The following is a 72,089-nucleotide window of genomic DNA, read 5'->3' as shown; positions in this document are numbered from 1 at the left end:
GATAGAAGTAGACACATGGAATTATCGTTTTTAACGCCACATTTACGCAACATTCCCACGTATGAATGTTACATACAAATTCACTTTTACGTCCAAAATAATGTCTATTATGCAACTATGTAGTTTTTATAGAAAGATCATGCATGCAATATAGGTAGAATGTCTTTTTATGACCTTATGTGTAATTAAGCATATGTGTATGTTGTGTGTAACTACTACCATGTGTGCATGGCATGCACACATGAGTTATATGAGTGGGTATAGGCTCGTTGAGAAGTTGTGGTTTTACTTAGCTTGGACTTGAGGTAAGGAAGTTAGATAGAATTTATGATTGTTATATCATGAATGGTAAGAATGTTGTGTGAATGAAATGTTATGAATGTCTTAATGTGATGATATGTTGGCTTGTATGAATATTGTATGATATGAATCGATGTTAGCGTGATGAACGCGACACATCAAAATGGGTTGCTAAGGATAAAGAAGACGTAACCCGAGTTACTAAGGATATGAAGATGTAACTCCATGGGCAGACGCGCCGAGGTTATTCAAGGACCAGAGACTCTGGTTTACCTCAAAGGGTGGCATGGACAAGTTAGCGGGCCATGTTCACAAGGAATTGTTTATGAATGTGTTATGATGTCTGGTGATGTTTATGATTATGTTATGATGTTTGTTTATGATTTTGTTATGATGTTATGATGTTTATGATTTTGTTATGATGTTTATGATATGACGGTGGCAATATGTTTATGTTTATGATATTAATGCCAATTTTATGATGATGCTATGATGTATAAGATGAATGATAGTGTTTGTAAATTGTTGTATCTTACTTGCTTGTTGTTTGTACTTCCTTATTGGGCTTTTAGCTCACCCCCCTTACTTTCCCTTCCAGGTAGCAAATAGGTTTTCTCTGTGGCACGCGTGGTGATGTGGGGAGTTCTGTCGTCTTGGTGTGTATGGTGTGGGGGCATCCTATGGACGAAAACGATCAATTAAAAACGCCATTTTTGTTTAATAATGTTATGTTTTTATGAGACTTTTTTTAAACTTATCAGTGGGACTTGAATTATTGGTTTTTTTTAGAACATCGCATAAAAATTGATATTTTCTTTTAAAACTATTGGGCCCAACTTGCATGTTTTTAAGCAAGACCCCACTGAAACCTTTATAATAAGTGGCTTTCTTTTATAGACCAATGAAAATGTAAATGTTTTATTAAGTACTAGTTAAGGGCGTTTTACAACAGCCTCCTTCACTGCTTCACAAGCTACTATATACTCGACTTCCATGGTGGAGTCTACAATTCTGGTTTGTTTAATACTTCGCCAGACTACTGCTCCTCCTCCAAGAGTAAACACTGATCCATAAGTCGATTTCCGACTATCTTTGTCTGATTGAAAATCAGAATCAGTGTAACCAGTGGGGTTTAGGTCTCCACCTGAATATACAAACATATAATCTGTAGTATTGCTAAGATACTTGAGAATATTCTTCACTGCGATCCAATGACTCAATCCAGGATTGGATTGATAACGACTGACTATCCCTACTACATAACAAATGTCAGGTCTTGTACACAACATGGCATACATTAGACTGCCTACCACTGAGGCATATGGATATTGTCTCTTATATTCCTCTTCCTGAGGTGTTTTAGGACACTGCTCCTTGGAAAGGAATACTCCAGAACCGGTTGGCTTATCACCCTTTTTGGAGTTTTGCATATTAAAGCATTCTAGCACCTTATCAATATAAGTTGCTTGAGATAGTGTCAAAGTTTTGTTCTGTCTATCTCTAAGAATTTTAATGCCCAGAACATACTTGGCTTCTCCAAAATCTTTGATTTGGAATTGTTCAGCTAACTAGTTGTTTACCTTTGATAATGATGTTACGTCATTTACAATCAGTAATATATCATCAACATAAAGAACGAGGAATACTACTACACCATCTTTGATTTGTTTATAGACACAAGGTTCGTCAACGTTTTATTCAAAACCAAACGTTTTAATTGTGTCATCAAATATAATATTCCATGATCTAGAAGCTTGTTTGAGTCCATAGAAGGACCTAAGAAGCTTGCAAACTTTTTGCTCTTAACCTTTTAATTCAAACACTTCTAGTTGAGACATGTAAATGGTTTCGTCAAGGTAGCCATTCAGAAAAGCTGTTTTTACATCCATTTGCCAAATCTCATAATTCATGCACGCAGGAATGGACAAGAGTATACGAATGGATTTTAGCATGGCTACAGGATAAAATGTTTCTTCATAATCAACCCCTTCTTTCTATGTGTAACCTTTGGCTTCAAGCCTTGCTTTGAAAGTCTCTACTTTCCCATCCACTCCTCTTTTCTTCTTGAATATCCACTTGCAACCAATGAGTTTGATATTCTTAGGTGAATCTTCAATAACCAAGACAGAATTAGAATATATTGATTCCATTTCTTGGTTCATGGCTTCTTGCCATTTGTCCTTGTTATAATCATTCATTGTGTCTTGAAATGTCAATGGATCGTCTTTGTTTATGTCAGACACAAGCATATTAACTTCGTGTTCATAGCGTGTGGGTTGCTTACTAACCCTCCCACTACGACGAGGCTCTCTACTATTATGACTAGAACTAGCAGTTTCCTCTTGCCGTTTTTCATTGGTTGTTGATGGTGACTTTGCAACTTCATTCGAGACCATCTCCTCCAGTACAACCTTACTGCGAGGTTTGTGGTTATTGACATAGTCATGTTCAAGAAAAGTTTCATTTTTCGATACAAATGTTTTATTTTCTTTTGGACTATAGAAAATTCCACCTCTAGTCTCTTTGGAATAGCCCACAAACATGCACATTTCAGAGCGTGATTCCAACTTCCTGGTCTTTCCTTTAAGCACGTGCGCAGGACACCTCCAAATTTGAAAATGGTGTAAACTAGGTTTACAACCATTCCATAATTCCATGGATGTCTTCTGGATAGACTTAGATGGAACGACATTCAATATGTATAGAGCACATTGAATCGCATAGCCCTAGAATGATAGTGGTAATGATGAGAAACTCATCATTGATCTAACCATATCTAATAACGACTGGTTCCATCTTTTTGAAACACCATTTTACTGTGGCATTCCAGGTGCTGTGAGTTGGGATTGAATACCATGCTCACACAAATGGTCCTCGAATTCAAAATCCAAGTACTCTCCTCCTCGATCAGATTGAAGAACTTTTAGTGATTTACCTAATTGCTTTTCATCCTCTTATTGAAATTCTTTGAACTTTCCAAAAGTTTCAGATTTTCTTTGCATTAAGTATAGGTAACCATATCTTAAATAATTGTCAATGAAAGTGACGAAGTATTCATAACCTCCTCTTGCTTGTACATTAAGAGGACCGCAAACATCAATATGTACCAGTTGAAGTGGCTCTGTAGCTCTTGAACCTTTAGCAAAGAAAAGCCTCTTGGTCATCTTGCCTTCTAAACAAGATTCACAAACAGGAAGAGATCCAATAGATAGTTCTCTTAAAGGACCATCCTTTATAAGCCTATTAATTTTGTCTAGACCAATATGGCCCAATCTCAAGTGCCACAGATATGTTTCACTATCGGAATCAGTCTTTTGTCGTTTAATACATCTAGGATTAGCTATTTTAAATAATTCAGAATTATAAGAAGATTTCTCTTTAGCTTGCAGTTTATAAAGCTCATCAATAGATTTTGCAGAACATATATTAAAACCATATATTGAAATAATAATTGAATTATTATTAAAAGAAATTTTAAAACCTTGTTCATGCAACATAGAAACATAAATTAAGTTTCTAGAAAATCCAGGAATATAATAAACGTTCTCTAAAATAAGAAATTTATTCTTCTTAAATTTCAGACGGGCTGTTCTAACTACTGCTGCAGAGACAATCTGACCACTGCCTACCATCATAGTCACCTCTCCATCAGCAAGCTTCCTTGTCGAACTGAGAATCTATAAAGAAAAACAAACATGGTTAGTGGCTTCTAAATCTACTATCCACGATGAGGAATTGTCTTCCACTAAACATGCTTCTAACACAAGTAAATCAAATTTACCTTTCCTTTTCTCTTTTAGGTCACTGAGATACTTTGGACAGTTTCTCTTCCAGTGACCATCTACTCCATAGTGAAAACAAGTCCCTTTAGGCGTCTTCTTTTTGGAGCTTTTGGTGTTCTTGTTCTCTTTTGCCTTTGAATGACTTTTTAGGCTTCTTTGAATTCTTGTCTTTTTCTTTCTCCTTGTCCTTTCCATTTCCATTTTTCCTCTTTTTGGTTTTAGCCTTTGAAGACAATGGGTTAGAATCGACAACATTTGCTTCTCCTTCTTTCTCAAAACCTTTGTTAAGAGATTCATAAGTTTGCAATTCATTCAACACCTGTGTCATATTATATGATAATTTGTTCTTGACATAGTTGGCTATGAAACCTTTAAAAGATAGAGAAAGCAATTCAAGTATAATGCTTACTTGAGTCCTTTCATCAATGATTGCCCCATGGATAATGGCATCGTGCATTATATTGATCATTTCTAATACATGTTCTCTGATAGAAACTCATTTCTTCATTTTCTTAGTCATGTAGGATCTGGTGGCCTCATGCTTGCACTGATCTGACTGCTGCCCAAACATATCTTGAAGGGTATCCCAGATCTCATAAGCATTTTCAGTGTTCTCAAACTTCTTTCTGAACACATCACTCATACTCGCAAGCACATAACACTTTGCTTTGTTGTTTGATAAGATCCAATTATCAGACTTTTCCCTTGCAGTTTTGGTAGCATAAGCGGGAGGGACTTCAGAAAATTCCTCAATCAAGACAAATTTGTGGTTCTCACATATTAATACAATGTTCAAGTTTGATTTCCATTTCATGTAGTTTTCACCAGTCAACTTTTCATTTGCAAGTAAAAAAGATATAAGATTTGAGCTAGACATTATTGCTAAAAATAAATAAATAAATAAACAAAAATGAATTTATGCATATAATAAATATCAGTAATTTTCATAATAGTAAATGTGATGCATGAATCCAACAATTAATGTGATGCATGAATCCAACAATCCAACAATTAATTAATTTGAGCATTAATGGACCAGCCTTAGGGTAGGTCAGACTAATTCCAAATTAATTTTGAGACAAGTTCTTAAATTTATAAGTGAAAACTCAAATCATTATTTCTATTTTGACTTATAAACAACTGCTTATTTGGTCAAGAATACACTAGTCTGCTCGAAAGCCTAATGTACCTTGTGAGTGTAACCCATTATTTTAGATCAATGACTTAACTTAAGAGTGTGCCTTAGGGGCAGTCAAATTTGAAATACATCATTAAATCTTATTCTTGAAAAAGAAGTTTGCCTTGGGAATAACATAGTCAGAAGCCTTCCTTAGGGGGACACACACAATGGTGTCGCGAAGCCCTCTCCATGCTACCTCGGTGCCAACTAATAATGGAGACCATGAGACTTATTGTCATAACTCCTATAACACCCTGGATAACCAAGATCGTTACATTGTGTATTTATAATAGTGCAAGACTTGCTAACTAAGTCATTTAAATAAAAATGTGAACCTAAAGTCATAAACAGGTTAGGTTTAAGAGATTTTGGTCATAAACAAATAATTTTCATTAAAATAAATGTTTAGTACATGGGATCCCAATACAGGGTTTAGAGGACAAATTTACAAAATTTCCAAAAGTTATAAATAATCAAGGCCATTCTAATGGAAAAATACACATTTTAGGTTTCCGTCCCTACATAATCCCTCGACCGTGGTGGTCGAGTAGCTGACAATGTACACCTCGCCCCCAGAGCTCTCCAACCCATGGTTGAACCATCTTACCCTTGCCTTTACCTGCACCTCGTAGCACCTGTGAGCCGAGGCCCAGCAAGACAACTATAATATCATAGCATAATCATATAATTCACAAGCCATTAATCAATTATCCAACAGGTCATAGCATTCACTTAATCAGTGATAACAATCGATAAATCAACAATCTAACATCCAGGTATTCAACATATGATATTCATCAAATTAACAACAGTAGACATATCATACAATAACTAGGGGCGATGCCCTTAAGCCCCACCCTCTGTTTAACCCATTGTCTTCGACTCACTTAGGCCGAGCCCAGTGTTCAACCCACTGACTCTGGCTCGCTTAGGCCAAGCTATGTGATTATTTAATTAACCTCAGCTACTAGTGGCCGAGCCGCATCTTGTACGCCAATATTAATTCTGGCACTCTTAGGCCGTTTATTTCATGCTTTCATGGCATAATACAATCATACAACATTGCATACAAGTATATGGAACTCTTAGTCCCAACATAGCCACACAACCGGGTGTAGTTTTCTTACCTTTGATTCCAAGCGGAGAAGGTGAACTAGTTCCAAGCACGGTCGTTAGCCTCGAGCCTTGGCGATAAACCTATTCACAAGGGCCATTGATATCCATCAACTTCCAGCCAGAAATAAAATACCTAGGGAATAGAAATTAACCTCCAGGACCTTAATTTCTACTAAACAGGGTAGTAGAAATTGTCCTGATCACCTAGGTTTGAACTCTCGAGTCCTAACAATACTTGAAATACTTCCAAGACTAAACTTCCTAGGTGGGTCGCAACTTGGCTCAACAAATCGCGACTTGCCCCAAGTCAGAGAGCAAGCTCCCATGCCAAAGGGGAGGCGGGTCGTGACTTAGCCAGGCAAGTTGCGGCGCGCCCTAAGTCAGAGAGCACCCTAGAACAGAAGGGCCACACGCGCCACGACGCCCCTTGTCTAGGTCGCGACGCGTCGCCTTCGACCCAGAAAATTCTAGGTTTTTCCTCCTCCTTCTTCCTAGCCAAGAACACCCACTTAAGCCCAGAATTTTCCCTATCTTTTCCCCCAAAATTAACACTAAACCAATCATAATTACAAGACTTCATTACACATTTATTATTATATTTTAATATAATGTTTGATTGATTAAATAAGTGTTACAAAAAGTGATTATTTAATCTAGTGGGGGAATGTTATATTATTTCATATAATATAATGTTAGATTAAATAATGTGACAAAATGTGATTTGTCACACAAATGTGATTTTTCACACCTTGTAACATATTATTGAGAGTCACAAAAATTAGACACGTGTGTGTGCCCAAATGTGACATATTTTGGAGTTACAAAATCAGTTACAATTGTAACTCCCAAATATTACCTAATAATGTGTATATTATATGTTACACATTTGAGATTGGATTTCACAAAGCCATGATGAAATATGGCTGTTGGAGACATGTTTTTAACTCCCAATAGGTGTTTACAAAATCATGTGGGAAAGGATTTGGGACGTTTTGGAAAAATGACTTTTTTGTGCTGAAAATGGCTTGTGGCCGCGGCCACTAACTTTCAGTGGCCGCAGCCTGGGGGACAGAAGCCAGTGGCCGCGGCCACTGAAAAGTCCTGGGCGCGGCCAGTGAGGCTGACAGCCATATGATTTTTCAGTTTTTTCAAAATTGAACAGTTCTAACATCCCAAATAACTCCCAAATATCCTTTTTAATTCCATAAACATCTAATTAAACATTGGTAACAACCATGGGGGTTGGTGGAATTTTAAATTCAAAGGGGTATCTCAAACTCTATAAATAGGAGCCTAATGCTCACTTGTAAGACACACCATTTTCCATTCACAAAGCACTTGGCTGGAAAATACACCATAGAGGCTTGATAATTCCAGAGAGCTATTTCCTAGAGAGATCCCTTAGTGCTTAGAGAATAGGGAGAAATAAGCTTTTGGACAACGGTTTTGAACCTTGTTCAAGTTGGTGATCCCCACTACTCTACACTTTGGTTGAGTGAGAGTTTGTGTTTTCCATTGATTTTTTCATTTTTTTTGTTCTTCTTGTATTATTAGTGTATTGAGTTTGTAATCCTCTTCTCTTATTCCTATTTGCATAATTATTGGTATATTTTGTTTTAGGGTTTTAGTTCTTATAATTCTCTTCCTTCTCTTATTTCTGTTTACTTATATTTTGAGTAATTGAGCTGTAATATTTATTTAATCAATTACCTTGTCTATTGTATTCTTTGCATAAAGTTGTATTTTGGTTTTTCCACTTTTCCATTGAGCAATAACATATATTCTCTAACAATCAAAAGCTTATCTTCTTTTTTCAATGGAAGGAGAAACTATGGAGATCATACGAGGATCCAACTTTGAAAAGATGGTAAGATAATGTAATGTTCTTCTTTGGTTTTCTTAGAAGATCTAATGGTTTTCATATAGTGATAGAAATGAGAAGAAGAAAAGTTTATAAATGTGGTTCATTGTTTTCTAATCTCCTTTGTTTTTCAAATATAGTGGTTAGATTAGAAGATAATTTAATATCTTGAGTTTTTGTTATATGTGATTAATATGTAAATAATCTAGTAGATTATTGGGTAAAATACTAGCATGTTATAGAATTGTCTTATTATGTGATAATGATAAGTTATTAGAATGAAAATTTTATGAGTTCTATATGACATGCATAAATATATTGATTTTGTGAATCAATAGAAATATGAAATCATATGTGTATGATATTTGTAATTTATGTTTACATATTAATAAAGAGCCATGTTAGTATGATATAAGTCATATATGTTGACAATTATGTGAAATATGTGAAATTATATTGAAATATAATCATGAAAACATTTGTGAGATGTTAATAGGTTTTATCCTATATTATTGTTAGTATGTGATTTGTGAATAAAAGAATTATTTGAGAATTTAAAATTTTCTCATTTAAAAGATGAGCATCTCATTTTATGAGATAAGAAAAGATGAACTTAGGGGGGTTACATCTTTTAATGGTTGTGTCTTGCCATTGCAAGAAAAATGGATCAAAGTGGATTAAAAAATTGTGGGATGACATGTTGACTCAATAGACTTATAGTCTAGAGTTTGGTCAAATGAAATATATTTGAGAATTGTTTATTGACAATAATTCTTAAATATTCAATGAGGAGACATTTCAAAATTGGAGAAGCAATTTTGAATCTTTACACCAATGGTGAATAAAAGAGAACTTTATTCATTTTGGTTAAAGATGGTGATATGTTTAAATTAATCTCAAAGAGGAGATAATTTTAAACAAAAACATAAGAAATCAAAGTGTTTAAATAAATCAATGAGGGTTTATTTTCTTTGATTTAAAGTGTTTAAAAAATTGACATTTTCTTTTTGATTTTGATGAGAAAATCAATGGATGTCGAATTGATGTTTTCAAAAGAATCTCAAAGAGACTCTTAAGAAATACACAAAAGTTGTTTAAGTAATTTTGAGATTATTTAGACAACTAAAAATGAAAATTTGTGATTATTTGTTAGAGAAATTCTCACATTACATTTGTGTTCACATTTTATTTTGTGAAATATATAAAAGAAAGCAACCAAGTGAAAGTTACTTTCAAATAAGTGTTTCTTGTTTTAGCAAGTAAATAAATCAAGATTAACATTGAGGTTTTATCTTGAGAGTTTATCATGTGGCATAGAGGACTCATGATGAACTTTGAGAATCATAGGTCTAGATTTATATTGGAGGATAAATGACTTAATAGAAATGAAGAGATTTATATTTTAAAGTGATATTTTATTATCACTATGTGAGAAATGTGGGGGTGATGCTCCAAAGTTAATCAATTTATTTTGTTGTTAATCAATTTATTAATTTGGTCATCCTATCAAATAGATGATTTGGAATTCCACATTCTAAATCACATTGGCTATATGTGTATAAATCAGACAAATCTATCTAAAGTCATTGTTTGTAATATTTTGATTTAAGAAGGAATCAATTTAAAACATAAAGGAGAATTTTAGAAACAAAGAGGTTTCTAGAATTAATATTCAAGGAAAATGTTTATCTTGGATATTAAACTATAAAATAGTGGGGGTGTTGACTATGGTCAAAATCACTATTTTAAAGAGGTAACTATTTTAATCAAAATATGGCTAGCAACAAAGTTTGAATAAAATAAAGAGAGTGTTTAAAGTATGTATACATGAGATAAGAAATGATTCAAATGGAATCATTTCTACATCTCAAGGGGTGGGACTTAGACTCCCTAAAGAGATTCACGGTTGATGGTAACCTATCTTAATACTAGTCACAAAACTAGTATTAGGTTCAATAGGTAATAACAAGTCAATCAAGTGAATAGTAGTAGTACTCAAATTTTGTCCCATATGAGATATGAGTACCAGTGTGTTACCAAAATGAGGGTTAAAACCGAAAGGTTTTTTTAATAGAACTCAGTCTTGAAAAGACAAGTATTTTAGGGTAACAAAATACTGTAAGAGTTCTACCTATATAGACCTAGGGATGGTGCCGCCCCTCATGAGAATTGGGAGTCATTCTCAAGAAAAGTCTATGAATGGAATGTGCACATGGCCATTAACAGTGAAAAATCGAGACATTGAGGTCTCAAGTGAACACAGTAAAGGTATGTGTGTTATCACCGGTTTGTTATCAAGGGATAGTGGTTCAATGATTCGACAACCAAAATTTCAACAAACTTTGCGATAATTACACTAAGGTAAAATTCAAGTCAAAAGACATTTTACTTTATGCACCAATGCAAAGGTTTCTACAGAGAGTGATTATTTAATTAAGTAGGGGAATATTATATTTTAATATAATGTTTGATTGATTAAATAAGTGTTACAAAAAGTGATTATTTACCTTAGTGTTTGATTAAATAGACATTTTACTGCTGCAGCTGTTGCTCCTACTGCTGCTAGTGCTACTACTGCTACTGCTGCTCCTGCTACTGCTACTTCTACTGCTGCTGCTGCTGCTACTACTGCTACTACCACCACTACTGCTGCTGCTCCTACTGCTTCTACTGCTGCTGCTACTGCTCTTGCTGCTGCTGCTGCTACTACTACTGCTACTGCTACTACTGCTACTACTACTACTGCTGCTGCTGATGCTGATGCTACTACTGCTGCTACTACTGCTGCTGCTACTGCTGCTGCTACTACTACTGCTACTACTGCTACTACTACTGCTACTACTGCTGCTGCTGCTGATGCTGATGCTACTACTGCTGCTGCTACTGCTGCTACCGCTACTACTAGTGCTTCTGCTGCTGCTGCTACTGCTACTGGTACTACTGCTACTGCTACTACTGCTGTTGTTGCTGCTACTGCTGCTGTTGCTCATGTTCCTGCTCCTGCTACTGCTACTACTACTGCTACAGCTACTGCTATTGCTAGCCACAATGTATTTCACATCTCGATGCTAAGATATTCTACTACTACTACTACTACTACTACTACTACTACTACTGCTACTGCTATTGCTACTGCTATTGCTATTGCTCCTGCTCCTGCTACTACTCCTGCTCTTGCTACTGCTGCTGCTGCTAGTGCTATTGCTAGTGCTACTACTGTTGCTTCTGCTGCTGCTGCTGCTCCTGCTACTGCTACTTTCTTTTCTTTTTAAAAATTGTAAGCTTTGCTAATAAAATTACCTAGAGCTTTAGGAACAGAAATAGTAAACTCATGGAATAATAACATGGCACACACTAGAAATACGGCCATGGATAGTTTAAGTATAAGAGGAAATTTTATCCTAAGACATTTAGTAGATAAATGTACTTTTATCCAAATACAAAAATAATTAAAAGGAGACAATTTTAGTTTTTGTAGTAATATATTTACTCCACAACAATATGGAATAAAAGATAGAGAGTATAAACCAAGACATCATAAAAAAATATAAAGGGAATAAAAAGTACTACCAATTAAGACGAAGTAACGCTAAAAGACCTTTCCTTCAAAAATGTAGACATGTAAGAAGATATAATGATAAAAGAGATTATCGAAATAAAATAACATGTTTTTCTTGTGGAGAGAGAGGACATATCTCTACTAGTTGCAGAAAGAAAAATAATAATTTTAGTAGAGAAGTAATGTTATTAGAACAATTTAATTGGATTTCCTTAATGTTGAAGATGATATGTTTGATACAGAAAGTATTTATAGTATAGAAGAAATAGACCTAGACCAAATTATAGAAGAACAAAATAATAGTTCAGATGAAGAAGAATACCTTGTTAATATAAATATAGAATATGAGATATTAAATGAATTTATGGATATTGGAGAATGTATACATAATTGGGAAATAAATAAAGGAAGCTTAGGAAGAGCATGTAGTAATTGTAAATTCTACCCCAGCTATAGTAAAAGAGCAAAATGTAGTAACTGTTTTGAAGAAATGTGCATTAAATGTATTAATAAATTATATCAAACTAATATAGGAGAAGTCAGTCAAGTAAATAAAATTAATAGAAATTTAATAATAGAAGAAAGAATTAGAACACTTGAAAATAGAGTAGCACTATTAGAAGAAGCAATAATAAATTATCAACATATTAATAATACCATAAATAATCAAGAAGAGCAAACTGAACTGATAGATGCTATACCTTTAGTTTGTAATTCTAGTAATCTATACAATCTAAAAATAAAAGGATTATTCATCCATAAAGATATAAAAATAGAAATAATCTATTTTATTGACACAGGATATAATTCTGTAGTAATAGATAGTACACTAATACCTAGAAAATATTGGAAAACATCTAGTACACCAAGAATAGCCCAACAAATGGATACAAATACTTTTGAATATAAATATTACCTTGCCACTTGTAAATTTCGATTCTTTACAAATTGTAATGATTATAGCAACGAATATCAATCAGGCCAAGTATGACTCAGAGACTTAAAAATGAATAATATAGATATTATTATAGGATTAGATTTTCTATTAAAACAAAACGGAGGCATTAACATTACTAAAGACTATGTTAATATTTATCAAATGGCTAGTATTATACCCATTCAATCAGAGTTGTTGCGGAAGCGTGGTGGCTATCCTAGTAATTTAGAAAACACCCAATGTAACTGTAAAATATTAGGATAATGTAAAAATTTAATAGAAGAAAATACAGAAGAAAATGAATTAGTAGATATAATAAAAGAAATAAAACTAGATAGAGAAATAATAACAGGAAAAGAATTATACGACTTAATATTTAGTAACGATATAGAACATTTAATGTATAAACTACAAAAACAAAGAAATATCGGAGATAGTATGAAAAATATAAAACAAAATGATAATCCAATATGTAAATTATTAATAAAAAATCCAGATTATAAAATAACTGGTCAAGCACTAAAATTTAATCCTATAGACATAGAAGATTTTAAAGATCATATTGACGAATTATTAAAAAATAAATTTATTAGACATAGTGACTCACCACATAGGAGTCCTGCTTTTCTAGTAAGAAACCATAGCGAAATAGTTAGGGGGAAAAATAGAATGGTAATAAATTATAAAAGATTAAATGATAATACTGAAGATGACTCTTATAATATTCCTGATAAAGATGTTTTAATAAATAAAATACAAGGTTGTAGAGTTTTTAGTAAATTTGACTTAAAATCAGGTTTCTACCAAATAATGATGACAGAAGCTAGTATTCCCTGGACATCATTTGTCTGCCCACAAAGACTATTTGAATGGTTAGTAATGCCAATGGGACTTAAAAATGCCCCAGTAATATTTAAGAGAAGAATGGATAAAATATTTTTTGAATTAAGTTATTGTTTATTATATATTGACGATATTCTAGTATTTAGCAAAGATTATAAGGAACGTGAGTACCATTTAAAACAAGTTTTTAAAATTTTTGAACAGTATGGTTTAATTATTAGCAAAAAGAAAATGGAATTAGGAAAAGAATATATAAAATTTCTAGGATCCGAAATAGGAAAAGGGAAAATAAATTACAAGATCATATTAGTAAAAAGATACTATACTTCACTGAAAAGTTTGAAGATTTAAAAAGTATTCAGCAATTTCTTGGATTTCTAAATTATGTCCATCCATATATTAAGAATTTATCAAAATTACTTGGGCCATTATATAATAAAACCAAATTAATGGTCAAAGATACTTTAACATTGAAGATATTAAACTAGTAAAGAAAATCAAAGAAATAGTAAAAACCTTAGAAAAATTATCCCTTCCTTTAATAATTGACTATTTAATAATGAAAATAGATGGATGTGATAAGGGATGGGGAGAAGTATTAAAGAAAAATCCTAGTAAATATTCTAATAAAGATACTGAAGAAATATCAAGATATGCTTCAGGACAGTATAAAGAAAAAAGTATTACTAGTATTGATGCCGAAATAATGGCAATCGAATATTCCTTAGATGCATTCAACCTTTATTTAATTAATAAAAAAGAATTTACTATTAGATAGATTTCCAAGCAATAGTAAGCTTTTATGAAAAAAATGAGGCAAAATAATAAAAAACTAATGACTAACAGATGGACAAAATTCCTTAATAACTTTATTATTAAAGGATATAATCCTACTATTGAGCATATTAAAGGAAAAGATAATTATTATGCTGATGTATTATCTCGATTAATTTACAACACAGATGGACTGACAACCATTTCGTCGAAGAATGTATAGGCCTAGAATACATCCCAGAGCCCAAATGGCGAACAAGTAAGCAGTAGAGCAAATAATATATAGTCAGCCAATGGAAAAAGGTGAGACAATATCCTTCGGAGAATTAGTATTACATTGTTATGGTAATAGTGAAACCAAATATATCCCTCACAAGGCCATTAGTAAAGAACAACAATGTTTATTAGATAATCTTCATCATGCCTATCTATTTAATAATCATAGATATTTCCCGGCAGTATTAAAATGCCTAGTAGAATACTTCCAAAGTAAGAAATTTTTTTATTACTATTTAGTATTTCGAGGGAAAAAAACCAGGATTATATAAGTCGTGGCAATCAGTAGCCGAAACAGTAGATAAATTTAATAATGCTCTTTGGAAAGGCCAAGTAAATTATGAAGAAGCAAGGAACATACTTTCTTCTTCAGGATCGGGGCATGATACTCAGGTTCTCTCTCTTCCATGGCGAGGAGGCGAAAAACTGGGTCGAAGCTTGCAAAACCAATCGTTGCATCGAAGCTCCCTTCATCCAATGGAGAAGATAATGAGCAGCAACAATCTGTGATAGAAGATATTGAAGGCTTGGGGATTACAGAAGAACAAGAGCATGATGCTAGGGATTTGGGCGATGATTCGAAGGAGGGTTGCGAGTTAGACGAGGACCATGATAAAATGAGTTGGGCTGCAGAGGTTGAGGAGCAATCTTTCCAGGAATCAGCCAAGGAAACCTGGGCAAAATTTTGGGAAACACTTCCGTCACATGGATGTACAAAGCTTCATTCTTCGGAACCTTTTCAGAAGGATGGTCAGATAATTGCGAAATTGGATATGGAGGAGATTGAAGTGGAAGCTTCATTCTGGAAATCATCTTTGATATGTGTGATGATTGGTGCTAATCCACCTCTGGCAGTTTTTGAAGGGTTTATCAAACGGATTTGGGGTAAGCTTGGCATTGTGAGTGTTTCTCGAATGAATGCTGGTTTTACTATGGTGAAATTCAGAGATGAAGCAACGCGTGATCTGGTTTTGGAGTCAGGTGTGGTGCATTTTGATAAGAAACCAGTTATTCTCCGTCCATGGACTACTGATATTGAATCCTTGAAATCCATTAAATCACTGCCTGTGTGGATCCGGTTACCTGATTTAGGATTGCAATACTGGGGAGTGAATTGTTTGAGTGCTCTTGTTATCACAATAGGTAAGCCTATAATGATTGACAAAATAACCAAGGATCGGTCAATGATAAAATTTGCTCGTATCTTAGTTGAGATGGAGATAGCTGATACTCTTCCGAAATTCATTAGTTATTTCAATGAGAAGGGTCAAATTATGGAACAGTTTATAGACTATGAATGGTTGCCAACAAAGTGTACTAATTGTAAGAAATTGGGACACTCAGTAACATCGTGTAAGTATGTCTCTGAAGCTGTTTGGAGGCAGAAATAATTGAAGCATAAGGAAGAAAAACATGGCAGTTAGAATGCAGGACAACCTGAGGCATAGAAGCCTGTACACCCGAATGAAGAGAATCCTGAGGCTGAGAAACATGTAAGTCTGATTGCTTCTGGTTCAGTTCATCAGATAAATTCTACTCAATTAGTTGCTATTCAGCCATATACTAATCCTGTAGAGGCTCATTGGATTTCTCTGAAAACTACTAGAGTTAAGAGGCATGGAGTCCAGACTTTAGTTAAGTAGATCATGAACCAGTTTAGTGTTCTTCAAGAGTATCAGAAACTAGCATCTACATTCCCAACCACACCAGACAAGTATGGATTGCAGCAACATAATGAGTTGGAATGTTAGAGGGCTAAATAAGCTGAATAAACAGAAGATGGTTCTTGATGTTTGTAGATTGAATAAAGTTTGGATTAGGGCTCTTCTTGAAACTAAAATCAAGGGAGCAAAAATAAAAGAAGTTATGAGTTCTACTTTTTTTGGTTGGGAGTATTACAGTAGTGAATCATTGGAGGGTAGAATTTTATTGATTTGGAAAGCTAATTTGGTGCATATTGAAGTGATCCAGGAAAGTGCCCAATTCTTACACTATCAAGTTAGATTATACAATAAACCTGGTTTTTGTCTTACAATTGTTTATGGCTCTAATAGTTTGGAGACTAGGAGAGCTTTATGGCATGATTTGTCCCATTTACAATGGCCTATTAAAGCTTGGATTATTCTTGGTGATTTTAATGTTTTTTTTGCTCTGAATGACAGAATGGGAGGCAGACCTATCACAGTGAAAGAAATGGAGGATGCTAGACAGTGGCTTGATCTTGGATTAGTTGAGGAAATGAAGGTTATGGGGTCATTTTACACTTGGTCTAATAATCAAGAAGGAGGGGCTCGTATTTTTTCCAAGTTGGATAGGGTTTTTGTTAATGAAGCTTGGCTAGATGAATATCCTTTAGTCTCTGCTTGTTCTCAATGGGAGGTTATGTCAGATCATTCTTTTATTCTGATCAAACATCTTCCTGCTCTAAGGGTTGGGGTGAAGCCTTTTCGATTTTACAACATGTGGATCTCTCATCCTCAATTTAGGGAAACGATTTTAGCTAACTGGTCGAAAAAGTTAATGTATAATGGCAGAGGTTTAGAGCAAATCAGCTGGAAACTTACCCGTCTTAAGCATGCCTTGAAGGCGTTTAACTGGAAGGTAATGGGGTATGTAGCTTGTAACTATGAGAGAAGCAAAAGATTATATCAACAAGCCCATTCTAACTGCTTTGCTGATCCGTCCAATAGCAGGTTGTGTAATGAGGATCGTGAAGCTTTTCTAGATTTTAAGAGGCATGAGAGATTGTATGCTAGTTACCTCTACCAAAAGAGCAAAATAGACTGGTTACGCTTTGGGGATGACAACTCTTCATTTTTTCATGCTAGTTTAAAGAAGAGGAAGTTAGCTAATAGGATTGTGTCCTATGTTTCCGATGAAGGGCATGTTGTGGATGATTATACTAAAGTTACTAGTCACTTTCTGCAGCATTTTAAGAGTTTTCTGGGTACAACTAGCCAGGCTACAGGTATTATTGATGTTCAAGCTATTGGATATGGTTCGGTGTTGAGTAGTGAAGCCCAGCTGAGTTTGATCAAGCCGTTCACTGTCCTTGAGGTTAAAGCTGCTATGTTTAGTATCCATTCTCTTAAAAGTCCAGGTCCGGATGGGTATGGGGCGGGATTTTTCAAAGCATTATGGAAGGATATTGGCAAGGAAATTGCATTCGCTGTCCTTGAGTTTTTTGACTTAGCTTACATTCCTCAGTCTTTAAATAATACTCTCATATCTCTTATCCCAAAAGTGGACCAGCCAGTAAATGCTACTGATTTTAGACCTATTGCTTGTTGCAATACTATATACAAATGCATATCCAAAATGTTGTGCAATAGGCTAAAATCTGTTCTTCCTTCATTGATTAGTCAGATTCAGGGGGCTTTTATCAAGCATCGCTCTCTTGCTCATAATGTGCTTATTCTTCAAGACTTGCTTAAAGGATACAATAGGAAAAATATTTCCCCTCAGTGTCTTATGAAGATTGATATTAGCAAGGCGTGTGACTCAATTGACTGGGATTTTTTGGAAAACCTCTTTCATGCTTTTTGTTTTCCGATGAGATTTATTAGGTGGGTCATGGTTTGCCTTAGGGGGTCATCCTATTCTTTAATGATGAATGGTAGCATTCAAGGTCATTTTCAAGGAGCTAAAGGTCTCAGACAAGGAGACCCAATTTCGCCTTTATTGTTTAGTATGGTGATGGATTATCTTATTCGTTTGTTGTTAAAGGCTACTATGGAGATAGATTTCAGATTTCATCCTTTATGTAAGTCTTTAAAGCTTGTTAGTCTTTGTTTTGTTGATGATCTCCTCTTATTTTGCAAAGCCCACCCGAGGTCAGTCATGATAATTCAGAAAGTGTTTATTGATTTTACTAACACCTCGGGCCTCTCTATTAATCAAAGCAAATCTAGAATGTATATTGGAGGGCTTGTTGCTGGGGATAAAGTTCCTCTTCTGCAGTGTTCTAATTTTCTTGAGGGGAAATTCCCTTTGAAATATTTGGGTGTCCCGTTGAGACCTACTAAAGGAGGGCTATTGACTGTGATGTTATCCTTAAGAAAATGAGAATTCGGCTGAATGGTTGGGCTAGTCGCCATTTATCTTATGCTGGTCGGGTCCAGTTAGTTCACTCTGTTTTATTGGGGATTCGGTCTTAGTGGATGAATATTTTTCTGTTACCTCAGAGTGTAATCAGAGCTATAGATTGTCTTTATAGGAGCTTTCTTTGGGGTGAGAAGGATAACAGAAGCAAGCTTCATCTTCTCTCTTGGGAGCATGTCTGTCGTCCAAAATGTTTTGGTGGATTGGGTTTTAGGGAGAGTTCTTCTTGGAATAAAATTATGTTGGCTAAATTCATCTGGGCTGTTTCCTCCAAGCAGGACATGCTTTGGGTTAAATGGGTCAATTGTATTTACTTAAAAGGAGTTTCAATATGGGATTATCTGTTAAAGCAAGATATCAGCTGGTATTGGAGGAAAATCATCAAATTCTGTCATGTTGTGTCTGGAGCTAATTTGGCGGCTGCTGTTAGGAATGGAAAGCTTCAGCTGAGAAAGCTTTATTCTATTGTGTTTCCTGGCATTTTGGTGCATTACAAGAAGGCTGTTTGGTGTAGGCTCTCGGTTCCTAAGCACAAATTTATCCTTTGGCTTGCTATGAACCAGAAACTCCTCACAAGGGATTGGCTTCATCACTATCATGTTCCTCTCAACTCTTTAAGTTGCCCGGTTTGTTATCAAGAAGATGAAAGTCATTCTCATCTCTTTTTTGAGTGTGCTTTCTCCAGGAAAGTTTTGCAATGTGTTCAAGGGTGGCTGCGGGGGCTTCTTGGCCAGTTCAGTATGCGACTTGGATTCAATGGTTGTCCTTGCCTCGTACAGGTTGGTGTTCGATGGTGGTTAATGCAGCTTGTGCAGCTACTGTGTACCTCATCTGGCTGAACAGGAACCAGTGCTGGGTTGAGAAGAGCTGTTTGCCTGTGTATAAGATAGATAACTTGATCAGGTTTTCAGTTAAGGCTAGAGTGCAGAACTTAATAGGTTGTCATTGTATTATTAGAGAAAGACAAATGATAAAATTTTTCAATAATTTGTAACTTGTTAGTCTTTTGAGGTGGTTTTACCAGCCTTTGTTAGTTGTATCTTGTTTGTTGATTAATAAAATTTTCCTTTTGATAAAAAAAAAATTATGAAGAAGCTACTAAAGCTACTATTATGTATTGGGGTCTCAATTATTATGATGAGACAAAAGATAAGGGGAAAGAAAAAGTAACCGAATTAAATTGCCCAAATTGTATTTATTATAATAAAGCAATAATAGAAAAATTCTTAGTAAACAAAAAATTAAAAGAAGAAAATGAAGCCTGCTGGGACCAAATTAACAGTCTTAAGCTTCAAGTGGATGCCTTTCGACATCAGCGTCAGCAACAGAGCACTCCACCTACTGCCAATCAAGTAACCATGTCCACTAAAGACATACAACTTCTTATCAATGAAGCTGTCGACGAGAAAATGGAGGAGTGGAATAGTCAATTTGATGGGACATATGATGTAGAAGACTCCATCGACCGACTTGGGCTTGAGGACCCTACTATGGGAAGCACTATGATTTAAAGTCTGATTTAAAGATAAGATGCTCTTTTCACAAAGACCAAAGGCAGCCGCCCATGTGCTACGCATCATATCTTTTCAGAAAAAACAAAATCCCATAAATGCTTAACCTTATCATCTTATCCTCACTTTAATAAAATAATAGAGGATAACTTTTTATTTTGGTATAAATAAGATAAGGAGTCTGGCTTGTAGACTCACTTCTTTTCTTTTTAAATCTTATTCTCTAAGCCCAGAGAACCTCTAAGTCTTGAAAACCATCAAACTTAGCTTTCTCTTCTATTCTATAATATTTTATAAGTTTATTAATAGAATGGGTTACCATTGCTAAAACACCTTGCGATAGTAGAAGGGGACAGTGAATCTTTTTCAGAAATTCCAAGTTTTCTTAAAGATCTTCAATCAGGTATTTAAATTATTTCAAAAGGATAAAGGCATTGGTTATTTCATATAATAGGATCTGGGCATTGCTTCATTAAACTTGTTTATGTCATTGATAGGCTTGTTAAAAAGTTGTGTTGAAGTTCATCCTAGGTATGAATATGCATAGATACGTCACATTTCATATGAGAAAATAATAAATTTACATGATAAGAAGATTTTTCAGAAGAATTGCAGTTTCAGTAAAAATATTCCATCCACACTCTACTATCATATGAATATAAATTTTATTCTCAAAACCCAAGTCTTTTTCATATCTATAAAACAACTATTTTTATAATAAATTATAAACTATATATAAGAAGTTCTTATAAACTAAAAATACCAGGAATATATGAACGTACCTAGAGACATAGAAAAATATACCAATAAACTCTGTCAACTCGGTATAGATAGTAATAATATAGATATATTAATAAATGAAGTAAAAGAAAGTTTAGATAATCAGTTTGATAATTTATCACAAAACATAGTAAACGCTTTAGATGATATTCTTCGTTTAATAGCGAGATATGATACCACAAAATATAGTAAACGCTACTGCTACTGCTACTACAACTACTACTACTACTACTACTACTGCCACTGCTACTGTTACTGCTAATGCTACTGCTGTTGCAACTGTTGCTACTATTGTTATTGCTGCTGCTGCTACTACTACTGCTACTACAGCTAGCCACAATGTATTTCACATCTCGATGCTGAGATATTCTACTACTACATCAGCTACTTCTACTGCTCCTACTTCTATTACTTTTACTGCTCCTGCTTCTGTTGCTCCTGCTATTGCAGCTGCTGCTGCTGCTCTTGCTACTATTGCTACTGCTCCTGATACTAATACTACTGCTGCTACTACTAATGCTACTGCTACTGCTACTGCTGTTGCTGTTGCTACTACTATTGCTGCTGCTGCTACTGCTACTGCTACTGCTGTTGCTACCCACTAATCTAGACTATTTGGACCATTAACGAATCTATACATAAAACTTACATTTTTACAAAAATACCATAATTTATTGAGTAACTTGCAAAATAAGAGTTATTTACAAATAAACAGAATACTAAGAAGGATTTTGGGATCCCATTGTCTTTAAAACAAAACATAATTTAAAATAAAAGACATTACATAATAATGCGGAAAATACATGTAAAACCTTAAAAAAAAATATAAAATGAGACTACATCCTCGAATCGAATAACGCTCGGCCCCTTGACTCCATTCACCATCGATACACATCCTCTAAGCGTCACGAATCTTACCGCCTCTAAAGCTATTTTCCTGTACATAAAACAAAAAGGAATGAGCCTAATGCCCAGCAAGGAAAAATCTAACACATAGTCATATACATAATTTCATAAGAAACATAAAGACTTAACATAATACATATAACATACACTTGTTATAATGGCCATTATTACTTGGGGTCCCATAGACTAAACAAGCATATGCCCATGGAATTAGTGGGGTCCTACTAGCTAAGTAGGTCATATGCCCATAACCCATTTGGGGTCTTGTTAGTCATATGGGTCATATGCCCAAGCCTACAAACATATATAAATATCATAACACATTTAATAACATAAAACATATAGATAACATAAGCACATTACATATTGATTCTAGCCTATTTTCCTTACCAAAGTTACCGGGATATAATGGACTGAGTTGGGACTTTTTGGAACACTCCTAAAACCATAAGAAAGAGTGAGTCTAAAGAAAGGAGATAAAATGAAAGAGATGGAAAGACTAAACCATTTGAGAAACATGCTTACCGAAACTTATGTGCTCAAGAACTTAGATTCCCTAACCAAAATGAAGATTAAGGTTAGAGATTGAGTAGAAGACTATGAGAAAGAAAATAACATAATACAGAAAGGAACTAGAGTTTTGGTTACCTCAAAGACTTGAAAGACCAATCTACACCTCCACCGAAATACTATAGAACTCACTTCCCAAAGTGTTTGATAAGCTTATGATGTTTAAGCTTATAGTTTTCCCAAACCAGGTGTTTATACTCTCACACTCACTTAACACTAGCAGCTTCTGAACTTAGAGCAAATGGTGAATAATGGCTGGGTACTAGGTCATATTTATAGAGTTTGGGAAAGAAAGTATCTTGATTTTACTTGAATAAAAATAATGGCTTTTTAGGTGAAAATCATTTGAATAATCGTTCAGCAGAGGCTGAAGACTCGTTCAAAAGATGCTGGACTGTTGACGGAGTTTGAATGGCTGAAAGGAAATGAATTCAAAAGAGTTTGAATTTATGCTGAAGGAGGCGATATATCGCCCCCTGTAGGCGATATATCGCCTGGGCCAGTATGCCCAAGGCGACCGTGCATCGTTTTGTGTTTTCCGTATCTACGTGCTGCGATATATCGCCCCCTATAGCTGCGATATATCGGCACACGCTGAATATTTAAACACGAAATTACACATTTTTAGCTAAGTTTGAATGTAGTAAACAGCCTTGACTAAGCCCTCAACGTACTCAAAGCTGCTGACTGACCCTATAACATTCAAACTTTACTCCTTATTAAATTTAATCCTAAAAAATACTTAATCCTTAATCACCATTCATAACATGTGCTTAAAATCCTATTGGTTGATGTCTAAACCTTATAATATAATAAATATAATCCTTAATATCAGCCACATTAATCAAACCTTAGGTTATACTTAATATTCTTAAACTATAGGTTAAACTTAGAAAATCTATAAGTACTACTATGAGTGTCCAAATAATTTCCGGTCTGAACCAACAATCCTCAGTTACAAAGATAATACTAAACATACTATAATACTACTAAACAATTAGCTAAGTAAAGTTCTTGGACTCTACAATTCTCCCCTACTAAAAAGAATTTCGTCCTCGAAATTTACTTACCAAATAACTCCGGATACCGGCTCTGCATGTCCTCTTCCAACTCCCACGTTGCCTCGCATTCAGAACTATTGCTCCATAGGACTTTGACTATAGGAAAGCTCTTGGACCGCAGCTGCTTCATCCCTCTATCTAGGATGCTAATCGGTTGTTCCTCATAACTTAAGTCTTTCTGGAGCGCTATGGTATCGTACTTGAGGACATGAGATGGGTCTGACACATACTTGCATAACATCGAGATGTGGAAGACGTTGTGACTATCGGCTAGTGCCGGCGGTAGGGCTAGTCTATACGTAACTGGTCCCACTTTGTCCAATATCTCAAAAGGACCTATGAATCGGGGACTGAGCTTGCCTATCTTCCCGAACCGCTTGACACCCTTCATAGGAGATATCTTCAGGAAGACTTGATCTCCAACTTGGAACTCCACATCGCGTCGCTTAGTATCCGCATAGCTTTTCTGACGGCGTTGAGCAGCAAGCATACGCTGTCTAATAAGCGTTACTGCTTCTTGTGCTTGTCTAACAGCTTCGGGCCCTAGAAGCTGCCTTTCTCCTACCTCGTCCCAGTGCAACGGTGACCGGCACCTTCTTCCATATAGAAACTCATAAGGTGCCATTCCGATCGTCGACTGGTAGCTGTTGTTGTATGAGAACTCGATCAGTGGTAAGTACTTGTTCCATGATCCTCTGAAATCAAGTACACATGCGCGTAGTATATCCTCTAAGATCTTAATCGTACGCTCAGACTGCCCATCTGTCTGAGGATGGAAAGCTGTACTGAGGCTTAACTTAGTACCCATAGCTTGCTGTAAGCTTCTCCAAAATCTTGACGTAAATATTGATCCTCTATCTGACACTATCGTCTTGGGGATTCCATGCAATCGTACAATCTCCTGGATGTAGATGTCTGCATGTTGGTTTGCCGTATATGAAGTCTTAACAGGCAGAAAATGAGCCGACTTGGTTAGTCTATCTATGACTATCCAAGCGGAATCATGCTCCTTATTCGTCTTTGGCAGACCTGTCACGAAGTCCATGGCTATATCGTCCCACTTCCATTCCGGTATGCTAAGCGGTTGCAATAATCCTGCAGGTCGCTGATGCTCCAGTAGCAGCAGCATTAGCAGCAGTAGCAGTAGCAGGAGTAGTAGTAGCAGCAGTAGCAGCAGCAGCAGCAGTAGCAGCAATAGTAGTAGCAGCAACAACAGTAGTAGCAGTTGAAGTAGCAGCCGCAGTAGCAATAGCAGCATCAACATCAATAGTAGTAGCAGCAGCAGTAGTAGCAGCAGTAGCAGAAGTAGTAGCAGTTGCAGTAGCAGCAGAAGTAGCAGCAGCAGCAAGAGTAATAGCAGCAGCAGCAGTAGAACTAGCAATTGCAGGAGCAGTAGCAGCAAGTGCATGAGCAATAGCAGTAGTAGCAGCATGAGTAGGAGCATGAACAAGAGCAGTACCAGCAGCAGCAGTAGTAGCAGCAACATCATCAATAGTAGTAGTAGCAGTAGAAGTAGCAGTTGCAGGAGCAGCAGCAGTAGCAGCAGCAGCAAGTGCATGAGCAATAGCAGTAGTAAGAGCATGAGTAGGAGCATGAACAAGAGCAGTACCAGCAGCAGCAGTAGTAGCAGCAGCAACATCAATAGTAGTAGAAGCAGTAGAAGTAGAAGCAACAACACAAGTAGTAGTAGCAGCGGTAGCAGAAGCGGTAGTAGTAGCTGCATCAGCAGTAGCAGGAGTAGTAGTAGTAGTAGTAGTAGTAGTAGTAGCAGCAGTAGCAACAGCAGCAGCAACAACAACATCAGCAGTAGTAGCAGGAGAAGCAGTAGCAGGAGTAGGAGTAGCAGGACCAGGAGCAGTAGTAGTAGCAGTAGCAGTAGTAGTAGCAGTAGCAGGAGTAGGAGAAGAACAGTAGCTGGAGTAGGAGTAGCAGCAGCAATATCAAGTGCAAGAGCAATAGCAGAACTAGTAGGAGAAGCAGTAGGAGCAGTAGCAGCAGCAGCAGCAGCAACATCGACAACAACATCAGTAGCAGCAGCAGTAGAAGTAGAAGTAGCAGTAGTAACAACAGCAGTAGAAGGAGCAGCAACTGCAGTAGTAGTAGGAGTAGCAGTAGCAGCAACAGAAGTACCAGCAGCAACAGTAGCAGTAGCAGTAGTAACAACAGCAGTAGAAGGAGCAGCAACTGCAGTAGCAGTAGGAGTAGCAGTAGCAGCAACAGAAGTACCAGCAGCAACAGTAGCAGTAGCAGTAGCATTAGTAGCAGCAGAACAACCCACACTAGCAGCAGTAGGAGCAGCAGCAGTATGAGGAGTAGCAGCAGGAGCAAAAGCAGTAGCACCAGCTGCAATAGTAGAAGCAGGAGCTGTAAAATTAGTAGCAACAACAGCACCAGTAGCAGCAGGAGTAGCAGCAGGAGTAGGAGTAGCAGCAACAACAGTAGCTGGAGAAGAAGTAGCATTAGCATTAGCAGCAACACCAGCACCAGCACTAGCTGCAGCAGGAGCAACAGCAGCATGAGCAATAGCAGGAGTAGGACCAGGAGCTACTGCTGCTGTTGTTGCTTCTGCTACTACTAATGCTGTAACTGCTGCGGCTACCGCTACTACTGCTGTTGCTGCTGCAGCTCTTGCTCCTGCTATTGCTACTGCTACTAGTACTACTACTGCAGCTACTGCTGCAGCAACTACTGCTGCAGCAACTACTGCTGCTGCTCCTACTCTTGATAATGCTGCTGCTGCTCCTGCTCCAGCTACTATTACTTCTCCTACTCCTGCTACTGCTACTGCTCCTACTACTGCTATTGGTACTGGTACTGCTGCTGCTTCTACTCCTGCTCCTACTACTGCTCCTGCTCCTGCTACAATTGCTGCTACTGCTTCTGCTGCTGCTGCTAGCCACAATGTAATTCACATCTCGATCCTCAGATATTCTATAGCTATGTCTAATACAACTGCCACTGCTCTTACTGCTTTTGTTGCTGCTGCTGCTGCTGGGCCTGGTGCTGCTGCTGCTAATGCTACTGCTACTACTGCTCATGCTCCTACTACTGCTTCTACTGCTACTCCTATTGCTACTGCTACTGCTGCTGCTGCTGCTACTGTTGCTCCAACTTCTCCTCCAACTACTTCTGCTACTACTGCTGCTGCTGCGCTGCTACTGCTACTGCTACTACTGCTGCTTCTGCTACTACTACTGCTACCGCTGATGCTGCTGCTGCTTCTGTTACTGCTGCTACTGCTACTACTACTATTGCTACTGCCACTACTGCTCCTACTGCTACTAGTACTTCTACTGCTACTGTTATTGTTGCTCCTGCTATTACTGTTGCTGCTACTGCCACTCCTACTGCTACTGTTGTCGCTGCTGCTGCTCCTACAGCTTATCCTGCTACTTCTGCTGCTACTGCTACAACTGCTGCTACTTATACTGCTACTGCTACTACTGCTACTGCTACTGCTACTACTACTATTGCTACTGCCACTACTACTTCTACTGCTACTGCTACTCCTACTGCTACTGCTATTGTTGCTCCTGCTATTGCTGCTGCTGCAACTGCCACTCCTACTGCTACTGTTGTCGCTGCTGCTGCTCCTACAGCTTATCTTGCTACTTCTGCTGCTACTGCTACCACTGCTGCTACTTATAATGCTACTGCTACTACTGCTGCTACTGCTACTCCTGCTGCTCCTACTACTGCTACTACCGCTACTGTTACTGCCGCTGCTGCTCCTACTACTGCTTCTGTTATTGCTGCTGCTACTACTACTACTACTGCTGCTCCTGCTACTACTACTGATGTTGCTGCTGCTCCTACTACTGCTGCTGCTGCTTCTATTAGTACTGCTACTACTACTGTTGCTGCTACTACTACTACAATTGCTACTGTTACTACTGCTCCTGCTATTTATGCTACTGCTGCTGCTCCTACAGCTACTACTGATTCTGTTGCTGCCTTGTTGTTGTTGCTGCTGGTGCTCCTACTTTTTCTCCTGCTACTGCTGCTGCTGCAGGAGCAGTGTTGTGAAAATTCTAATGATTAAAATATGCGCAAGTATACACAGTCACAAACAAGTAATACAGTGATAAAGTATCAAAGTTCGTCTCCACAGGAACTTTTAAACTAAATAAACGCAATATCAACTAAAAACAATTTAAAATAAAGTAACCCATTCAAGAGAATAATTGAGTGATTAATTCTGGAATTAAATGTAAATATTCAAATTTAATTAAACTAAAAATTAGAGACCAAATGAAGTAATTCTGCGTAAATTTCAGATGTGAGAAAATGGATCTGGCTGGTTAATTCCCCTCTGTTTCGTTCCAGTTGTTACAGCAATGATTCAGCAATTATGTCAGAGTTAACAGATTTCATAAATGCCCAGCAAGTTTTTCCCAAAACATACAGTATATTATCTATAACCCCCCTCAACACATTCATGCATTAAATTAGGTTATAAACAATCCAACAAGCACCAAATCTCCAGTTATACAAGGCAACAAAATATTCCTATTCCACTACTCAAAATTACCTAAAACTAGGCAAGTTCTTGCATCAATTAAATGGGTTCAGTTGGGTTTTAATTTTCCAAGTTAGATCCAGCTTAAAAAATGTTAAATATGGCCAGTACATAACATTCAATCAACATTCCAGCACATTTAATTGAACAATGATATAATTACTCTAACCATGCATTCAAAATATTACTTCATACAAAGGGTTCATAACCACCCAAATCTCTTAAAAACTTAGTTCATAACTGAAATTACAAACACATAACCAGAAAGTAGAAGTTCCATAGAGTTTGAGCAGAAAAACTAGATAGAAAATTAATACAAAATGAGAGGGAAAGATTAGAGAGAGAGATGAGTTGGTGAGCTCAAGTCCCCCTTAGTGCGTCTGCCTTCTTCTCCTCTTTTTGGTACTCCTTTCTTCTATTTTCGTCCTCCCTTTTCTCTCTGTGTACTTCTCTGCAGAATGATGAGATTTTTCTTCAATAATGGGTCCTTCCTTTCTTTTCGGCTGCCCCCCTCCGTTTAGGGTACTTGCTTTACCCTAATTAGAAAGTCAAAGTCTATCTTGCCCCTCTATTCTGCCACGCCATCCAGCTGACTTAGTTGTACAAAATTCTGGCCACCTCAGCGCCTATTATGTCTCATTAAATCCAGCTGGAAGTTAGTCACGTTTCCTTCCTGGGCTCTGCCAATTGCTACGTGGTAGTCGTTACAGCAATGATAGAACAACAACATGCATTTTTCAAACTTGTTGTTCCCTTTTTGATTCCAAAGTTCCCGATCACCTATTTCTGCTTCCTTTCCTGCTTAGCACATACAATAAATTACATAAATCACTCAAACATATGACAATACGAACACAAGGTCCCTTACTACACAGATACACTAAATTGAACGCAATCACAAGAAATAAAAACTCATTACTCTTTTGTTTGGTTCAAAAATCAAGTTTAAAGATATAAAAATAACTCTAAATCGTAGAGTTATCAACACCCCAAACTTAGCCTATTGCTCGTCCTCGAGTAATGATGGCACAAAAATAACACAACAAACAAAATACAATACACAACTTAACAGATGAGAGATCCAAAGGATTCAAAATGGCCTAGTGAACATGTTGCTCTCAGAAAAGTGGAATTAAATGGAATGGTGAATTGTTTCTTCCTTAACCCTATATGCTGCCCTTCTCACATTCAGCTCACTGGATATCATTAATATCTCCCCAAAGTCACCTAATCAATAGTTTATACAAGTGTATCCCACCAAAACCTTGAATTTCTCTACAACTACCCTTTGATTTTGACATTCATTATAGCTCCATAAGTTGGATTAGTGCACTCCTCTCCACTAATGTAGTCTAAACTTATCGCCTTGATCAATAGGACTTTACTAAGCTTGTAATGTAAGGCTTGGGCTAGGGTATGGTAAAGGATGTCTTTTAACTATCTTAAAACCTAACCACCTCACTTGTCAAAAACCGAGCCTCTCCCTCATGATTTATCTCTCTTGAATTACTTCCCTAAACGTTTTCTACTCACAAAGACATGTTGTTGTAATATAATTCTCTTGCTATTTTTATTCTTATCTCTTTTTTTTTCTTTTTCTTTGTTTTGGTTTTTTTTTTTTTAATGACTAAACATATTCAAAACAAGAAAGATAACACTATAATACAATTATATGATAGATAGCAAGAGAATATGCTTGATAGTATATAATGGTATGCCTTGTGAGCTAATTCCCCACCCCAAACTTACAACCCAACATTGTCCCCAATGTGGCTAAAATGGTAATCCTGAATTAGCTCGCCACAAGCTACACTCACCACACTCACCCCAAACTTAGCATGAAAATCTATTTCTGACAAGTGGGAGCAATTAAGTTGGGACATGTATGGAAAGTGTATTATAGGGGTAATGGGTATGCATGATCGGGTTGAACACAAAAATAGGCTAAGCGGCTCAAAAATTAGGTGACTAAGGGAAAAATATGCGTATAAGGAAGGCTAGAAAGGCTCAAGCGTCCAAAGATGGCCTAAATCATTTCTAAGGGAGAAGTCGAGCTAGGATTTCGCTTTAAGGAAATGCACTAACCAATTCTAGATGCTAATATTACATATGCAGCAGTCATTTGAAAAATTCAAAGTATGGTGGGAAAACAAAAGTATATACTATTGAGGAGAGACTAAAAGGAAACATCCATGATATCCAGCAACTAAACAAGCAGAGGCAACATATAAAACCAGGCAGCAACATGAATGGAATGAATGGAAAGTATCATCATCGAGCAGAACACTAGGCCATAGGAATATATTTTAAATCTCTCAATGACACACTAAAACACACAAACAACAACAAGACAACACAGAAACATAACACTAACAACAGAACCTAAACAGAACATAAAAACTAAAACAACATAACACAGAACAGAAACTAAGAATAGTTAATAGGAAAGGGAACCCCCTTCACTCGGAGTCCTCTTGAGGAACATCCGGGTTTGGTGCTGATGGCACAGTCCAGGGATCGAGAATCTGCTGTGGAAATTGTGAAAACTTGGGAACAACTCGCGGAGTTAGCTTCTTGAAAGTGCGCTCCATAATTCCATCTCGTTGCTGCTCGTATTGCCAGGAGGTTTGCAGGCGGCCGCACATCTCCTCTTGTCTTTGATGCATTTGTTTCTGCATCGATTCAAATTGAGTAAAATGCTCCAGGAGGGGATCACTGGCCGAGGCAGAAGCGAAGGCAGAGGTGGAGTCTGAGGCTCGAGTTGCCTTGGGAGCTCGGGAAGGGCCAAAACTTACGGGCCCCTTTGGATGCAGCAACCCCTCCTCGGGCCAAACGGGAGCTCCAGCGTCTCGGCAAAGGGCAGTGACTGTGGCAGGTAAGAACAACTTCCATTTGCCTCGGTGCGCACAGTCAAAGATCTCTTGGGCCAATACGGTCCCAACATCAACAGGTAGTCCTCTCTGCAGGCAAAAGAGCATGTATGCACGATCCCGATTCACGGTGGAATCATGCGATGTGGGGCAGAGAGTTGTTTGGACAAATGAGTATAAGCATTTCATATCATGCTCCAGCTCAGTCCTCCGAAAACGCAGATTTCCCTGGTCATCTGAATCCCAAACAGAGTCGGGTTTAGCTACTACGGCCATAACTTCTTCTAATTCATCATCGGTCACATGCCCTTTGCTAGGTGTAAAATCGCACTGAACTGATTCCAATTCAAACAGACTGTTAATGACTACAGCAGAGAATGGTACCACGACCTGCCATACGATGACCTCGATTGGCCATTCATGAGACAGAAAATTGGCATAAAATTCCCGGACAATCTCCATCACTGCAGGCTCAGGTTGCACACAGAAATGCTCCCAGTGCCTATCACGAATCATGGCATGCACCCACTCGGGCAGCTCATCAATCCCAGCTGCATCGGTTACCAAACCCCTCTCCATGTAAAAATTCCTGGTGGCCACGGTATTGTGGTACTTTGTCTCTGCCGTTTGACAATAAAACTTCTTGACTTCATGGAAAGGTTTCCTTACCTTATGCGCCACCTGTTTCCTTACTTGGCTCAGACATATGCACCATCGTGCTTTCCCAAGGAAACTCCTACCTCCAAGGCATTCCTTAACCTTGACAAGGTTCCAATCAAAATACATCACTATGCCGCCAATCAAGACAATTCCGAGTCCAATTCAGATAATCTTTGAATACTCTTTTCACCTATTTCACAAGAATACTTTGGCATTGAACAAACCCTCAACACATAGCTCAACATCCTCTGTGTCCTTATCTAATATAGTAGCAACCTCCTGCCTATCCTCTTCCCTCTGATCTCCTGCTGGTAATAACCAGATCGAAGATCCCTAACTGTCCCCGATCTTTAGCTGGTAATAACCAGATCAAAGACCCTTAACTATTCCTGATCTCAAGCTGGTAATAACCAGGTCAAAGATCCTCCTTGAAGAATATCATCCTACTCAACAATTGAGACCTTAATTCTCTCTGCCTTGTTAAACCGTTCAATACAGTGTCTTAGATCTGATTCCATTACTGACACTAGTCTTATTACCATTCCATCTCTTTACGCAGATGTATTCCTTGACAAATTTCTTGGATACTCATCTGGAATCCCACAAACTAATCCAGTCTATCTTAACCCACTGATACAACTCAAATAGTGTTCATCATACTAGCTAAGATTCTAATCTTTCCCCTGCAACGGATTTCCCACTCCAGGTACAACTACTAATCACTGCGAGAATCTCCCCTTCTAAACTCAAGAGTTACTGCTCCTTTCTTACAACCCATCACTGTTCCCTATACTTGACCAATTCTTCATACTCAAAATCCTTAAGTTATGATTGTCTTCGGGGATACTTCAAGTAGTAACTGATATGTTCATTGTTTTTAGCATGCTTCCAATCAAATCCCTTCGTACCTGATCTCTTCCCTTCCTGTAGCTTAACCTTGAATACCTTTGAAGAGTGAAGTTAAGACCCTCTGAAACCTTACCTCTGACCCTGCTGCTTCAGTTGTGATATCATCAGTATAGTAGTCGTTCACGTTCTACCTCTAGCTGGGGAGTAGTTTATCCTATTACCATTGAATCTGAATGCAACCCATCCATGTCACTTCTCTATCCTCTGCTAACCAGACTTGCCCGTGCCATTGAAGTACTAAGCGATTAAGAACCCTTACTGTTAATACATCACACCCCTCCCGGTGCAAGTAATAATTCCTGAGATGTCTCTCTCCTTGATCCTTATCTAGTAATAACCAGATCGATGACCAACTCCTGAAGACATCATCCGGTCTTGTAGCGAGGCATTTAAGCTCTTCATCCCTAGTAGGCAATATCCACGAGTCCCACGACACAATATTCTGCCCAATACACTTACAAGCCGCACACCTTTCAGGTGATTCCATAATTCCTCAAGCTAACCTAATATCATTCCTCATAGCGTCCCTGATACCAGATCCTTCCATACCCAAGCTCCAAACCGTGCCCAAAAGCTGCATTCTCATTTGCATCCCTACTGATCAATTTAATTTCCATTCAGTCTAATCAATATACCTTAAGAGATGCTCATGACTGTCCAGGGTTGTCCCTTATGTAACACATTAACTTCCCTCAGCAAATACTCGTCTGAATCCTTCCTAATAGACACTCAGCACCAAGTCCTTCCAGTTTTTTTTTTCCAACCTGAGCAAAAGCTACCCAATCCACTGGCCACTTCCGAGGAACTAACCCTGGGCTCTAAATGAGTAAAATATCCCAATCTTCCCTATCCAAACCAGGAGCCATAAAACCACCAAAGGTTCTCATTTTATCGACCACTGAGTAACCACACTTACTAAGTTTCCACAAACAAAAATATCATCACCTGTATTCCTTTTATCTTAAGTAATGAGGCCCTCTCTCTACTGCCCAAACACAGACAGCCTTCTCAGTGTTTAACTCACAAATGACCGATCATCTTCGGCTACATCCATTTGTATCATAACCCAAAGTAGATCGACCAACCCATCAAACTCAACAATATATACTACCGCTATCTTACCACTTTCGACATTCTTTTACCACAAATGCCTAGTACGGCTACCCTGTCCCAGTTTATCCTTCTCATATCACTAAGAACGGAATTAGCCACACCCATTCATTAATTGATTCCTGAACAAACCCAAACCCTCCTCGAAACTAGAGGATAATACTTCCATTCAATAATTTTTGTCTGTTCCTCCTCAGTAACTTGCCTTTTTAATCCATCCAATTCATTCTATCAGACCTCACAACCTGACTCATATAGCAGCAAACATCTGTTGCGAACCTCCAGGGCAGGTGGAGGATTCCAACCCCCAATTGTCGTCTTCTATCCTTACCAAAACCAAAACTGAATCTGATTGACCACTCTCAATACATACACCCTGAATCAATCTGTCTTCGCCGACTAAACTTCTCAGCCCTGACATTTATACCCAAAACCATCTCAAGGCAGATCCAAATAACCATAACAATTAAACACATATAAAGCATATCAAACATCAATATTATGCATAAATTATCAAATTTCTTTATCACTAAATGCGTTCATACCTATTATGCCCTCCATGCCAATAAACAAGTATAGCATATAAGTTCAATTTAAACATGTAATAACCCGCAATCCATATATCATCATTATCCATGTATTCATCCACATGCAGGAGCAATGCTAATCAGCATGCCTTAATATCATCACACAGCAGTCAAGGGCCAGGCCCTATCAGTATCTCATGCTCCCTATTAATCATACCAATTAATACACTCATATTTTACTCAAGTACTTACGCACAAAATTTCATGTATTCACTACAAACCCCTGAGTCGAGCTTGTCTTTGGCGGCGAGTGTACATGTCCAGCTAATCATCAGGAACCCATAAACCCAAACGACTCTGATACCAAGTTGTAACGCCCTGGATAACCAAGACCGTTACACTGTGTGTTTAAAATAGTGCAAGACTTGCTAACTAAGTCATTCAGACAACGTGTAAACTCTATACCATTATCAGAGTAAGAATAAAAAGATTTTGGTCACAAACAGGCTATTTTCATTAAAAATGACGGTTTAATACATGGAGACTCAAAACAGGGTTTATGTGTCTTAGTTACAACAAATTCTAGAAGTTACAAATAGTTCAAGCCACTCTAATGGCAAAATATACATTTTAGGTTTCCGTTCCTGTACAATTTCTCGACCGTGGCGGCCGAGCAGCTGACGATGTACACCTCGCCCCCAGAGCTCTCCAACTCATGGTTGATTCAACCTACCCTTGCCTTAACCTGCACCATGTAGCACCCGTGAGCCAAGGCCCAGCAAGAAAGCATAATAACATAGCAAGATCAGCAACACTTATCTAATATTTTACAATGCTCAACTAAGAATTCGATATTTCATAACATTTATCCAATCAGTAATAACAGTTTGTCATCCAAACAGTCAACCAACTATATTCATAACACAATATTCACATTCATAGCCAATAGATTGTCACAACCATCAAATAACATTCAGGGTTGGCGCCCTTAGTCGCACCCTCTATTTAACACACTGTCTTCGGCTCATTAGGGCCGCCCCCAGTGTAATACTCACTGACTCCGGCCAGCTTAACCGAGCTCAGTGATAAATAAGCTGCCTCAGCTACCAGTGGCCGAGCCGCGCCCCAGTGCGCAAATATTGATTCCGACACCCTTAGGCCGGTAATCGCATGTCCCATGGCATAATAACACCATCACACGACATGATATACAAATTGAGGGAACTCTTAGTCCCATCATGTTCACATGGTTAATCACATTCACATAACAATGTATACAAGCATAGGGAACACTTAGTCCCAACCTAACCACATAATCAGGTGCAGCTTTCTTACCTTTCAATTCACTAGCTTTGATCCCTCGACTCCCTCAGCACGATCCCACTCGAGCCCTAGCGCTTACCTAATCACAATCATGGCCAAAGTCATAATAGATCCTCAAGTTTAAAACCTAGCCCCGGGGCCAATCCCGAACCCCCGGGAAGTCCTAGTTCCACCAAACAAGGTGGTGGAACCAAACCCCAAGCCCTAGGTCAAAAACCCTTGCAAACAACCCAAAAATCCCCTTCAGAAGGCAGGGTAGCGCTACAGCGCTCTTGGGAGGGCGCTACAGCGCTACAGACAGAAGCCAAAATCCCTCAGCAAACTTGGCCTAGCGCTACAGTGCCCAAAGGCTAGCGCTGAAGCGCAAGTCACAGACAGCCCAGCACCATTTTTCTCTTCTGCGATTTTTCTCAAACCAACTCGAACCAAAACTCTTCCAACTCTTTCCCAAACTCAAAATCAACCTCATGACCATACTCCACTCATCCCAAGCACCCCAAACATCTAGACCTTAAGCACATGCATCCACAAACTCAGAATTCACCATAGCCACTCCTAAGCTCCAAAACTCAATCAAATCCAGCTGAACAACAAAGTTAAAGTTTAGGCTTTATACCTTTGATAGAATTTCGACCACAAGCTGTCTCTAAACCTTCTTGGCTTGCCTCTCCTCAGTCTTAAGCCTGAATTCCTAGAGTTCCATCCAATTCAACTTAAGTACCATAGCTTAAAAACCAGAAACAAAACCAAACCAGTAACTGAAGAGATTATAGAACCTTACCTCAAGTGATGGCCTAATCCTGCTAAACCCTTGCCAAATCCTCAACCTTTGCTCAGTAACCTTGTGGCTTATTTGAACTAACTTCCCTCTGAGTTTTTCTCCAGAACTCCTCAAGAAATTGATGAAGAAAACATAAACCGACTTAGAGAACCCTCTCTGTTTTCCCTTCTTTCTTTTCCCTTCCTTTTCTTTCTTTTTCAGACTTCTCCAATATTCTACAAATCCCACTAACATAAAGCCCTGGTATTATTTAACTTCTGTAAGCTAAATGACTAGTATGCCCTCCCCCAATAAGTCTAAACCCTTTAATCCACTTAAGGGCATTTTAGTCATCTTACCCAATTTCCGTTAATTCCTCGAGTGTCTCTAATATTTCCCGCTTAATTCCCGATACCTAACTAGTTATCAATATTATTCCTCAATGTCATAATAGACTCCAGTATATTCGCTAAATTCCCATTTATACCCCTAAGCTCACCCCGAGCCAGGTATAAATCCCCGCCATGACTTTTCGCCACTTTGCTCGCTAGGATCGTCTCGAGTCACAGATCACAAATATATATCCACATAATAATGTGGTCTCCACATTAGCCTACCAATATACACACAAATACACAATTACGCTCTCAATGAGCCAAATTACCATAATACCCTCACAACAGAGTATATAGTCCCATGCATGCCTTTATCATCATATAATAATATAATAAATCAATTATGGCCCTCCCGGCCTCCTAATCAAGGTCCTAAACCTTATTAGGAAATTTGGGTCGTTACAAATGTGGACGGAGGTTCGTGTTTTTCTGTGTATGGGGTGGCTGGGTTCTCGGGTTGGTGGAATGGTGGTGGTTGGATGAGGTGCTTTTGAGGTTGGTGGTGGCGCTGGTTGGCGACGGGATACGTAGAGTGGGAGAGGGTGTAGTTGGCGGCGGCTGAGTAGTGGGGAAGCTGAAAGTGATGGCTTGAATTGGTAGGGTAGGGTTTTGATGGTGGTGGGCCGATGGAATGGGAAGTCAACACCAGGGAATGGGGCCTATTTGACTTGTTATTGGGGCCCAGTAAAATATTGTGCTGGAATGGGGCCCCATAATTGATAATGGCCTGCCTGTTGGGCCCACAAAGGGAGAAAAATAAAAGACAAGCCCAGTGGTTGGTCCGAACAGCTAGGAGTGTACCCAATGATTGCAAAATCATTATTTTTATATATTTTTTTTGTTTTTTCGTTTTTCCTTCGGACCATTCGACCTCTTGCTCAGCCCCGATACGAAATCTCCGTCTCTTTTTTTTTTAGGCCCATTTGATATAGCAAGGCTTCAGCAAAGCACCGTGCCGTCATGCTTGCTGCCCCAAATTGCTAAATGAATGCTGTATCAACTGGGCAACTTCCCCAACCCAGAAAAACAATAATGCCTCTGCCTAGACTCCTTAAACTCAGCCTATTCCCAGTTTTACCAACTCCTGGCTGACCTTTTTCTTTATTTTCTTCTTTTTTTTTTTTTCAAGTGGTAGTACACCCCAAACTTAGTTACATATATTATTTATTTACAATTGGTCTCTTTCACTCATGGGTTGCCCAAGTGTGATACAAGAAATGCAGGGCAACCCATAGTCTTTCTCCTTCAAGCATCCTTCAGACTGACGGAGGTCTTTTCTCTATCGACCTCCCCACCCCAGTAGTATTTCAGCCTCTGCCCATTAACCTTAAATTCTCTTCCAGATTTTTCATCTTTCACCAGGACAGCTCCAAATGGATACACTTCCATCACAGTAAATGGTCCAGACCAACGGGACTTAAGCTTTCCAGGAAATAGCTTCAACCTGGAGTTAAACAGTAACACTTGCTGATTTTTCTCAAATACTCTTTCCTTGATCCTGCTGTCATGCCATTTCTTCGTCTTTTCTTTGTACAGCTTTGCATTTTCATAGGAAAATAAACACAGCTCATCTAGCTCATTTAGCTGCAATTTCCTGGCCTCTCCAGCAGTTGAGAGATCCATATTCAGATTCTTTAATGCCCAAAATGCCTTGTGTTCCAACTCCACGGGAAGATGGCATGCCTTCCCATAAACTAGGTGATAAGGAGACATGCTTAAAGGAGTTTTAAAAGCTGTACGGTAAGCCCAGAGTGCATCATCTAATCGCTGGGACCAGTCCTTCCTACTGGGATTCACCACTTTTTCAAGAATTCCCTTAATTTATCTGTTCGAAATTTCCGCTTGCCCGTTGGTCTGTTGGTGATATGCAGTGGCTATTTTATGCTTTACACTGTACTTAGCTAATAAGGCAGCCAAGACTTTGTTGACAAAGTGCGTCCCCTCATCACTAATTAGTGCTCTTGGCATCCCAAATCGTGTAAAAACATTTTTATGCAGAAATTTCATTACCACTTTGGCATCATTCGTTGGACTAGCCACTGCCTCCACCCATTTCGATACATAATCCACAGCCACCAAAATGTAGAGGTTCCCAAAAGATTGAGGGAAAGGCCCCATAAAATCAATGCCCCATACGTCAAACAACTCAACCTCTAAAATGCAATTTAATGGCATTTCATTCCTTGCTGAGATATTTCCCACTCGCTGGCATCGATCACATCTTTGAACAAAATCATGGGCATCCTTAAATATAGAGGGCAAATAATAACCTGATTGAAACACTTTGGCAGCAGTGCGTTGTCCACCAAAATGACCACCATATGGAGCAAAATGACAGTGTTGACTGCGTTTTTAGCCAACGACGTGAGAACGTCAAATACGACAAGCCTTCAAGAGAAATAAAAACGACACAGACGGTATAATAAAGAAAATAAAGAACACACAAGAGATTTTTATAGTGGTTCAGCCCCGATTGTCAGTAATAGCCTAATCCACTTAGAGTTGTGATTTATATATCTGTACTCAAGATCAGATGGACTGAGCCAACTGAGTTTCTTCAGTACAAATTGCAAAAATACAAGAATTCCCTCTCTAGAATACTCAGACCCAACTTTCTCTCTCTAGAATACCCAGTCCCAATTTTCTCTCTCTAGAAAGAAGAAGCAGAAGAAGACCCCCTCTCTCATCCCATAAGCTCTCTATTTATAGGCCTGGGATCCTCAACTGATATCCCCTTTTGATAGGGATATTTTATTATATTTATTACATTTAAACATTCAAAATTCAAAATGTAACAAACCCCCCATTTGTGGGAAGAATGAGAGATTCCCGCGTATGTTGTTGAAGCTGTCTCTAGGAATCTTGACTTAGTCCCCTCTAGCTAGTTGATCCACCTCCTACTGACCACTCATGCAAGTGTTGGTCGGACGTGCATGGTGGTTGGACATGCATGGTGGTAGGACATGTTTTCGTGGGTTGAACGTGCATGGTGGTAGGACATGCACTTCTCTCCTCTAACATGGCACTCTCCTCTAGCATGCCATGTTCCTCCTTGAACCAATCTCCTTGGCTTCTCCTCGGACCAAGGTGGTCCGAGGCAACCTCCTTGGCACCTCACCTTGGACAACATTGAGGCAACCTCCTCCATGACATCTCACCTTGGACAAGTTGAAGGCATTCTCCTTTAGCATCTCCCAAACATGTCCGATCGAACATTGTATAGGCTTTCCTTATCAAAATCTAAGTCTCCATCCTCTTGCATGAGACTCCCCCTCCTTAGCTACTTACCTTGGACACGTTCGAGCCAACACTTAGGAAACCTTGGGAGGCTTGCCTCCTACACACCCTTGGGGTCTCTTAAGACCACATCCTCCTTGGGGTCTCCTAAGACCACTTTCTCCTTGGGGTCTCCTAAGACCACTTTCTCCTTGGGGTCTCCTAAGACCACTCCCCTTAGCTCTCCTAGAATGCATTCTCCTTAGCCTCCTAGGATGCATTCTCCAATTTTTGGGTATAACAGACAGTGTTCCAAGATGCTGGAAACTTCAATTTCTGGTACACATCTCCTCATTATACGGTCTGGACACTGTTTGTACAGGTACGGCTCATCCCAGAAATAAAATCTGATGTCATGTAAGAACTTTTTAAGTTGTTGTTTGGTGAAATCAGGTGGATGTACACCCCCAACTAAAAAGTTTACAACATCCGCATACCATGGTACCTGTTCTTGCTCCACAACCAGCAGATGTTCATCAGGAAATGAGTCTTGAATTTGTAATTCTGCCTCTAAATTGCTGCTGTGAGTGTTAGTTTCCAGCCTTGATAAATGGTCCGCCACTTGATTTTCTATCCCTTTTCTGTCTCGGATTTCCAAATCGAACTCTTGCAGCAACAAAACCCAACGTATTAGCCTTGGTTTAGAGTCCTTCTTGGCTATTAAATACTTGATTGCAGAATGGTCAGTATACACAATGACTTTGGTCCCCACAAGATATGATCTGAATTTTTCAAAGGCGAAAACTACAGCCAGCAGCTCCTTTTCAGTAGTAGTGTAGTTAATTTGGGCATCAACTAGCGTTTTGCTTGCATAATAAATAGAGTGAAAGATCTTGTTTTTCCGCTGCCCAAGAACAGTTCCAATGGCGAAATCGCTGGCGTCACACATGAGTTCAAAGGGTAACGACCAGTCAGGTGCTACAATCACTGGGGCTGTAATAAGAGCTGTCTTCAATCTTAAAAATGCCTCTTTACACTCAGCAGTAAACTCAAATGGCCTGTTTTGCTCCAGCAAGCTACACAAGGGTTTAGACACCTTAGAAAAGTCTTTAATAAAGCGTCTGTAAAAACCAGCATGTCAAAGGAAACTTCTTATGCCTTTAACTGTGGTAGGGGCTGGCAATTTCTCAATAACTTCCAGCTTGACTTTGTCAACTTCTATCCCCTTTCTAGACACCTTGTGACCCAATACAATGCCCTCTTGTACCATGAAATGGCATTTTTCCCAGTTCAGCACTAAATGGGTTTCTTCACATCTTTTTAACACCTTCTCTAAGTTCTCCAAACAGCCTTCAAACGAGTCCCCATAAACAGAAAAATCGTCCATGAAAATTTCCAAAATATTCTCTGCCATATTCGAGAAAATGGCCATCATGGACCTCTGAAATGCGGCTGGTGCGTTACATAACCCGAAGGGCATCCTCCTAAAAGCAAATGTTCCGTATGGGCAAGTGAACGTAGTTTTCTCTTGGTCTTCTGGTGCTATAGATATCTGATTATACCCAGAATAACCGTCAAGAAAACAGAAGAACTCCTTACCCGCCAAGCGATCCAACATTTGGTCAATGAAAGGCAAAGGGAAATGGTCCTTTCTTGTGGCTTTATTCAATTTTCTATAATCCATGCAGACACGCCACCCAGTAACTGTGCGAGTAGGAATAAGTTCATTATTGTCATTTGTTACCACCGTGACACCTCCCTTCTTAGGAACACATTGGACGGGACTAACCCAAGAGCTATCGGAAATCGGGTAAATTATGCCATAATCAAGCCAGTTGATGACCTCTTTTCTAACCACATCCTTCATCACGGGATTCAATCTCCTTTGCTGCTCTACAGAGTGAGTACAATCAGATTCCAGTAATATCTTGTGCATACACAACGCTGGACTAATTCCTTGAATATCGACCATTGTCCATCCAATAGCCCTCTTGTGCTGTTTCAGTAACTTCAGCAATGACTCTTCAGCAATAGGCTCCAGGCAGGAAGAAATTATTACAGGCAGTGTGTCATTTTCACCCAAGTACACATACTTCAAGTGGCTGGGCAGCGACTTTAAATCTAGCTGGGGTGGCTCTTCAACAGACAGTTTTGGTGGCTGGAAGTGCTTTTCTGGCAGATTCAAAGCCTCAAAAATTTTGTTGAATTTTTTCGCTGGTTTATAAGAATCCACCCAAGTAATTATCTGCTCTTCCTCACTACTAGAATCCTCAAAGTCTTCAAAAATCTGAGTACCCATTGCAGCTTTTTCCACACTTTTGTTAAGTCTTTCAGCTACTAGAGTGTCAATCACATCAATTTTTGAACACTCTTCAACTTCATCAGGAAACTTCATTGCTTTGAACACACTAAAAGTGACTTGCTGGTCATTAACTCGCATAGTAAGTTCCCCATCCTGCACATCAATGAGAGTACGCCCCGTAGCAAGAAATGGCCGACCGAATATAATGGGCACTTCTCTATCCGCTTCATAGTCTAGGATGATAAAGTTGGCCGGAAAAATAAACTTATCAACTTGTACTAGAACATCCTCTATTTTGCCCTCGGGATGAGCCATGGATCTATCGGCAAGCTGCAATGTAACAGTCGTAGGCCGTGCTTCACCAATACCCAGCTTCTTAAAGATAGACATTGGCATGAGGGTAATGCTCGCGCCCAAATCACATAATGCTCTTCCAACATCCCGACCTCCAATAGAACATGGAATTGTAAAACTACCAGGGTCTTTCAACTTAGGAGGGATCTTACTTTTCAACATAGCACTGCAACCCTCTGTAAGAGCTACAGTCTCAAACTCCCCCAATCTCCTTTTCTTCGTCAAGATATCCTTTAAGAACTTAACATAATTTGGCATTTGCTCCAGTGCTTCGACCAAGGGGATGTTAATATGCAGCTGTTTCAACACATCCAGAAACTTCCTGAATTGACCATCCTGTTGCTGTTTCCGAAATCTCTGAGGAAATGGAAGGGGCGGTTTAGGTCCAGAATTTACTGAAACAGATTGCTGACCCTTTGCTGTAGCAACTGGGCCAGTTTCAGTAACTTCCTGGGCAGTTTTGTTACTCGATTCTCCTTCGGTTTGGATTGAAGTGGGCTCCCCACTACCCTTTATTTCCTCCTCAGAATTTCCCAGATTTTTACCATTCCTCAGCTGAATAGCCTTACAGTGTTCTTTCCCATCTCGCCGTGGATTTTCTGTGTCACTAGGCAAAGAACCTTGCGGCCTAGTTTTTAATTCGTTGGCCAATTGTCCTAGCTGCATCTCAAGGTTACGAAGAGAAGCTGCTTGACTGTGTATTACTGCATCATTCTTGGCCATATATTCCCTCATTAGACTCGCCAAAGAATTAGATTGGGAGCCTTGAGGGTGTTGCGGTTGTGGAGCCCTTGGCTGCTGAGAAAAACCTGGTGGATAAGCTTGCTTCCCTTGTGCTGGTACGCCGCTGGAACTTGCTCCTTCACCCCCCCCCCCCCCCAAGACAGATTCGGATGCTGCCTCCAAGCTAGGTTATACGAATTTGAGTATGGGCCACTGTTTCGGTTAAAATTATGGTTTCCCACATAACAAACTGCTGCTGGGTTAGAAGGGCAATTGTCAAACATGTGCCCATCTCCACAATATACACAGGAAATGTCTCCACTTTGAATGGCAGCAGCTGGCTGAATGTTGTTCCCCAAACTCACATTTTTCAGAATATTAGTCATGGAGGCCATTTGGGCTGTCAAAGCTGTTAATGCATCTACTTCAAGAACTCCCGCCACCTTTCTACTTGTAGGAGCTCTAGTGTTTGACCATTGATAATTATTACTGGCTATCCTTTCCAAAATCTCAAATGCTTCGTTGTAAGACTTGGAAAGAATGGCTCCATTGGCTGAAGCGTCTAATACTATTCGAGAGGCTGCATTGAGACCATTGTAGAATGTCTCCATTTGTATACAATGTGGGATACCGTGGTGTGGACATTTTCTCAAAAGCTCTTTAAATATTTCCCACGCATCACTAGTGGACTCGTCTTCAAGCTGCTGAAAAGACATAATTTCGCTTCTGAACTTTGCATTTCTGGTAGGAGGGAAGTATTTGCGCAGAAACTTTTCAGCAAGATCATTCCAATTTGTGACGGAATCAGGAGGCAAAGTGTTGAGCCATGATCTAGCTCGGTCTCTTAATGAGAATGGAAATAGCTTCAGCCTTAATGCTTCTTCACTCACTCCTTGAAGCTTAAAGGAATCGCTCACCTCCAAAAATGAACGGAGGTGGAGATGAGGATCCTCCGTTGGCATCCCGCTGAACTGCCCCACGGTTTGGAGCATTTGAAACATCACTGGCTTGAGCTCGAATTGAGCTGCTTGTATTTCTGGCCTCACAATGCTTGGATTTAGCTCATTAAACATGGGGGCAGCGTATTCCCATATTGCTCTGGCTCTGTCATCCGCCAAAACAATGGGATTAGTGACTTGCTGGCCATCCCCCTCTTCATCAACATGCTCAGCCATAGTGCCTCGGCTGTTAGCCTTTTGAGCCTTCCTCCTTTTTCTGAAAGTGTGTTCGATCTCGGGGTCAATAGGAGCAAGTTCAAAGTCGTCTTGTTTTTTCATACACTGTAGGTACCTGAGATTGCACAACCCGAACCAACAAGGTTAAAAACAACCAAAATAAATTGTCAAATAGTTGATAAAACAGAATTTAATTTTAAAGTCCCCGGCAACGGCACCAAAAACTTGTTGTGAAAATTCTAACGATTAAAATATGTGCAAGTATACACAGTCACAAACAAGTAATACAGTGATAAAGTATCAAAGTTCGTCTCCACGGGAACTTTTAAACTAAATAAACGCAATATCAACTAAAAACAATTTAAAATAAAGTAACCCATTCAAGAGAATAATTGAGTGATTAATTCTGGAATTAAATGTAAATATTCAAATTTAATTAAACTAAAAATTAGAGACCAAATGAAGTAATTCTGCGTAAATTTCAGATGTGAGAAAATGGATCTGGGTGGTTAATTCCCCTCTGTTTCGTTCCAGTTGTTACAGCAATGGTTCAGCAATTATGTCAGAGTTAACAGATTTCATAAATGCCCAGCAAGTTTTTCCCAAAACTTACAGTATATCATCTATAACCCCCCTCAACACATTCCTGCATTAAATCAGGTTATAAAAAATCCAACAAGCACCAAATCTCCAGTTATACAAGGCAGCAAAATATTCCTATTCCACTACTCAAAATTACCTAAAACTAGGCAAGTTCTTGCATCAATTAAATGGGTTCAGCTGGGTTTTACTTTTCCAAGTTAGATCCAGCTTAATAAATGTTAAATATGGCCAGTACATAACATTCAATCAACATTCCAGCACATTTAATTGAACAATGATATAATTACTCTAACCATGCATTCAAAATATTACTTCATACAAAGGGTTCATAACCACCCAAATCTCTTAAAAACTTAGTTCATAACTGAAATTACAAACACATAACCAGAAAGTAGAAGTTCCATAGAGTTTGAGCAGAAAAACTAGATAGAAAATTAATACAAAATGAGAGGGAAAGATTAAAGAGAGAGATGAGTTGGTGAGCTCAAGTCCCCCTTAGTGCGTCTGCCTTCTTCTCCTCTTTTTGGTACTCCTTTCTTCTATTTTTGTCCTCCCTTTTCTCTATGTGTACTTCTCTGCAAAATGGTTAGATTTTCCTTCAATAATGGGTCCTTCCTTTCTTTTCGGCTGCCCCCCTCCTTTTAGGGTACTTGCTTTACCCTAATTAGAAAGTCAAAGTCTATCATGCCCCTCTATTCTGCCACGCCATCCAGTTGACTTAGTTGTACAAAATTATGGCCACCTCAGCGCCTATTATGTCTCATTAAATCCAGCTGGAAGTTAGTCATGTTTCCTTCCTGGGCTCTGCCAATTGCTACGTGGTAGTCGTTACAGCAATAATAGAACAGCAACATGCATTTTTCAAACTTGTTGTTCCCTTTTTGATTCCAAAGTTCCCGATCACCTATTTCAGCTTCCTTTCCTGCTTAGCACATACAATAAATTACATAAATCACTCAAACATATGACAATACGAACACAAGATCCCTTACTACACAGATACACTAAATTGAACGCAATTACAAGAAATAAAAACTCATTACTCTTTTGTTTGGTTCAAAAATCAAGTTTAAAGATATAAAAATAACTCTAAATCGTAGAGTTATCAAGCAGCAGCAGTAGGAGCAGCAACAGTAGGACGAGCAACAGCAGTAGCAGCAGCAGCAGCAGTAGTAGGATGAGCAACAGCAGTAGCAGCAGCAGCAGCAGCAGTAGCACAAGCAGCAGCACCAGCAGCATGGGCATCAGTAGTTGTAGGATAAGCAACAGTAGGAGCAGCATGAGCTATAGCATTAGCAACACCACCAGTACCAGCACCAATACCAGCAGTTGTAGCTACAAGAGGAGGAGTAGCAGCAGCAGCAGTAGTAGGAGCTGCACTAGCAGCAACTGTACCAGAACCAGCACCAGCAACAGTAGGAGTAGCAGCCGCAATAGGAGCAACAGTAGCAACGACAGTAGCAGCAGTAGCACGAGCAGGAGGAGCAGCAGCAACAGTAGCAGGAGCAGCAGCAGCAGCATTAGTAGCAATAGCCGTAGTAGCAGCAGGAGTAGCAGCAGTAGCAGTATCGGGAATAGGAGCAATAGCAGTAGCAGGAGCAGTAGCGGTAGCAGTACCAGTAGTAGCAGTAGCTGTAGCAGGAGCAGGAGCAGGAGCAAGAGCCGTAGCTGGCGCAGGAGCTGTAGCAATAGTAGGAGCATGAGCATTAACGATAGCTGGAGTAGGAGAAGCTGCAGCAGCAGTAGAAGCCACAGTAGCAGTAGTAGGAGCAGCAGCAACAGTAGCAGTAGAAGAAGTAATAGTAGGATCTGCAGAAGCAGTAGCTGCAGCAGCAGTAGCACTAGCAGTAGCAGGAGCATCAGCAGTAGTAGCACTAGCAGTAGCAGTAGTAGGAGCAGCAACAGTAGGGGCTGCATCAAGAGCATGAGCAGTAGCAGGAGCACGAGCAGGAGCAGTACTAGTAGCAGCAGCAGTAGTAGTAGCAGTAGAAGTAGCAGCAACAACACAAATAGTTGTAGCAGCGGTAGCAGAAGCAGCATCAGCAGTAGTAGCAGCAGTAGTAGTAGCAGTAACAACAATAGTAGCAGCAATAGTAGTAGAAGCAGTAGCAGCAGCAGTAGCAGGAGTAGCAGCACCAGTAGCATTAGTAGCAGTAGCAGGAGTAGTAGCAGTGGTAGTTGCAGTAGCAGCAGTTGTAGCAGGAGCAGGTACAGCAGTAGTACCAGTACCCGTTGCAGTAGCAGTAGCAGTAGCAGTAGTAGGAGCGGTAGTAGGGCCAGGACCAGTAGCAGTAGTAGTAGCAGGAGTTGGAGAAGTAACAATAGCTGGAGTAGGAGCAGCAGCAACAGTATCAGGTGCAGGAGCAGCAACAACAGTAGTAGGAGGAGCAGCAGGAGCAGCATCAACAGTAGCAGCATCATTAGAAGCAGGAGAAGCAACAGTAGTAGTAGGATAGGCAGTAGCAGCAGCAGCAGTAGGAGTAGCAGTAGCAGTAGAAGCGCAGCAGCAGCAGGACCAGGAGTAGTAGTAGTAGTAGTAGTAGTAGTAGGAGGAGGAGCATTAGTTGGAGGAACAGTAGTAGCAGCAGTAGGAACAGTAGCAGTAGCAATAAAAGCAGCAGCAGCAGCTGTAGGAGGAGCAGCAGCAATAACAGTAGGAGCAGAAGCAGCAGCAGCTGCAACAGTAGCAGTAGGAGGAGTAGGAGCACTGGCATTAGCAGCAGCAGCAACACCAGCACCAGCACCAGCACCAGCACCAATAGTAGTAGCAGTGGAAGTAGCAGCAGCAACAGAAGTAGTAGCAGCGGTAGCAGAAGCAGCAGTAGCAGCACCACCACCAACAGTAGTAACAATAGCAGTAGTAGTAGTAGCAGCAGCATCGGTAGTAGTAGTAGAAGTAGCAGTAGCAGCAGTAGTAGTTACAGTAGTAGTTGTAGTAGCAGCAGCAGAAGGAGTAGGAGTAGTAACAGCAGCAAAAGTAGTAGGAGTAGGAGCAGCAGCAGCAACAGTAGCAGGAGGATCAACAGCAGTAGTTGCACAGTAGCAAAAGCAGTAGCAGCAGTAGTTGCAGCAGGAGGAGCAGAAGGAGCAGCAACATCAGCAGAAGCAGGAGTAATAGTAGGAGTAGCAGTAGCAACAGCACGAGCACTGGCATTAGCAGGAGTAGCAGCAGCAGTAGTCGCAGGAATAGCAGCAGTAGTTGCAGCAGGAGGAGCATTAGCAGCAGCACGAGCACTGGCATTAGCAGGAGTAGCAGCAGCAGCAGTCACAGGAATAGTAGCATTAGCTGAAGCAGCAGCAGCACTAGCATCAGCAGTAGCAGGAGTAGCATTAGCTGCAGGAGTAGGAGCAGCAGGGGATGTAGCATTAGCATTAGCAGCACCACCAACACCAGCACCACCACTAGCAACAGTAGCAGGAGCAACAGCAGGAGCTCTAGCAGTAGCAGTAGCAGGAGTAGGACCAGGAGCTACTGCTGCTGTAGTAGACTCTCCTACCACTATTGATGCTATAGCTGTTGCTATCGTTACTACTGCTGCGACTTCTCCTGCTACTGCTCCTGCTACTACTATGCCTGCTACTGATGCTAGTGCTGCAGCTACTACTGCTGCTGCTCTTGATAATGGTGCTGCTGCTCCTGCTCTTGATAATGTTGCTGCTGCTACTCTAGCTACTATTACTTATCCTACTCCTACTTCTGCTACTGCTCCTGGTCCTGCTCATGGTCCTGCTACTGCTCCTGCTACTGCTATTAGTACTGGTACTGCTGCTGTTGCTGCTGCTCCTGCTCCAGCTACTGCTCTTGCTCCTACTCTTGCTACTGCTGTTGCTGCTGATGCTGCTGCTCCTACTGCTCCTCCTATTACTGCTGCTGCTACTGCTACTACAGCTGCTACTGCTGCTGCTGCTGCTACTGCTGCTACTGCTGCTCCTCCTACTACTTCTGTAGCTCCTATGTTACTACTGCTACTGCTACTGCTACTACTACTACTACTACTACTACTACTCCTACTGCTACAATTACTGTTGCTGCTCCTCTTACTGCTGCTGTTGCTGCCGCTACTACTACTGCTGCTACTGCTGCTCCTACTACTGCTGCTGCTACTTCTGCTGCTACTGTTGCTGCTGCTGCTATTGCTACTGCTACAACTAGCCATAATTTAATTCAAATCTCAATGTTGAGAAATTCTATTGCTAGTGCTACTGCCACTTCTACTGCTAGCCACAATGCATTTCACATCTCGATGCTACTGCTACTACAACTGCTACTGCTACTACTACTGCTAATGCTACTGCTACTGCTACTGCTACTGCTACAACCACTACTACTGCTACTGCTACTTCTACAACCACTACTACTGCTACTACTAGCAACAATGTAATTCACATCACTGCTACGACCACTACTACTACTACTGCTAGCAACAATGTATTTCACATCTCGATGCTGAGATATTATACTACTGCTACTGCAACTTCTACTACTGCTACTGCTACAACTACTACTACTGCTACTCCTAGCTACAATGTATTTCACATCTTGATCCTTAGATATTCTATTACTTCTACTGCTACTGCTACTGTTACTTCTCCTGCTACTGCTGCTACTACTACTCCTGCTACGTGTACTGCTACTACTACTGCTACTGCTAATGCTAGCCACAATGTATTTCACATCTCGATGCTGAGATATTCTACTACTACGACTGCTACAGCTACTGCTCCTACTACTGCTACTTCTCCTGCTCTTGCTGCTGCTACTACTGCTGCCCCTCCTGCTACTGCTACTGCTACTGCTGCTACTGCTACTGCTGTTACTGCTCCAGCTCCTGCTATTGCTACCACTACTGCAATTCTACTGCTGCTGCTGCTGCTTCTCCTGCAGCTGCTGCTGCTACCGCTCCTTCTCCAGCTACTGTTACTGCTCCTGCTACTTCTCCTACTAAAGCTACTGCTCATGCTACTGCTCCTACTCCTACTCCTGCTCCTGCTACTGCTCCTGCAATTACTGCTTCTCCCGTTGCTACTGCTGCTGCTGCTAATGCTACTACTTTTGCTACTGCTATGGCTACTAATGTTGCTGCTACTGCTGCTCCTGCTACCATTGTTGCTGCTGCTCCTGCTCCTCTACTGCTACTGCAGATCATGCTATTGCTACTTCTACTACTATTGTTGTTGGTGCTGCTGCTACTGTCACTTCAATTCTATTGCTGCTTCTTCTGTTGCTGCTGCTGCTCGTACTCCAGCTACTGATACTGCTCCTACTCCTGCTACTGCTCTTGCTACTGCTACTACTACTGCTCCTACTCCTGCTACTGCTGCTGTTGCTGCTCCTGCTGCTACTGCTGCTGCTCCTGCTGCTGCTACTACTTCTGCTACTACTACTACTACTACTAATACTCCTGCTACTTCTTCCACTGCTACTACTACTGCTACTTCTACTAATACTGCTATTGCTCTTGCTATTGCTACTATTATTGATGTTGCTACTGTTGCTGCTACTGCTAGCCACATTGTATTTAGCAACTCGATGCTGAGATATTCTACAATTGTTACTACTAATCCTGCTACTAATGCTGCTATTGTTGCTGCTACTACTACTGCTGTTGCTGCTGCTGCTCTTGTTGTTGCTGCTGCTCCTGCTATTGTTGTTGCTGCTACTGCCGCTCTTGCTACCGCTGCTGCTACTGCTAGCCACAATTTAATTCACATCTCGATGCTGAGATATTCTACTACTACTACTACTGCTCCTGCTACTTGTACTGCCACTGCCACTGCTACTGCTACTGCTAGCCACAATGCATTTCACATCTTGATGCTGAGATATTCTACTACTGCTACTGCTTCTTCTCCTTCTCCTACTACTGCTAGCCAAAATGTATTTCACCTCTTGATGTTGAGATATTCTACTATTACTACTGCTTCTGCTACTGCTCCTGCTACTGATGCTGCTACAGCTACTGCTAGCCATAATGTAATTCATATCTCGATGCTGAGATATTCTACTGCTACGTCTACTGTTGCTGCTACTGCCACTGCTACTGCTAGCGATAATGCATTTTACATCTCAATGCTGAGATATTCTATTACTGCTACTACTATTGCTTCTACTTCTACTACTACTACTGTTAGCCACAATGTATTTCATTTCTCGATGCTGAGATATACTGCTACTGCTACTACTACTGCGACTGCTACTGCTACTGCTACTGCTACTGCTACTGCAACTGCAACTTCTACTGCTCCTGCTACTGCTACTGCTCCTGCTACTGCTACTACTACTACTAGCCACAATATATTTAACATCTCGATGTTGAGATATTCGACTACTTCTACTTCTACTGCTACTGCTGTTGCTGCTACAACTAATGCTTTTGTTGCTCCTGCTCGTGCTACTTCTACTACTGCTGCTACTGCCGCTGCTGCTACCGCTTCTGCTACTGCTGCTATTGCAGCTGCTGCTACTGTTAACCACAATGTAATTCACTTCTCGATGCTGAGATATTCTACTACTACTGCTACTGCTACTGCCACTACTAGTTCTACTGCTAGCCACAATGCATTTCACATCTCGATGCTGAGATATTCTACTACTGTTACTGGTTCTACTACTGCTACTGCTACTGCTCCTGCTCCTGCTAGCCAAAATGTATTTCACATGTCGATTTGAGATATTCTACTACTACTACTGCTTTTGCTACTGCTCCTGCTACTCCTACTGCTAGCGATAATGTAATTCATATCTCGATGCTGAGATATTTTACTGCTACGTCTACTACTGCTGCTACTACCACTGCTACTGCTAGCGATAATGCATTTTACATCTCGATGCTGAGATATTCTACTACTGCTACTACTATTGCTTTTGCTTCTACTACTACTACTGCTAGCCACAATGTATTTCATTTCTCGATGCTGAGATATACTGCTACTGCTACTGCTACTGCTACTACTACTGCGACTGCTACTGATACTGCTACTGCAACTTCTACTGCTCCTGCTCCTGCTACTGCTACTGCTGCAACTATTGCCACTACTACTACTACTGCTACTACTAGCCACAATATATTTAACATCTCGATGTTGAGATATTCTACTACTACTACTTCTACTGCTACTGCTGTTGCTGCTACAACTAATGCTTTTGTTGCTCCTGCTCGTGCTACTTCTACTGCTGCTGCTACTGCCGCTGCTGCTACCGCTTCTGCTACTGCTTCTGCTACTGCCGCTACTGCTACCGCTTCTGCTACTGCTGCTGTTGTAGCTGCTGCTACTGTTAACAACAATGTAATTCCCTTCTCGATGCTGAGATATTCTACTACTACTGCTACTGCTCCTGCTACTGCTATTACCACTACTACTTCTACTGCTAGCCACAATGCATTTCACATCTCAATGCTGAGATATTCTACTACTGCTACTGGTTCCACTACTGCTACTGCTAGCCAAAATGTATTTCACATGTCGATTTGAGATATTCTACTACTACTACTACTACTACTACTGCTTTTGCTACTACTACTTCTTCTGCTTCTGTTTCTGCTCCTACTTCTGCTCCTGCTCTTGCTACTGCTGCTGCTACTGCTCCTGTTGCTGCTGTTGCTACTGCTTCTGCTGCAACTGCTGCTGCTAATGCTACTATTGCTGCTGTTTCTACTGCTGCTGTTCCAGCTCCTACTACTGCTGCTACTGGTACTGCAGCAGGTGTTGCTGATGACGTTGCTGCTGCTACTACTGCTACTACTGCTGCTGCTACTACTATTGCTGCTGCTACTGCTTATGCTGCTGCTACTGCTACTGCTATTGATGCTACTGCTACTGCGACTGCTTCTGCTACTGCTGCTGTTACTACTGCTGCTACTGCTAAGATATTCTACTACTACTGATACTGCTACTGCTACTGCTAGCATGTATTTCACATCTCGATGCTGAGATATTCTACTACTGCTACTCCTATTGCTACTGCTTCTGCTACTGCTACGGCTATTGCTACTGCTACAACTACTGCTACTGCTAGCTACAATGTATTTCATATCTCTATGCTAAGATATTCTTCTACTACTGTTATTGCTCCTGCTACTGCTACTACTCCTGATACTGCTACTGATATTGCTACTGCTACTGCTCCTGCTACTACTCCTGCTACTGCTACTGCTGCTGCTACTGCCACTACTACTGCTACTGCTACTGCTAGCCACAATGTATTTAACATCTCGATGCTGAGATATTCTACTAGTGCTACTCCTATTGCTACTGTTTCAGCTACTGCTACGACTATTGCTACTGTTTCAGCTACTGCTACGATTATTGCTACTGCTACTGCTCCTGCTACTGCTTCTGCTACTGCTAGCTACAATGTATTTCATATCTCTATGCTGAGATATTCTACTACTACTGCTACTGCTACTGCTGCTGCTGCTGCCACTACTACTGCTACTACTGCCACTACTACTGCTACTGCTTGCCACAATGTATTTAACATCTCGATGCTGAGATATTCTACTACTGCTACTTCTACTGCTACTGCTCATGCTTCTGCTACTGCTAATACTGCTGCTGCTCCTGCAGCTTCTCCTGCTCCTGCTACTGCTACCGCTGCTGCTACTGTTGCTGCTACTGCTACTGCTAGCCACAATGTATGTGTTATGATATGTTTATATGCTATGATATGTTATGTGTTGTGTATATATGTATGAATATGTTTTGTAGTCACTTGGGGCTTATAGTTGCTTAGATAGCAAACCCCAAGATTTTTATCATTTTTGTGGTTTAGCGTTATGATTTACCCTACCTCGATTAGTAGACTGAGGACCTAGATGGTTTTATCACATGCTACGGTAATGAGTTAATGGTCATTAATATTGTAGTTCTATATGATATACATTTTTACATCATATGTTTTATGATATAGTATTATGATGTATGATGTATGTTTTTAGTAGATTTTCCTTGTTGGGCATTAGGCTCATTCCTTTTATTTTAGATGGTGTAGGAAAATAAACTTGGACGGCAGAATAGATTTGTGGCAGCTTGACATGTGTATTAGGGATGGACTAATTGAATGGATTGTTGGAAGATCGAGGATGACGTTGCTTCAAGTCTTTTAATTTATGTTCTTATGTATTTCCACACTTAGTTTTTAAAAAATCAATTAAAGTTTATGTTTTTATGTTTTATGTATTAAACAATGGGATCTTGTACCATATTTTGTATTCCGTACCGTATTTTGAATTTTTAATAAAGTTCTAATATTTTAAGTATATATATGTATTCCAAAATAGTAGCTATGTCTTAGTAGTTTTTAATGGTCCGAGGTCTTAGAATTAGTCTGGGCATTACATGCCCCCAATGTGCTAATTTTACTCGTGGGAACAAACCTTGGTATATATATGTGCTTCTATTATATACTACATATTTAATGGATTTTTTTGACAAAATGTAAGAACAAATTAGGGTTATAGAATAACTTAGCTTTCATTTATATATATATATATCTATTTTTCTATACATATATAATTGGATTTTAGCATATTTGAGTGATGAAAACTAATATGTAATTAATAATCTTATGACCATTGTAATAACAACTACATAGGTATGTCATGATGATGAATTGAGTATATATATATTTAGCAATTTATACAATATTTGGAGGAATACTTGGTGAGGAAACGGGAAGAAAAGAGGAGTTAGCATGAGAAAGAAAGGAGAAAAAAGGTTCCCAATATATAAAAGCTGTAAATTCTATAATCGGCATTTTTATAGAAATATCTTTTTCTTAAAAGATAAATTGGTTGTTTCCCTTTATTGTAATTTTCGGAAATTCACTTTCCTTTTTTGTGAATTTCGGACAATAATTAGCTTCCTTAGTTAGCTTTATATTGTCACAATTTGTTTATAAAGGGAAGTTATATATTGCAAATATTCAGTACTTACCCAAAGTCATTTCTGGAATATTTGTTTATATATTTTCTTGCAGCTCAAGAATTGAAAAACAGGACACTGAATCCTTAATGTCATTAATTGTTGTTTCCTTTTTGAGCTTGTTTTGGATCCGACACAGGTCTGAGCTGTCCCCACCAAAATCGTATCTGTCGGATCAACATCTTCTAAAAAGGCAAATCTTCATCAATCAAGAATATCTTCAATTATTCTTGCCTTTATTAGAAGAATTCTTTCTCAGCCTTTTTGAGCACGAAAAAGGACTCTATAAATAGGACTCTAAAGGCAGTGAGAAAGGTGAACTCTTAGATGCATAATTTGTGAGCATAATTGTAATATTTGTGAGAGTTCCTCTTTGTATTCAAGATCATAAGTATTCACGTGATCTTGTAGAAATATGTGTTTAGTTTTTAGTGGTGAGTTTATATCATGTTTATGAGTGAATACACATTGTAATTTGAACACAACGTTTATAGTCTTCGGAAGAAGATTTTTACAAGCCTTGCGTCGGGAGGATGCAAGCACTCGCTGGCCATTGAAGGGAGTTCAAGTGGTTGAGTGTTTCAATCAAGATCAGATTAGTGAAGAGAAGTACAACAAAGTTGCGGCAAATCTCAAGAGGGAGTCTTGTTTTGTTTAAGTCAATATTTTGTACTTGTGATTCTTTATTAATTGGTTTTATTCTCTGGGCGTGGCCCCAAGGAGTAGGTTATACAAAAGGGATTCTGAATCTTGTAAAAATTAGTTGTGTTCTTTATTGTTTTGCACTGTCTTTTTATTGTGTTCAGTTTCTATCGAGACAAGTTAGGATTCTGTCCCGACAGAACTAGAATCTGTGTAAACAGTTAATTACCATTCCACAATTTAATTAATTCAAATGGTTTAATTAATTTGGTAATTACTAAAAATAGAATTTCAAAAGCTAAAGAGCAAACCGTACACATGAAAGTACAAAATTAATTAAGTAGTATTAATGAAAAAAATTCTTCATAATATTGATAAGAAATTTTAGTGGTAGTAAAAGTGAAATTTTTTTTACAAAATGTTGTAATTGTGAATAATAATGATAAAACGATTTTTAGTATATACTTTTGTTTTAGTTGTTTGTTTGATGACTAGTTGAGAATATATACTAATAATAGTGTTGAAGCATTGAAAACATTATCAATTAAATCCAATTCGCCAAGGATTATTAATTTTTGATAAATACTCAGTTGTTCTTAATAATTTTCTTTATGCAACATTTCATCTCAATACCATGAAAGAGTATGTGATCAAATCTTTGGCACTGATCGTTATATATGAATAGGGAATTTTTCAAAAATATGGCTTTTATGCCATCACTGTGCAAAATTATGGGGATTATACTTTTGCTAATTTGTATGGGAAAATTTATTAAAAAAAACAAAGCATGGGAAACACAATTACTAGATAACTAAATATGGAAGCTAAATTTGAAAACAAAACACATCAGCCAAACACGGGTACTATTGTAAAATTAGCATTCCACTCTTCTCTCTCTCTCAAACCCCAGCCACACAAACTCTTTCTCTCTCCAAACCCAGCCACAAAAACTCATTCTCTCTCAAAACCCAGCTGCACCATCCCCTCCAGCTCCAGCCGGTGCAATCCTCTCTAGCGACCCCAACCGAACCCAATCGTTCGAGACTCTCGCTTCGCTCGAGCCCCACCATCCGAACCCAGCTCCAACCGTTCGAGACCTCAACTATTCGAGACCCCAACCGTTCAAGACTCCAGCTCTGCCTAAGCCCCACCCGTCCGAGACACCAGTTCCGTTTTAGAGTCCCATTTGAGCACGGGCCTCGGCACGACACCACCATCTCCACGATGAACTACCTGCATCTCCGCTCGTGATTTCAATGCGCACCCAGATCCAAAACGATGGAGCTCGTGTTTAGGGGATAAGGGGGGTTTTGGTGGTGGTCGGAGGCGAGGGAGAAAGGTGGTTCATGGTCGGAGGTAATGCAGGGAGGTGGCCTAGACATGAACCCAGGTGGCTAAAAGGCAGGCGACGACTAGGGTTCTTGATGAGGGAAGAGAAGAAGATGGGAGAGAGAGAAAGAGGGTGGATTTTTTTTTCTATCTTCAGGTCTGTGGTAATTGGTTACCTTTCCGTTTTTTGTGTGTATATTTCTGGGTGTAACTGACCACCTTTTCGTTCTTTGTGTGTATATTTATGGGAGTAACTAGTTACCTTCACGTTTTGATTTGTGTGTATATTTTCGGGCTCTTTATGGTAATTGATTACCTATGTTACTAAAATCATAGTTACTTCTTCTTCCCTTTTTAATGAAGTTTTCTTCCTCTTTTTCCTCAAAATTTGATGTTCCTTTTCATATTTAATATGAGCAACCTGTCACCCCTCTTATGGTAATTGGTTACCCCTCTTATGGAAAAAAGTTACTCCTCTCAGGGTAATTGGTTACCTCTCCTGGTACATGTTCTTTAACCTAGCTCTAGGATATATTTTTACATAACTGTTAAAGATCAATCAAGTAATTGGTTACCTTACCCAGGATTTGAAAAAAATTTCCAAACAACCAAAGAAAAATTTAATATAAAATTAGTTATATAAGAAAAAAATTAAAAAACAAATAAGCTAAAAAAATAATAAGGAAATTACAAACATACCCTTCCAAATTAATAAAACTTGATTAAGAGTAAACCTATGACATATACCAACTTTATACAAAATATGGGAAAATAAACCCATAAAAGTTAAAATTCTTGAAAAAAAGTCATAGATTAACTTTTTTTGAAAAAAGTCATATTTTTGCACACTCGATTAAAAATCCCATATAAAATGTAATTTCTTCATATGGATATGTGAGGAGAGAAAAAGGTGCTTGAACACTATTTTATAGACACATGGTTGAAACCTTCTTGAGTTTAGACCTTACAATTAAGGGGGTGCATAAGTAAATACATAATTTCCTACTAAGGAATTGTGAAAGAAAGCTAGTTAAATATGAAATTAGACACACGAAGATAGTCATTAGAATATGAAGTAGAACCTATATAGATGACTTACTACTAGAACAGACAGAAAATGGAAGGAATATCAAGTGACAAATAGTTGAAAGTAAAAGAAGTGATAAAGTGGTTGGAATTCGATTGAAGGGTGGTGTAAACTTGACAGTGTGTACGAGTATATGTTGTTTATTGGATATGGCTATGGTGCTTAGCCAAAATGTATCATGATGATCATAAGAAATGAGTGACAATGAAATGTTGAGCTATTAGCGATGCTCGAAGAAGAGAGAATCTTGTGATGATATGGCGTAGGAATTTCGAGGACGAAATATTTTCAAAAAGGGGGAATAATTGTAATATCCACCTTTGCATTTTATAGGTATTTTGGTAATTTGGCATGTGAGGAAATTTGGTAATTTGTGTTGATGCATATGTCAATTGCTTTTAAAAAAATTCATGATGATATGTAAGTGATTTCATGATTATGATATGTATATGTTATGACAGCAACAAAACACATTTCCTTCAAGTATCAGGGGCTTAAGTGTCAAAGAGATTGGAAATTATGGGGTAAAATAGAATTATGAATCTTGTGGTAGAGATTGTAATTTTCATAATTTAAAACTAGTAGTTTAAGAGGGAGTTACTAAAAAGGGTTTAATGAATTAATAGAAAGGTTTAGATAAAGGATAAGATGATAATATGACATTAGTGAGTCATTATAAATAGAAGGAGAGAGGCTAGTGTTAGGGTTAGGCTCATAATTCCTATTCTCTCTCTCATACACATAATCAAGAGATTTTTTATTTTCTTTGGTGGAATCACACACAAATACACATACTTTTGGAGGCTATTAACAATTAAGGAGGAGTATTTTGGATTAAAGTAGACTTTGTAGTCGAGAAGGGTTGTGGAGGCTTGAATAATAAGACTCGGTAAGATTTCTAGTTCTTATGAGTGTTAGGTTGGGTTTCTTTGGAGTTTTAATGGTGTTTTACAATAGAAGAATTATAGGTTGTTTAAATGGGTTAGACATATGTGATAGGGTGTATCTAATCAATAATTGGTGATAGAAACATGTTAGGATTGAATCTATGTTGATATTAAGGTTAGGTTGTGAAGGGTTCAGTTAGCTTAATGAAGAAGACAAAGTTAGGGTTCTTGAACCCTAACCATGTATGAGTATAGATTTGAGTGCATGAGTGATTTTGACGATATATGATGTTCAATTTAGGACTTGTTTATGGTTATTGTAGTGATTAAAGATTTATTTGATGGATGTTTGGTTTGAGGAGTTGTGTAATGCCCTACTACCCAGGGACCATTACGTTGTGCAGTTTAAACAGTGCTAGACTCGCTAACAGAGTCATTTGGCCATAATCGTGTAACTAAATGTGATTAACAGTTTAGGGTTAAAGTTTTTGTTAAAGATACAACGTTTCACTAAAACGTTTACTGTATACATTGGGATCCCAAAATATATTTTAAAGGTTAATTACAGAAAAAGATTTACAACCAGCCGACCTAAGCGGCAAAATAGGGTTTAACCCTAGTTCCTCTTTAAACACTCGGCCGTGGCGCTCGAACAGCCGCATATGTACACATCTTCACCTAAGCTCTCAAACTCAAGGATGGCTCAGCAAGAAAACTTAAACATTGTAGAGTCCAAGAACTTTACTTAGCTAATTGTTAGTAGTATTATAGTATGTTTAGTATTATCTTTGTAACTGTGGATTTTTGGTTCAGACCGGGAATTATTTGGACACTCATAGTAGTACTTATAGATTTTCTAAGTTTAATCTATAGTTAAAGAATATTAAGTATAACCTAAGGTTTGATTAATGTGACTGATATTAAGGATTATATTTATTATACTATAAGGTTTAGATATCAACCAATAGGATTTTAAGCACATGTTATGAATGGTGATTAAGGATTAAGTATTTTTTAGGATTTAATTTAATAAGGAGTAAAGTTTGAATGTTATAGGGTCAGTCAGCAGCTTTGAATACGTTGAGGGCTTAGTCAAGGCTGTTTACTCCATTCAAACTTAGCTAAAAATGTGTAATTTCGTGTTTAAATATTCAGCGTGTGCCGATATATCGCAGCTATAGGGGGCGATATATCGCAGCACGTAGATACGGAAAACACGAATCGATGCACGGTCGCCTCGGGAACAATGGTCCAAACGATATATCGCCTATAGGGGGCGATATATTGCCTCCTCCAGCATAAATTCAAACATTTTTTAATTCTTTTCCTTTCAGCCATTCAAACTTCTTCAAAAGTCCAGCATCTTTTGAACGAGTCTTCAGCCTCTGCTGAACGATTATTCAAATGATTTTCACCTAAAAAGCCATTATTTTTATTCAAGTAAAATCAAGATACTTTCATTCCCAAACTCTATAAATAGGACCTAGTACCCAGCCATTATTCACCTTTTGCTCTAAGTTCAGAAGCTGCTAGTGCTAAGTGAGTGTGAGAGTGTAAACACCTGGTTTGGGAAATCATAAGCTTAAACACCATAAGCTTATCAAACACTTTGGGAAGTAAGGTTCGTTAGTATTTCGATTGTGGTTAGATTGGTCTTGCAAGTCTTTGAGGTAAACCCAAAACTCTATTTCATTTGTTTCATGTTATTTTCTTTCTCAAAGCCTTCTACTCAGTCCCCTAACCTCATTCTTATTTTGGTTAGGGAATCCAAGTTCTTAAGCACATAAGTTTCGGTAAGTATGTTTTTCAATGGTTTAGTCTTTCCATCCTTTTCATTTCTTCTTCTTCATAAAGGCTCACTCTTTCTCATATGGTTTTAGGAGTGTTCCAAAAAGTCCCAACTCAGTCCACATATCCCGGTAACTTTGGTAAGGAAAATAGGAAGAATCTTTATGCTCATTGCTTATGTTATCTTATGTGTTATGTTATGAAATATGATATGTTATGAATATGTTATGAATGTGTATGTTTGTAGGCTTGGGCTTTTGCCCTATTTGACTAACAAGACCCCAAAAAGATTATGGGCATATGCCTACTTAGCTAGTAGGACCCCACTAATCTCATGGGCATAAGCTTGTTTAGTCTATGGGACCCCAAGTAATAATGGCCATTATAATAAGTGTATGATATATCTTTACGTTTATTCTGAAATTTATGTGTATGACTATGTGTTAGATTTTCCTTGCTGGGCATTAGGCTCATTCCTTTCTGTTTTATGTGCAGGAAAATAGCTTTAGAGGCGGTAAGATTCGTGACGCTTAGAGGATGTGTATCGATGGTGAATGGAGTCAAGGGGCCGAGCGTTATTCGATTCGAGGATGTAGTCTTGTTTTACTTTTTTATGGTTTTACATGTATTTTCCTCATTTTCTATGTAACTCTTTTCACTTTAAGTTATTTTTGTTTTAAAGACAATGGGTACCCATATCCTACTTATTTTATGAAAGTAACCTTTGTTTCTACAAGTTTATAATAAATTATGGTATTTTCGCAAATGTATGTTTTAGTAAGAATTTGTATGTATAGTTCGATAATGGTCCAAGAGTCTAGATTAGTGGGTCATTACAAACATGCTCATAAATAGATAATTACATGTTACTAAATCACAATAAGCATGCCTAGCAGAAATAATATTATTCATGCATGCATGTAGGTACAAATCAAGAATTGTGAAGTCCTACGCTCGGAGTAGATGACTGATAAGTCTCTCTCTCTGAGGTAGATGACTGATAAGTCTCTTTGAGGTAGACGACCATTAAGTCTCTCTCGAATAGTTGACTAATAAGTCACTCTCTAAATAGATGACTGATAAGTCTGAATCTGTATATATGACTAATAAGTCTATCTCTGTATAGATGACTGATAATTCTATCTTTGTATAGATGACTGATAAGTCTATCTCTGTATAGATGACTGATAAGTCTATCTCTTTACAGATGACTGATAAGTCTATCTCTGTGTAGATTACTGATAAGTCTGTCTCTGGGGATCCACTTCCTAAGCCATGTGACATTTCAGTCAACTGAGCCTCTTGGCCCTGACTCTATGTAACTAGCCTTTAGACTAGAAAAGTGCTTTATTTTTCTTCAACATTGGGTTCGGTCAAGCATTTAATGCTTATGTTGATTTGATCTAATCATTTTGGCTTGCGTTAAACATGCTAATACCATTCTTGACTCATAAGCCAATACCATACGACTAGTGCTCAGTACTACTGTCGATCTTGACTGATAAGTCACAGCTTCACAATCGACTGACACCATTGTCGTTGCCTGACTAATAAGTCAATGCTTCCTCAATGGGGTAATGCAAACAGACATATATCATATGTCAAATATTCAGATATACTTGTCTGTGACAGAAAACGCAGTTAGAGCGACTTTAGTTCAAGAGGAAGACTGATCTCAAAAACTAGTATATAACACTAGCAAACGACTTTTGGGGGTTGAAGCAAGATATCATTAAATGGAAAATTACGACCTTGTTTCCAATCTCATTTCATACACATCTTAACCGATTAGCCTTTAAGGCAGGTGTTGCAAAAGAAAATTGTGTATAATAGCGACCTGTTTGCGAACTTTTGCGAAAAGCACGCAGTTATCAAAAGCTTCTCCTTGGTGGTATATCCACAGGATAATGGAAAAGTGGAGGTGGTGAACAAGACTTTAAAGGCGAACTTAAAGAAGAGACTGGAGGATGCAAAAGGGTTATGGCCCAAACTACTCTCACAAATGCTTTGGGTGTACAGAACATCTCACTGAACGTCAACTGGTCATACTCCGTTCTCATTAACATACAGAAGTGAGGCTATGCTCCTAGTCGAAGCCTTGATAACATCCCATAGGCAGAGAACTTTTGACCAAGAGTAAAACCACGATCTACTACGAGCATCTCTGGATATATTAGAATAACATCAAGAAGCATCCCAACTCTAGCTCGCACCATACCCATAGAAAGTAACTCGATACTTTAATGTGAAATTCAAAGAAAGGAAGTTCGAGTTAGGAGATTTGGTATTGAGAAGATTGTTCTTGGTGAATAAATATCCTAAAGACGGCGTGCTAGGATCAAAACGTCAACTGGTCACACCCCGTTCTCGTTAACATATATTAGTGAGGCTATGCTCCCAAAAGAAAAACCATGATCTACTATGAGCATCTCTAGATCTGTTAGAATAATGATGAGAAACATCACAACTCTAGCACGCACAATACCAGTAGAAAGTAACTTGATACTTTAATGTGAAAGTCAAAGAAAGGAAGTTTGAGTTAGGGGATTTGGTATTGAGAAGAATGTTCTTGGTGAATAAAGATCCTAAAGACGGCATGCTAGGACCAAAATGGGAAGGATCGTACTAGATTGTGGAAATCTTGCGAGAAGGGAAGTTTAAGTTAGCTCCGTTGAACGAAGAAGGAGTTCCACGAACTTGGAATGCACTTCATTTAAGGAAATATTTCCAATGAGTGTGTAGTTTGAGTTTTAGTTTTCTTATTATTATTTCAATTGTAAGGCTTATTTATAAAAGTCATTCCTTATTTTCTTTATAATGAATCAAATTTAATGGTTGTTGTGTAGTTTAAACATTGCACCAATTTTTTTTTAATTTTGTCTATTAACCCTTTTAAAGAAATCTAGAATATCACTAAATTTTGATCGCTTAGGGGGGAAGATACCTATGATTATGATTTTATACATATTATGTTTTAAGTCTTTGAAAAAAATTATGATTAACTTAGAATTTGGAAATGAATAATCGGTAGCTTGATTGAGCCTGAAGTTTCGTAATAATTTCAAATAAAACTAAGTTGACCAGAAAAATCAAAGCAATAAAACCCTGGACATAAACTGGTACAACACCTAAATAATAACAGGTAAGTTATTAAGCATTAAAATTCTAGACCTAACCAGGTATGCGACTTGAATAGTAACCAGTCAGCTATTAAGCGCAAAGTTATGAAAATAACCGAGTCTATATAGTTCGTACCACTACAAACATGTATATATATAACAAGTGTAAAATGGTAGAATGGAATTATATAAAAAGGCATGGGTAAATGAATTTAGAACGAGGATATTAACCTCGAACAACCCAAAAAGCGGCAAATTGTCTCGCGTATTAAAAATCCCAAAAAAAAACAACACTAGAAAAAAAAATCTCTTCTCTAGCCTTAGGTTCTAGTCCAAGCTCTTTTTGAAGACACCTTATCCTCATTTCCATCGGTCGCAACTCCCGTGGTCTCAATGGTCTCTGTGGGCTCCTAGGCTAGGCGGTCATTAAATTTGGCGAGGTGACGGGCCCACAGCTCTGCATCAAGGAAAGAAAAGTTCGCTTCCTAGTTGTAACACAAGACCTGATAGAACATCTCCTCGAGGGACTTATTCAGCATGGTCTTTTGGCTTTCGACCTCGGCCCATAGCTCATATTGAGTCTTTACTAGCTCGAGAGCCCACTCCTTGGAGCTCTTCTCATTGGCATGAGCTGTATTGAGCTCTTCCTGAGTCGAGAATTCCCTTCCTCGAGCTGGATACATTTACCCTTGAGTTGGGTACATGTACCCTCGAGCCAAGTTTTCTCTTCCTTGAGCTGGTTGTATTTACCCTCGAGTTAAGTCTTCTCCCCCTCTAGTTGGGCCACTAGATCTCGCATCTTGTTCTTAGCTCGGACATGGGCAATGAACTCCTATCAAAGGACATATCGTCAAAAGTTAGACAAAAGTAGGGAGTATACCAAAAACTTTACAAAGTAGTGCCAAAAACTTACTGTCTGGTGCATCCTCGCCGTCATGCCCATCATGTCCTCGGGATCAGAGTTCTCTAACCTATCCACCTCGAAGTCTTCTTGTTGGTTTATATGGTCGATGACATCACTGGCCAGTGTAACAATCCATATTTTCAAGACATGATAATGCATAAATATAAATGTTTTCATTTAACAAAATGTCTCAAAAACCCATATAATTTAAAATAAAAAATAAAAAATTGTATGGCCACACTTAACATTTAATACAAACATATTTTATGAATAGTAAAATGAGCCTAGTTTATGAAAATAACACGACATTTCCAAAACAAAATGGCTTCCCAAAAAGGTCGGTCCACATGTACATTCGCAAGGTAGACTCCAGCGCTCATTGCTCTGCCTTGCCCTTGTTCTTACCTACAACAGGAAACAACTATAGAGTCCCAGAATGTTTACTTAGCTAGTTAGTAGTAGTTGTAGTATTCTAGATTTCGTGGATTTTGGTTCAAACCGGGACTTTGTTGGAAACTCCTAGCAATAGTTATGGAATTCATAAGTTTAACCTATAGTTTAAGAATATTAATTATAACATAAGGTTTGATTAATATTACTGGTCATAAATATGATATTTATTATAACCTAAGGTTTAGATAGAGCCAATAGGATTATGACACTTGTCATAAGCATGCTTATTAAGGAATTAGTATTTTAATGATAAAATCAGGAAATATATGCTTTAGTCTTCACCAGATCTGTTAGGGTCGTAGTTTGACTCAGTCAAAGCAGTTATCCAACCTTAATTATGCTGAAAAAGTGCACTTACGTGTTTAAAATATTCACGTATGCCGATATATCGCAGCATTGGAGCCGATATATCGCCTGACGAAGGATACGAAAAATATGTTGACGTTGCACGATCGTACGAACGAAGGCTCGGGATTAGGGCATAGCTGATATATCGCCACATAGGGGCGATATATCGCCCTAAGTAGTTCTTTTTTTTAATTTTAAAATCAAGCCTTGACTCCTTAGACCTACTTCTGAACATTTTGACCGAGTCTTCAGCCTCTGATTGACGAATATTCAATTATTTTCATTAATTTTTGTTCAAGCCGAAAAGAAGATATTTATTCCTAGGACTCTATAAATAGGACCCAGTACGCAGCCCTTCCACTCACTCTTCAGCTGTGATCAGACTCCAAGGTGCCAGTACTACCATAGAGTGATAAACACTTGGGTTGGGAAGTGAGGTTTAGTGTATTTCGGTATTAGAGTTAGACCAATCCATAAGGTCAACTAAGGTACTCTTATTCTTTGAATTCAATCCTTTAAAACTCTTTAGTTTTCTTTAGTCCTTTTATTAAGATCCTAACTTATATATTGGTTTTTGACTAGGCTCTTGAAACTTAAAGATCTTTCTTGGTAAGTTTCATCTTGAAGGTTTATTTTCCACATTTATTCTTTACTCTTTAGACATACTCACCATTCTTATTGTTGGTTTTAGGAGTGTTCCAAGTTCCGCATTTGTTCTTAATTATCTCGGTTTTGGTAAGGAAAATAGTATAGTTTTTATATGCTTATATGTTATGATTATGCTATAATATGTTATGTTATGATATGATATTATGTGTTATGATATATATGTTTTTTGGGGGCTTATAGTTGCTTAAATAGCAAACCCTAACACTTTTATGTTCTTGGGGCTTATAGTTGCTTAGCTAGCAAACCTCATTGTATTTTGAGGCTTATAGTTGCTTAGCTAGCAAACCCCAATCCTTACCATGTACATGGGTTATAGTTGAGATATATGTTTATAGTATATGTTTATGATATGATTTATGTATATGTTTTATGTTGTTAGTAGTTTTTCCTTGTTGGGCGTTAGGCTCACTCCTTTACTTTTAGTGTGATGCAGGAAAATAGATACAAAGGCGGAAGGATTCTTGGAAGCTTGGTGTGTGTGTTGAGGTGAATGGAGTGGATGGGATGCGTGTCGATTCGAGGACGACATTATTTTCTTTAGTCTCTTTAAATTACGATTTTTATGTATTTTTCCGCATTTAGCTATGTAAACAATTTTATTTAAAATTATATTTTATTTTTTAAAACAATGAGCTCATTTATGTATTACAAATATTATTTTAAAGTTTTTAATAGAGTTATGAATTTTTCTCATGTATGTTCTCTTCAAGGTAGTAGTTATCTCTAGTAGGGTTAATGATCTAAGTTTTAGAAATAGTTGGGTCATTACAACAACTAGGTCAGCAAAAACATTTAGTAAGTTCAACTTTAAAAACAAAAGCATGCAGAGAAGACAGGTGATCATTGACCAAGTTACTGTCCATAGATAACGATAACTCACAAAAATTAGGGTTCTGGATCCATCTGGACCCTATGCAATAAATTTCAAGAACGCAAAAGCGTCCTGGCAAACTTATGATCATGCCTGATAACCAATGGCAAACTATTTCCTATAAACAGATAAATCCCTGCACTTAGAAAAAAAATCCCAGGGCAAGCAAATATAATATATCATAACTATTTCATATAAACCTATAAATCCCTGCACTCAAAAAATCCCAGAGCAAGCAGATATAATATATAACTGTATAATTCGAGACCAACACTCGACAATTTCCAACAATTTAGGCGTAACGCGCCCTCCAGCATAAATGCTAATCTGTAAGAGAGAACCGAGTCTCAACACTAAGATCTAGCCAATAAATATCCCCATCAAGAGTAACTATCGCATTACCTAGGGCATCGCTACTTATCCAAGAGTAAATCCCTCACAAGGGTAACCATCAAGTTACCTAGGCCATCACTACTTATCCAAGAGTGCAATCGAAGTTACACGGGTTTACAGAGACTTCTATGTTAATCAGTGGTGTTGGTGAGTAGTTGCCCCTAGGGTGTTCAGCCTCACTCAAACTTGGAAACCCCTAGTATCTCTAGGCACTCTCACTGAATGGCCAATATTCACGGCTACTATCCGGGAATATCTTATCAGAGCACTTGCTCAGGTTCTAACCGTTCACTGATTAAGTAAGCATGAGGGCCCCTAGGTCCCATTCATTTTGGCACCCCTAGGTTTAAACCAGCAATCCTCACCTCTTGTCCACTCGTCGCGGTAATGAACCAGACATAAATAAAATCAAGCAGTGTGACGGGGATTAGCCGTCTAGAATATGACGGATATTTACCAATCATATTTTCTGAATCAGCACCAACTAGCCTAACGTCTCTAAGCAAACTTTCTACGACAGTGTATATATGTGCATGTATCTCTACGACAATAGTATTTTCCCACATTCCGCTAAAAAAATTATTCTTTAAAAATATCGCTATTAACCCGTACTTTCAACAAGTCGGTTAAATATATAGAAGATTTTAGCCAGTATTATATCCAGAAAATACTAATTAAATTCTTTAATTATTTTTTAAGAAAATAATCTCTTAATTTTCCTTTTATTTTCTTAAGGTTTTACTCTCTAAAAACCAGTTTAAGGAAATAGCCTAATTTTAACTTAATTAGGAAAACCGTTAAAAATTTCTTTTCTTGACTAGTTAATTTTACGAAATCAATTAATTAAGTTTACTTACTAGAAAAATAATTTACTTAATTATTTTATCAAAATATAGGGGTTTAAACCCTCTTTTAATTTATTAACTTATTAATAATTTAAATCTTTTATTTTTTGAAAGAACGAAAATTCTTTAATAAAAATAATTCTCACTAATCTCAAAGTGGTATTTTAGGTCAAAATATGTTTTCAAGACTTACCAAGTTTTTATCTTGCAATAAGAAAATTTTTACTTTTTACCTTAAGTTCCAAAATCCCATTTTTACACTAAGTGTGAAAACCTCATTTTTTCACATTTTTAACTACATACTTTGTTAGGTCATAACTTGGAATTTACTTACCCAATTATTACCAAAATTTCTCAATTCTATTTTTGGTATGCCATTTAGGTCTTCGTGAAATCTTAGGTCAAAAGGAGCACTTTTTATTGGTGAAAATATTTTCCAAACAATGAGATAAAAATGACCTTATTTTCAAGTCCTTATTTTTTATAAACTTTGGTCCTTAATAACTTTCAAACCATTCAATATTTTGTTACCAAATTTTACAGTGAAATAATAGGTTATCCCAAGAATGTTTCCACAAATATTTAGAAAAAATTGGGTTTATTTGACCTATACAGTGACTGTCCAAACTTTGTCCCGAAATTAAGAATATGAAAAAACAGTTTTTCACCTAAACTTTGAAATAGCATAACTCACTCATTTCTAAACATTTTTTAGTGTTTCAAAAGCTAAATTTTAAGTAATCCATCTCAAAAACATCACAGTACAATTAAATTTTACAAAATCAATATACAGTGGATGCTTGACCCCTTGGAATTCACAACTCAAAACTTGTATTTTTGTTTTAGGGTTTTCAACAAAACCCTTGGGGATTTTGGTTCCTATTTTCAAAAATCAACACACAAGCATCATAAAAATTATAAAACAACTGCCATAGCCTTATTATATCACCAATAAGAAACCATAAGCATTAAATATACAAAATAATGCTTAAAAAAATAAAAACCATACAATAACAACCATAAAAAGTAAACTTTTACCTCTTGTTGTTCTTGCTTAAGGTTTGGATCTTTCTACTAGCTTTGGAGCCTTCAAAACCCTTTCAAAACCTTAACCAACTCCCCCAACAACATATATAATTAGCTATTTAAAAATCTATGGTTAAAACTTTACAAAAGTCTAGTTTTTTTTAAACTTTACCTTAGGGAAACCCTTCCTAGACCAAAGCTTAAGCTTCCAAGCCTTCTTAGTGTTCTTGAGGTTGAAAATGGAGAGAAAACTTGAGAGAGTTTAAAAAAAAAAAGATGAGAGTGATTGTGAGCGTATAGGGTCGGTTGGGTGAGGGTTTGGATGAGCATATCAACTAAAAAACATATCTAAACACTTGAGTGTTTTTACCTTTATCACTTTGTGTCATTAACATATATTAATATGATTTAAAACTTAATTAATTTGGTCCACAAAATTTTAAAACCTCACATGGCCGGCCACCTCTTTCTATGTATGCATTTATATTAATTTTTTTTAATTTTTTTATAAAGGTTAATAAATATTCCTAATAAGAAAATGCCAAATTGACTTTCTATAACCTTTTCCGTTGTTATTAAGTTTTAAGAAAAAAACTTAACACATATTAATTAAATTAAATGTCTCTCACATTTAATTTAATTAATCACACAATAAAATTTAACCTAAGGTCCATTCATGGAATAAAATTCCTCAATCCGGTAAAATTAAGGATTTAACACCAAAATGCCCTAAAATTTCTAGTTTCTCTTAGGTTATTATTTTTTTGACCGAACTTTAATTTTTATGAATGTATTTTATGCCCAAAATATATTTTCCATAGTTTTTCATTTTATTTTCTGATATTTTTACCCAATTAGGGTTCTTGTGTCGGTCTAAGACCGAAAGTCTTATCTTGACTTTTAAACACAAGATTCATAATTTGGCTAGCAATAACTTATGGAAATGAATTCCAAACAACTATAATATTATTTAAAATAATATTCTTAACTCGGGGAAAACAGTCCCGACCCGATTCATTTCAAGGTGCCCGAAATGCAGGACGTTACAGCCAGAGCCTAATGGGACCCCTATTGCAGATAACCAACTTTCCCACCTCTAGATGCAAAGGTGGAACAGAGGCGGTTGGAGCTTGAGGGATTACCAGAGGAACTGAAGGTGGAACGTTTGGGCTGGTGAGCTCGATCTCCTTGATTTGGGAGGCATGTATATCCTTGCCCTTGCTTTGAGTTCCAGTGGATGAACCCCCAGCTTCGGAGGTGATGGTCTTCTTGATGACCCTAGCTTTCTTGATCGTCGGGCTAGTGGGGCTAAAAACTGCAGGTAGGTCTCTCATGTTTTCTTCTACAAAAACAAAAGGAGGGTTCATAAAACTTAATAAAACTTGATAAAACTATTAGGGTTTATGCCCTAAAATCATGTGAAAATACATTTTATTGATTTAAATAAAAGTAAAATTTTATTATATTTGAATGTTATATTTTATTGTTTGAATAATTTGTGTAAATATCAAAAAATTCCATATTCATTTATGAGGATATGATCTTATATTAGTATGAGATAATTAAGATCATATACAATGAATAAATTAGTCAATAACATATTAAAGTATGAAATCTTTGATGAATGTTTACTAGCACGGTTTACTAAGCATACAAGATGCAAGTAATCTAGATTTGAATTACTCATGTGGATAGACATCTTGGTAAATGTATTTTATATAATAGTGATTGTATATGACAGGGCAGATATAAATTAACTATCCTTATAAACTCACAGTTTTCCATAAAGATTTTATTCTTTTCATAATAGATGATCATTTGTAGATCTGTCTAAATCCTGAGTGATCATGAACTCCAGTTTGTGTTTATTGGATCTTTTGATTTATTTGTAAGGTCTCTTGATATAATGGGGCTAGTGACTTTTGTTTTGAAGATTCAATATCTTGAATGGTTGGGAACATAATTTTACAATAATGGAATCCATGCTTTCCTTGCAGATCGAATATTGGTTCCCATAAGGATTAATTCTGGAATTGAATAGTTATTGAGCTCGAATCCATAATTTGATTATAGATTAATTATTCGCTACTGAATTAATAGTACTTAAGGAACAAGAGGTAATTAGAAGGGTAAAACGTTAATTTTTACTAGCTCTAATTAACGAACCAATAAATGAAGGACATAACTACTTTTATTGATTATATCAATGGACTACAAGAGAAAACCTTGTAAATATAATTCTATAAATACTTAGAGTGTAATTCCATATTTATAGTAGAGTAATCATGGAAATAATAAATAAGAATATTGGATTAAAGAGTTTAATTAATAATTTGGTTTATTGGAGCTTTGTATTATAGGTCCATGGTCCTCAGGTAATCTTTGTCCTACATTGTCAAGGGTAAGGATGTCATGAGGAAGATTAATAGAGAAAATGACTAAATTCAAATAAATTAATTTTTCAGGGTAAAGAAATAATTATGTGTTAATTATGGGTAATTGATTAATTGTGAATTAATTAATTAATTAACTATATAGTTTTTATTTGAAAAACTTTATATTAGTTCAAATAAATATTAATCATGTTTGGATTAATATTTGGGAGAGTTTGATTATTATCTTATTATAAGATAATTATTTAAAATTGATAGTTTTAAGATAAATTTAATTTTGAATTAACTCATATTTAATTTGGGATAAATAGCATATCTTAAAATTAACTAAACAAACAAATAAGAAAATAAGGGATGCACATAAAGTGGCACACACAACTCACTGTATCTGACAGTGAGTAGTGCCAT

The 72,089-nt window shown here is 38.1% G+C and overlaps 2 protein-coding genes, 1 long non-coding RNA gene and 1 other non-coding gene across 4 annotated transcripts in view; 2 read left to right on the top strand and 2 right to left on the bottom strand.

Moving 5' to 3' along the window:
* The window catches only part of LOC133821182 (uncharacterized), a 3,375-nt gene extending 2,144 nt beyond the window's left edge, over nucleotides 1-1,231 (top strand). The window contains exon 3 of the long non-coding RNA XR_009887359.1: nucleotides 899-1,231. This is a non-coding gene — a long non-coding RNA (uncharacterized LOC133821182). The remainder of the gene's footprint in view (nucleotides 1-898) is intronic.
* Nucleotides 1,232-20,986: 19,755 nt separating this feature from the next.
* LOC133824341 (uncharacterized) lies at nucleotides 20,987-30,198 on the bottom strand. The gene is made up of 4 exons (XM_062257223.1): nucleotides 30,162-30,198; nucleotides 25,832-26,407; nucleotides 25,467-25,645; nucleotides 20,987-21,022 (listed from the first exon to the last, which is right to left on the bottom strand). Exons 1-4 carry the CDS (start codon nucleotides 30,196-30,198, stop codon nucleotides 20,987-20,989), a joined length of 828 nt encoding a protein of 275 aa, XP_062113207.1.
* Nucleotides 30,199-37,875: 7,677 nt separating this feature from the next.
* On the bottom strand, nucleotides 37,876-38,343 carry LOC133824340 (uncharacterized). Its single transcript, XM_062257222.1, has one exon. It carries the CDS (start codon nucleotides 38,341-38,343, stop codon nucleotides 37,876-37,878), a length of 468 nt encoding a protein of 155 aa, XP_062113206.1.
* A 5,509-nt stretch (nucleotides 38,344-43,852) lies between these two features.
* LOC133828288 (small nucleolar RNA R71) lies at nucleotides 43,853-43,959 on the top strand. The gene has a single exon (XR_009890916.1). It is a non-coding gene; the product is annotated as a small nucleolar RNA R71 (small nucleolar RNA).
* The last annotated feature ends 28,130 nt before the right edge of the window (nucleotides 43,960-72,089 follow it).

The sequence above is a fragment of the Humulus lupulus genome, chromosome 3 (assembly GCF_963169125.1).
Source record: "Humulus lupulus chromosome 3, drHumLupu1.1, whole genome shotgun sequence".
In the NCBI taxonomy this organism is placed as follows: Eukaryota; Viridiplantae; Streptophyta; class Magnoliopsida; order Rosales; family Cannabaceae; genus Humulus; species Humulus lupulus.
This window is presented reverse-complemented; position numbering and strand designations above follow the sequence as displayed.

Coding starts and splice junctions, on each gene's coding strand:
- LOC133824341 (XM_062257223.1), bottom strand. CDS start 30,198: ATGACTGCTGCATATGTAATATTAGCATCTAGAATTG. Junction 26,408..30,161: donor AATATTAGCATCTAGAATTG/GTTAGTGCATTT, acceptor TAGCAGGAGCAG/GAGCAGTAGTAGGAGCAGGA. Junction 21,023..25,466: donor CTACTCCTACTCCAGCTACT/GTTCTTCTCCTA, acceptor CTATGTCTCTAG/GTACGTTCATATATTCCTGG.
- LOC133824340 (XM_062257222.1), bottom strand. CDS start 38,343: ATGTCTCCTTATCACCTAGTTTATGGGAAGGCATGCCATCTTCCCGTG.